Source organism: Loxodonta africana, chromosome 8 (assembly GCF_030014295.1).
Source record: "Loxodonta africana isolate mLoxAfr1 chromosome 8, mLoxAfr1.hap2, whole genome shotgun sequence".
NCBI lineage: Eukaryota > Metazoa > Chordata > Mammalia > Proboscidea > Elephantidae > Loxodonta > Loxodonta africana.
Genome location: NC_087349.1, coordinates 69287614 through 69359702, shown reverse-complemented (window position 1 = coordinate 69359702; position 72089 = coordinate 69287614).

The window sequence follows — 72089 nt, the reverse complement described above, 5'->3', positions numbered from 1 at the left end:
CTAGATTGCCAGGTTCAAACAGTGTGGCTACTGTCTCTTTCCTTCTGAATCACAGCTGTTATAGAAATGTAGTTGTTAGTCTTATGCAAATATAGAATACGGAGATCTTTCAAAAAATAATCTTTTGCTGGTATTTCTGTATTGACTTAAAATAAATTGTAAGGCATGTTTTTGAAATATAAAACTAATAGTCTAGTAGAATGACTCAATTCTTCATAATTTGGAGCCCTGAAAAATGAATTTTTCTAATTCTTTTTGCTGCAAAGGGAAGAGTAGACTTCAAACACTTTTCCAGTCTTTGCTGTCTTTGGAGAAAGAGGCATTTGGATGTTCGGGTGAGGGCAAGCTCTTTAAAATATTTTTGCTGTTTTAGCTGAGCAAAGCCAGGAGGGTAGTTTCATATGCACTCACAGTATTGCTCCAATCCTCTTCCTGATACACCAGGTACAGCCAGAGTACAACACATATGACTTTCTGCTACCATACACAGCACTTTGGGATGGGATGTGGCAGGACACCACCTGACCCTTTATGCTAACCTGGATTCCATGCTCTCAAAAGACAAGAAGAAAATTATTTTGTCTTTCCCAGGCCACCCTGCAAAAACATCTATTTCAAATCTGCTATAGTATACCACCTCACTTTTCAACTTCTATTTATTTCATTCTTTTTCTATTAAGAATGTATATTCCTAAAATGTTTTAATACAAGAAGAAATCTCATTTCAAAACAGATTCAGAAATAGTAAAAACCATGTTTAGGTATTGTACAGAAGGTATTATATAGAGTAACCACAAATATTTCAACACAGAGATAAGCTGAGTGTGACTTTGCAAGCATCCAGAACATTTTAACAGGGATCACAAAGTTTTTAAGGGTTGGGCAATGTCTTTTGATTCTCTTATTTAGCAGGTAATTCTTTGGTTGCAAGCATTAGAAGCCAACACCCTCCTACGGGAAAAAAAAAAAAAAATTATGAGATACTATGTAGTTCACGGGATTGAAAGAAGAGTTTTGCTTCAGTTCTGATAAAGAACAGGAATCAGGGCTGTTCTAGAGAATTTAGTGTCTTAGAAATTGAGTGTGCAGAGTGGAAATAAGTGAAAATGCCACCAAAATTGGAATTTGCTGGAAATTTCCAGGTTATATTAAGATATTGTAAAGATTTACGGTAGAAGGATGAGAAAAAATAATCCCTTAACTAAAATGCTATAAAATAATCAATTGTTCAGATCATTGGAAACACAAAATGGAAGATAAAAAGAGTTACCCCATAGCACTAATGTCAAAATAAGCACGGATCATAAAGACGGACAAATTTTCTAAGATTTTTTTTTTTCTAACCTTCAAATCTCACCGAGTAGAAATAAGAATTTGGGAAAATGAATGGTTAAAATGGACTAACCCATATCTTCTACTACCATAAATAAGAAATACAGTTGAAGAAACAATACAACAAAACAAGACAAACTATATAAGAAACAGCATTGTTCTCAGCTCAGTTGATGCTATTAACCAAAAAAACCAAACCCAGTGCTGTCGAGTCAATTCCAACTCATAGCGACCCTATAGGACAGAGTATAACTGCCCCATAGAGTTTCCAAGGAACACCTGGTGAATTTGAACTGCTGACCCTTTGGTTAGGAGCTGTAGCACTTAACCACTATGCCACCATGATTTCCTCTGATGCTATTAGGAAGCTGTAATTTCTTCTTCATAAAGCAAAAGATGTTGACTCAAACAACACTAATCTAATCAAGTGGACCACTGAAATTATGATTGAAATGATCCTTAGTAAACTATTTAAGTCCATCTGCAAAGTTTCTTCTACATGTGCAACTCAATAACATATGAGAAAAATATGAAAAATATTACAAAGAATATGTTTTATATGGAGAAAGAGGTAATTCAGTACACATAACCAGTGACCCTGAGGAGGTGTAAAAAAAAAGAAAAGAAAAAATGGGCCAAAATAATTAAAAAATATAATTGAAAAAAATTTCTGAAACTTAAGATCTACACATGAAGATTTAAAAGAAAAAAGATAAAGAAAAGTCACACACAAATGTGGTCTTAAAACATTTTCTTCAGCCTCTTACATAACAACAATCAATGGTAGAATATTTTAAAATAATATCTAAAAGTTCTGAGAGAAACTAATGTGTCTTAAGAAATTTATATGTAGATAATTTGTCTTTCAACAGTACTAAGAAAAAATTGATGTTCTTTAACAAGCTTAGACACTGAAAACATAGCATTAAAAAATGTATTTAATGAAAAACTTCATTTCATTAAGAGAATAATCAAGTTGAACAATCCAAAAATGGAGATGTGATGACGAATAGGTTTTGAATGCTTTTAATTGTAAAACTAATACTAAATAACGGTGGGAATTAAGGTTTCATAACTGAAAATAAGTAGTATGTACTTTAACAATATAAAATAAAAATATAAGTAATCAATATAAAATAGGGAGGAGAAAGAAATAGTGAAAGAATTTCCTTATCATTTTTGGGAGAAATACAATATGGCCTAAAATCAAAATATAATTTTGAAAGAAATGCCCATAATAATCACGTAAACTTAAGATACTTTATATTATTTCTTTTTAAAACTCAGATTTTTTTTAGATATTTATATCACTTATAGTAAAGAAATATTTATCAGAAATTTAACAATTCCTTCAGTTTCCCCTAGTTGATTCTCCTTTTGCTAAAGTATATTTTATTTAACGGTTTGTGTTAGAATCAGGTTCAGTAACCCAGATTTATAAAATTATTTCTATTGGCTTTTATGTTTTTATAAAGATAAGCCTGGAAAAATAATAACTAATTGTTATCAAGTTATTATTTCTCAGGAATTTTTTATCTAATTTGTTTTCCTTTCCAGTTTGCACATTTTTGGACAACGGTGACTTTTTTAAAAATAGCTATATATAATATTTGGAGCTCTGATAGCACAGTGGTTAAAAGCGCATCTGCTGGGTGGCAGGGCCAAAATGGGGTGATAGGCACTTCAGCCGAAAAAGATTTGAAAAAACAAGTGAAATGAGTATACTTCTGACGAGCTAGGACCCCTGAACATCAAAGGCAAGGTTAGAAAATGAACCGAGGGGCAAGTGGAGGAAGAGATGGTTCAGAAGCGGAGAGGAGTTACCAGACCTGAATAGCCGGGAGCCCTCAGGCAACATTCCTGGGAACAGCTGTGGCGGGCTGGTATTAGCGTTCAGCTGCAGTTTCTTCATGGAGAAGCAGCCAGCCACACAGCCTACTCACATCTCCAGAACCAGAGAAGAATGGCGCTCTCAGCAAAAGCTACATACTTGTGTATATTTTACTTTGCCACCCCCACCCCCAAGCAGGCCTCAGCGGCCGTTGATTTCTCTGGGCCTGAAATAGGCAGTGTTGAGTGCCTACAGCCATCCTCCAGGCCCTGGGGAAGGAATAAATTTGCATTTGGGGAAAAAATACTTTGCCAGTTCCACTGACCTGGGAGCTCAGGAAAGAAGCAGACCCTGCCCAGACATAAACGGTCCATAGACTTTGAGTACCTTTCCCCCTGCTTGGACCCGTGTGGGCCTATTGAGGAGAATAGGCCCTTGTTGGCAGACTACAACTGTTTCAGCTATGCAGTGGAGAGGTGGATGTTTGATGTTTGACACCGCTTTGCCAATTAAACAGAGTCATCACCTACCCACATCAGAGGCCTAAGGACTGGTAGATTCACTCAGGTAACCAAGCCACCTGCAACAGAGGTCCAAGGATAACTGGTACCTCCCAGTCCTTACAACCAAAAACACTGGGTGCCCATGGTCTATCTGCAGAGCCCACCCACCTCTTTGCTCTAGGGAACAGTGACAGAGCCTGTACAACACACTTGATGATCAGCTACCTGGACACATGAGCTGAATTCAGACAAGAAAAGTGAATGAACTCCTAGACTGATATAACTCATAACAGCTCTAGCCATCTGGGCACAGTACGTCAGAACTCCAAAAGCGAAAATAATCAAGTTGGCTCACTCAAGCAACCCATTTAGGCACATCAAAACAAAACAAAGCAAGAAGCTATGATACAGTAAGCAAACTTAAAATAAACTAGTAAACTACAGTAAGCAAACTTAAACTAATACAATAACTTATAGATGGCTCAGAGAAAACAGTCAATATAAGTCACATAAAGAAACAGACCATGATCACCTCAACAAGACGTCAAAACAAAGAATCAAAGGATCTTCTAGATGAAAGTGCCTTCCTGGAATTGCTAGAGGCAGAATACAAAAGATTAATATACAGAACCCTACACAACATCAGGAAGGAAATGAGGCAATACACAGAACAAGCCAAGGAACACACAGATAAAGCAGTTGAAGAAATAAAAAAGGTTATTCACAAACATAATGAAAAGTTTAATAAGCTGGAAAAATCCACAGACAGCAATGAGAAATTCAGAAGATTAACAACAAAATTACAGAACTAGGTGACTCAGTAGAAAGTGAGAGGAGTAGAACTGAGCAGTGAAAGGCAGAATTTGTGAACTTGGAGATAAAGCACTAGGCACCAAAATACTTGAAGAAAAATCAGTTTAAAAAAATTTTTTTTAATTAGTCTCTATCAAGAGCAATAACCTATGAGTGTTCGGAGTAACAGAATAGGGAGGGATAACAGAAAACACAGAGAGAATTGTTGAAGATTTGTTGGCAGAAAGCTTCCCTGGTACCACGAAAGATGAGAAGATATCTATCCAAGATGCTCATTGAACTCCACATAAAGTAGATGTTAAAAGAAAGTCACCAAAACATATTATAATCAAACTTGCCAAAACCAAAGATAAAGAGAGAATTTTAAGAGTAGCTAAAGGTTAAACAAAAAGTCACCTACAAAGGAGAGTCAATAAAAATAAGCTCAGATTATTCAGCAGAAACCATACAGGTAAGAAAGCAATGGGATGACTTATTTAAAAAATTGAAGGAAAAAAATTGCCAGCCAAGAAGCATATATCCAGCAAAACTGTCTCTCAAATATGAAGGTGAAATTAGGACATTTCCAGATAAACAGAAGTTTAGGGAATTCATAAAAACAAAACCAAAACAACAAGAAATACTGAAGGGAGTTCTTTGGTTAGAAAACCGATAATATCAGGCATAAACCCAAGACTAGAACACTAGGCAGAGCAATCAACTGTCAACCCAGACAGAGAAATCACAAAAATAAATCAAGATTAAAAAAACCCAAAACAGAGAAACAGCAATGTTATTATGTAAAAGAAGACAACATTAAAACAATAGAGGGACTAAGAAATGTAGCCACAGGTCTTTCACATGGAGAGGAAGACAAGGTGATACAAAGAAATAAAATTTAGTTTTAAATTTAGAAAAATAGGGGTAAATAATGAGGTAACAACAAAGGAGGCAAACTATCCTACACATCAAAAGAAAATACAAGAAAAAAATAGAGATTCAGCAAAACAAAATCAACAACAAGGAACATGAGGAAAAGATATGTAAAGATAACCTTCTCAGCACAAAAAATTAAATGGGAAAAAGAAACTGTCAACAACAGACAAAAAAAGACATCAAAACGATAGCACTAAATTCATACCTATGCATAATTACCCTGAATGTAAATAGACTAAATGCACCAATAAAGACACAGAGAGTGGCAGAATGGATTAAAAAACAAGATCCGTCTATATGCTGCCTACAAGAGACACACCTTAGACTTAGAGACACAAACAAACTAAAACTCAAAGGATGGAAAAAAATATATCAAGCAAACAATCAAAAAAGAGCAGGAGTGGCAATATCAATTTCCAACAAAATAGGCTTTAAAGTTAAATCCATCATATAAATATGAAAGTACACCATAGAATGATAAAGGGACAATCTACCAGGAGGACATAACCATATTAAATATTTATGCACCCAATGACAGGTCTGCAAGATACACAAAACAAACTCTATCAGCATTGAAAAGTGAGATAGATAGCTCCACAGTTACAGCAGGGGACTTCAAAACACCACTTTTGGTGAAGGACAGGACATCCAGAATGAAGCTCATTAAAGACATGGATCTAAATGTCACAATCAACCATTGACCTCACAGGCATATACAGAACACTCCACCCAACGGCAGCCAAATATACTTTCTTTTCTAGTGCACATGGAACATTCTCTAGAATAGACCACATACTAGGTCATAAAGCAAGCCTTAGCAGAATCCAAAACATTTAAACTTTACAAAGCATTTTCTCTGACCACAAGGCCATAAAAGCGGAAATTAATAACAGAAAAAGCAAGGAAAAGAAATCAAACACTTGGAAACTGAACAATACTCTGCTCAAAAAAGACTGGATTATAAAAGACATTAAGGGTGGAATAAAGAAAGTCATGGAATCCAATTAGAATGAAAACACTTCCTATCAGAACCTTGGAGACACAGTGAAAGCAGCGATCAGAGGTCAGTTTATATCAATAAATGCACACATACAAAAAGAAGGACCAAAATTAAAGAATTATCCCTACAACTTGAATAAATAGAAAGAGAGCAACAAAAGAAACCCACAGGCACCAGAAGAAAACAAATAATAAAAATTAGAGCAGAACTAAATGAAACAGAAAACAGAAAAACAATTGAAAGGATTAACACGACAAAAAGCTGGTTCTTTGAAAAAACCAAAAAAATTGATAAACCATTGGCCAAACTGACAAAAGAAAAACAGGAGAGGACACAAATAACCCAAATAAGAAAAGAGATGAACGATATTACAACGGAACCAACTGAAATTAAAAGAATCATATAAGATTACTATGAAAAATTATACTCTAATAAATTTGAAAACCTAGAAGAAATGGATGAATTCCTAGAAACACACACCTAACTAAACTAACACAAACACAGGTAGAACAACTAAATAGACCCATAATAAAAGAAGGGATTGAAAAAGTAATCAAAAAACTCCCAACAAGAAAAAGCCCTGGCCCGGATGGCTTCACTGTACAGTTTTACCAAACTTTCAGAGAAGAGTTAACACCACTACTACTAAAGGTATTTCAGAGCATAGAAAAGGATGGAATACTCCCAAACTCATTCTATTGAAGCCAGCATATCCCTGACACCAAAACCAGGTAAAGACGCCACAGAAAAAGAAAATTTCAGACCTATATCCCTCACAAACTTAGATGCAAAAGTCCTCAACAAAATTCTAGCCAATAGAATTCAACAATATATCAAAAAAATAATTCACCATGACCAAGTGGGATTCATACCAGGTATGCAGGTATGGTACGACATTAGAAAAACAATGTCATCCATCATATAAATAAAACAAAAGACAAGAATCACATGATTTTATCAACTGATGCAGAAAAGGCATTTGACAAAGATCAACATCCTTTCATGACAAAAACTCTCAGCAAAATAGGAATAGAAGGAAAATTTCTCAACATAATAAAGGCCATTTATACAAAGCCAATAGCCAACATCATCCTAAATGGAGAGAGCCTGAAAGCATTTCCCTTGAGATCCAGAACCAGACAAGGATGCCCTTTATCACCACTCTTATTCAACATTGTGCTGGAGGTCCTAACCAGAGCAATTAGGCTAGTTAAAGAAATAAAAGCTATCCAGATTGGCAAGGAAGAAGTAAAAGCATCTCTATTTGCAGATGACATGATCTTATACACAGAAAACCCTAAGGAATCCTCAAGAAAACTACTGAAACTAATAGAAGAGTTCAGCAGAGTTTCCGGATACAAGATAAACATACAAAAATCAGTTGAATTCCTCTACACCAACAAAAAGAACATCGAAGAGGAAATCACCAAATCAATACTATTTACAGTAGCCCCCAAGAAGATAAAATACTTAGGAATAAATCTTACCAGAGATATAAAAGACTTATACAAAGAAAACTACAAAATACTTCTGTGAGAAACCAAAAGAGACCTACATAAGTGGAAAAACATACCTTGCTCATGGATAGGAAGACTTAACATTGCAAAAATGTCTATTCTACCAAAAGCAGTCTACACATTTAATGCAATTCTGATCCAAATCCCAAAGACATTCTTTAATGAGATGGAGACACAAATCACCAATTTCATATGGAAGGGAAAGAGGCCCTGGATAAGTAAAGCAATACTGAAAAAGAACGAAGTGGGAAGCCTTACTCTACCTGATTTTAGAACCTATTATACTGCCACAGTAGTGAAAATAGCCTGGTACTGGTACAACAACAGGTACATAGACCAATGGAACAGAATTGAGAATCCAGACATAAATCCATCCACATATGAGCAGTTGATATTTGACAAAGGCCCCAAATCAGTTAAATGGGGAAAAGACAATATTTTTAACAAATGGTGCTGGCATAACTGGATATCCATCTGCAAAAATTTGAAACAAGACCCATGCCTCACACCATGCACAAAAACTAACTCAAAATGGATCAAAGACCTAAATATAAAATCTAAAATGATAAAGATCATGGAAGAAAACATAGGGACAGTGTTAGGAGCCCTAATACATGGCATAAACAGTATACAGAACATTACTGACAATGCAGAAAAAAAAACTAGATATCTGGGAGCTCCTAAAAATCAAACACCCATGCTCATCCAAAGAGCTTACGAAAAGAGTAAAAAGATTACCTACAGACAAGGAAAACGTTTTTAACTATGACATTTCCAGTCAGCACCTGATCTCTAAAATCTACAATGATACTGCAAAAACTCAACTGCAAAAAGACAAATAACCCAATTAAAAAATGGGCAAAAAATATGAACAGACACTTCACTAAAGAAGACATTCAGGTAGCTAACTGATGTCTATTTAATATCCATGTAATAAAGGTCTATCTGACATGCATTATCAGTTGTTACAAAGTAGCTTGCATAAGACTAGCTTTCACATCAAGTACAAACATAAACTTTGAAAAAAACAAAATGTTCACTTGGAGGCATGAAAGATCAACTAAAATGTTCAGGAAATGAGGGGCCAAGGTCCTAGAAAAAAGAAAAAGAGTCCTGTATTTACCACTGCTTTTTCCCCTCAGGGCACAACTTTCTGATTTACAGTGCAGGGCATAGAATACAAACAAAATGTCGTGACTTGGAGCTTGCCAAAGCCTCACTGCTTTAGTAAGTCAAAAATTGGAGTTTGAAGCTAGGAGTGAAGCAAGGAAGGTAGGAGGCAAGATCACCCTGGAGATAATGAGACGACAAAGAAAAGAGTCTGCGATTTTATACCATTTCCCCTGAAGGCATTTTGTTGCTAACCAAAAGGTCAGCAATTCTAATCCACCAGCTGCTCCTGGGAAACCTTATGTGACAGCTCTACTCTGTCCTGCAGGGTCACTATGAGTTGGAATTGACTCAAGGGGCAACGGATTTGGTTTGGTTTGGTTTGGTTTGGTTTGGTTTGGTTTGGTTTGGTTTGGTTTGGTTTGGTTTGGTTTGGTTTGGTTTGGTTTGGTTTGGTTTGGTGTAAGATGCACAAGGAGCCCTGGTGATGCATCGGTGAAGTGTTCAGCTGCTAACCAAAAGGTTGGCAGTTCGAATCCACAATTGGCTCCATATGAGAAAGATGTGGTAGCCTGCTTCTGTAAGGATTACAACCTTGGAACCTCTACGAGGCAGCTCTACTCTATTCTATAGGGTCGCTATGAGTCAGAATTCATTCAAATGGCAACAAGTTTTTTGGTTAAGTAAAAGAGATGTTGCAGTCTCTTCACTCTTAAAAAATAAAATTCAGTGGAAGTGACAGTGAGGTCTGAAGCCAGGTCATAACAGGTAGTACAACTTTTGCTGGTCTTTCCCTGAGGACACAAGAATTCATCTATCACACTATGAGGGAGCCACACAGTTACACAGAAGTTTTTCTTTTTAAAAATAAATTAGCTCAATGTACAATATAGAGAGCAGCACCTGGAACAGAGTGTCAAGCCTTGCTTAGTCGACTGGTTTTAAGTTTCATTTTAGTAAGGAAGAGCAATCCCCAGATTAATGGTCACAAATTAGCTTTTAAAATTACACTGTGAGGTCTTGTTCAGGTAGAAGTTCATTTCAAAAGAAATTTTAAATATGCTTATATAACAGTTCTACTCTGTCCCATAGGGTCCCCATGATTTGGAATCGACTAAGGGCACACAACAACATGTTTTGACATGTCAGTGAAAAAACATGCAATCTCTTATATCTTTTGTTTTCTTCAAATGTTTAGACATTTTGTCCCTCAAAAATAGATCTATAATATTAAATTTTATCCCTTGAAAATAATTTTCAATTTTTGTGTGTGTGTGTTAACAAATACCTATTCAAGTTTTCTTCAATTATGTGGACATTTGATTTGATTTTTTTTTTTTAATTGTGAATTTTAGCAATGGATATAGGCCCTATGTTGCATGGAGTAACATTTTTAGAGTTTATTTTAGATAAACTGAGCCTAAGCTCATGCATATTTGGGGGTCGGGATGGTTATTACACGTATTCAGTACAGATACTTCAGAAAGATTGCTGTGTAATTTGTTTGCCTATTGTTTTCTCATTTTCGGTATATAATCATGAATTCTCCATGGCTGACCTTTTTTTATTTCTCCACAATAAATTTTAATAATAGAATTCTCTTTATCAGATTATTCTTTATGTTATCCACCACCTGCTAGGACACAACTATAGAACAAAAGCTTATTATCCTCAAAATATAACGCCAGTGTCAGTATCACTAGAATTTTACAGTTTTTATAATATGAAGCTATTTATTTAAAGTTGCAAACAGGTTTTCTTCCCTTATGAATAAATACAAATATACTACAATGAAACATCAGTTAAGCACAGGCTGAATCTTGATGAAATGCCTTATAGAATTATATCTAAAAAATTAAAAAAATAGCTCTATTCATGATTTAAGGCATATGCTTTTATAAAAAAAGTATTTGAAATATTACACTAAGTGTAGTCTGAGAGATAGTGTCTTGAGAATAGGGTGGTTGACAATAAGCAACATAGTATGGTAGATAAATATGGTCTCTGGAAGGAAACTGGTTTGAATCCTGATTTGCCACTTGCAGTTACGTCATCTTGGGCAAGCGTTTGGCTGCAAACCAAAAGCTTGGCAGTTCAAATCCACCAACTGCTCCCCAAAACCATATGGGGCAGTTCTACTCTGTCTCTGTCCTGTAGGGTCACTATAAGTCAGAATTCACTTGAGAGCAATGGGTTTGGCTTTTTTTTTTTTTGGTTCCTTATCTGTAAAATGGATATAGAAAAAGTACTTTCTTGAGGTGGGGCCAAGGTGGGGGAGTATTCAGATGCTTCCTATGGTCCCTCTTACAATCAAGACTTAAAAAAAAAAAAAAAAGTGAATCAATTATATATGGCAATCTAGGGGCCCTGAACATCAAATGCAAATTTGAGGAACCAGACTGAGCAGCAGGTGGAGGGAAAGAAGGTTCAGAAGCAACAAGGAGTTCCCATATCTGACCCTGCAGGAACCTGGTACCCTGCAGGCTGGATCGGCTGGCATGCATGGCAAGGCAAGCAAGGGCAGAATTTACAGTCTACACAAACCTCCAGAGCCAGTGAAAAGCAGCTCTCAGTTGGCAAAAGGTAAGTACGTGCATCTAACCTACTGCACAGATCAAAAATCACCCCCTTTGGAAGAACCTCTTTCCCATTTACCTGTCCCTTTCCTACTCTGCAATGGGTCCTGGATCAGCTTTAGTGATTGCCATGTCCCCTGGGCTGGAAATAGGACCTGTCACACACCCTGAGGCATTTTCCCAGCTTTGGAGAGGGAACAAATTAACAAACAGGAAAAAATAATCTGCCAGCTCCCCTAAGCCAGGAGCTCAGAGGAGGCATAGCCCCTTTGCCTAGGCACAGGCATAAGGGGTCCACAGACTTTGAATGCCTTTCACCTCTACATGGACTTGTGTGGGTTCATTTCAATGGCGTAGGCCCACATTACCACAATACAACAGAGTATATACCTGAAGCCTATTTTCAACTGTATCAGCTTTAAGGTGGAATGGCAAATTCATGACATTGAGCGCTGCTCTGCCCATTAAGCAGGGTCCTCACCTACCCACTTCAGAGGTCTGAGGACTGGTGGCTCCACCCACAACACCTAGCCACCCACAACAGGGGTCCAAGAATAAGTGATGCCTCCCAGTCCTTACAGCCAACATCACTGGGTACCCATAGCCTGGCTGCAAAACCACCCACCTAGGTGCGCTAGGGAACAGGGACATGATTTCCTCCCAGACACCCAGGGGCAGTTGTCAGTTCCCTGCCTTGCTCAGCGTGTGACCCCTACTGCAGCCAGACACCTGTGCCTACACCAATCACAACTGCTCATCTAAGACTGTAGATGAGAGCCAGCACCACACACTTGGTGATCGACTACCTGGACACCAGAGCTGAATCTATACAAGAAAAGTAAACAGAATCATGGGCTCATGTACCTAATAACAGCTCCAAACACCTGGTGACAGGATGTTAGAACTTCAAAAGTACAATAATCAAACTAGCTCACTCTAGCGGCCTATTTGGGCATATCAAAATAAAAGAAGACAAGAAGCTAGGACACAGTAAGCAAACATAAAATAAATAAATGCAATAACTTATCGAAGGCTCAGAGACAATAGTCAATATCAAATCACATAAAGAGGCAGACCATGATAGCTTCAGGAAGCACCCAAAACAGAGTCAAGAAATCTTTCAGAGGAAGAAGACTTCTTGGATTTACCAAGGGTAAAATTCAAAAGATTAATATACAGAGCTCTTCAAGAGATTAGAAAGAAGATCAGATAAGATGCAGAACAAGCCAAGGAACACAAAGACAAAGAAATACAGGAACTGAAGAAGGTTATACAAGAGCATAATGACAAATGTCCATAGAGAGACAGCAAACAGAAATCAAAATGATTAACAATAAAATTTTAGCATTAGACAACTCAATAGAAAGTCATAGGCGTAGGATTGAGGTGTTGGAAGTCAGAATCACTGAATTTGAAGCTAAAAATACTTGACACCAATTTATTGGAGGAAAAATCAGGTAAAAGAATTTATAAAAATGAGGAAACCCTAAGAATTATGTGGGACTCTATCAAGAGGAATAACCTACAAATGATTGGAATACCAAAACAGGGGGGGATAAGAGAAAATACAGAGAGAATTGTTGAAGATTTGTTGGCAGAAAACTTCTATGATATTGTGAAAGATGAGAAGATATCTATTCAAAAGCTCATCAAACCATACACAAGGTGGATCCCAAAAGAGAGACACCAAGACATATTATAATCAAACTTGCCAAAACCAAAGGTAAAGAGAGAATTTTCAGAGAGGCTTGGGATAAACAAAAAGTCGCCTACAAAGGAGAGTCAATAAGACTACGCTTTTTTAGGGGGGGCTACTCGGCAGAAACCATGCAGCCGAGGTGGCAATGGGATGACATATATAAAGCCTTGAAGGAAAAAAAAAAAAAAAATTGCCAGCCAAGAATTATATATGCAGCAATTATCTCTCAAATATGTTGAAATTAGGGCATTTCCAGATAAATGGAAGTTCAGGGAATTTATAAAAAACAAACCAAACTTACAAGAAATACTAAAGGGAGTTTTCTGATTAGAAAATCAATAACATTAGATAACAAACCAAGACTAGAGCACAGGACAGAACAACCAGGTATCAACCCAGATAGGGAAGTCACAAAACCAAATGAAAACTAAAACACTGAAAATAGAGAAACACAGATGTCAGTATGTAAAAGATGACAACATTAAAACAAAAAAGAGGAACTAAATAATGTAGTCATAGATATTTCACCTGAAGAGGATGTCAAGATGATATAAAGAAATAAAAAACTGGTTTAAACTTAGAAAAAGAAAGGTAAATACTAAGGTAACCACAAGGGAAACTAACAATCCTGCACATCAAAATAAAACACAAGAAAACATACAGACTCAGCAAATACAAAAGCAACAATGAAAAGAAAATACATGAGGAAAAATGACCAAGCACAGAAAATTAAGTGGAACAAAGAAACTGTCAACAACACACACACAAAAATACATCAAAATGACAGCACTAAACTCATACCTATCAATAACTACACTGAATGTAAATGGACTAAATACACCAATAAAAAGACAGAGTGGCAGAATGAATAATAAAAAAAAAAAGACCACCTGTCTATATGTTGCCTATAAGAGACACACCTTAGACTTAAAGACACAAGCAAACTAAAACTCAAAGGATGGAAAAGTATACCAAGCAAACAACAATCAAAAAAGGGCAGTAGTGGCAATATTAATCTCTGACGAAGTAAGTTAAAGTAAAATCCACCACAAAGGATAAAAAAAAAAAAAGGACACTATATAATGATTAAAGGGTCAATATACCAGGAGGGCTGGGTGATACCAGGAGGACACAATTTATTCACTAACTAGATGATAGACAAGAATTCTCTTAGGACAGCACACAATACAGGGGAAGCCAACACAAATGGACTAAACCAAAGGCTAAAAAGCTTCCTGAATACAACCAAACACTTCTAGGTACAAAGCAGAAGGGGCAAGGGTCTGGGGACCCTGGCTTCAGGGGACATGTAGGTCAATTGGCATATCAAAATTTATTAAGAAAATGTTCTGCATCCAACTTTGGTGAGGGGCTTCTGGGGTCTTAAAAGTTAGTGAGTGGCCATCGAAGATGCATCAATTGGTCCCAACCAACCTGGAGCAACGGGGAATGAAGAATACCAAAGACACAAAGAAAATATTAGCCCAAGAGACAGAAAGGGCCACATAAACCAGAGGCTCCATCAGCCTGAGACCAGAAGAACTAGATGGGGCCCAGCTACCACCAATGACTGCCCTGATGGAACACAACAGATAGTCTCTGATGGAGCGGGAGAAAAATGGGGTGCAGAACTCAAATTCAAGTAAAAAGACCAGACTTAATGGTCTGATTGAGACTGGAGGAACCCTGAAAGGCACAGCCCCCAGACTCTCTGTTAACCCAGAACTAAAACCATTTCTGAAGCCAACTCTTCAGACAAAGATTAGACTGGACTGTAAGACATAAAATGATACTCGTGAAGAGTGTGCTTCTTAGTTCAAGTAGATACATGCGACCAAATGGACAGCTTCTGTTCGGAGGCGAGGTGAGAAGGCAGAAAGGGACAGGAGCTTCTTCAAGAATGATGACACCTTGAAGAAAAAAAAGTACATTCATCATAAAAACCCACTGCCATCAAGCTGATTCAGACTCATGGCAACCTCATGTGTTACAGCGTAGAACTGCTCCATAGAGTTTTCTTGGTTGCAATCTTTACAAAAGCAGATTGTCGGGCCTTTCTTCCATGGCTTTGCTGGGTGGGTTTGAAACACCAATCTTTATTAGCAGCCAAACACAAACAGTTTGTGCTACCCAGGGACCTACTTTCCCCATAAGTTTATTTTAAATGCAAAATGAGTTAATTATACAATTTTCAGGGCAGTAAGGAACATATATTCAGCTAGCTCTAGATAAAGATTAGCTATTGCTGGGTCTGTAACTTTAGATTGTCTTCTGAAGACACACAAACGCTTTTGAAAACACAGTTAACGATGCCACATTTTTGTTTTGGCTTGCTCAGCAAATATTTATTCAGCTTAAAACTGTATTTTATCATTCTGAGACTTTGAAATGTCTGAGCGTTTCACCCCAATGTTCCAATTGCAGAAACCCATTGTAAGGAAAAATCATAAATTTACACATTTAGTGAAAAAGATTTTTCATTCAGAATTCTTTAAAAAATTCTTTACAATAGCAAAAACTTGCACACTCAACTTCCAGCCATAGGGAGAAAAAGAAAATAACTATGGCACCTCCATGCAGTGAAATAAAATATAAATAACAAAAGCATAAAAAATATATCTAATATATTTACCAAAACAGAAATGCTCAAAATGTAGTAATTTATAAAGAGGATATAAAACAACATATAAAGTATAAATAGCCTTCCTAAGTTTTTAAGAATGTCACGGGACATGGATTTTTCTTTCTGATTTTCTTTGGCCTCACTGTCTCAGAGAATTCTGGACTATAGATTAACTAATGATCTGACTTCAAAATTCCCTGGCTCTGGGAAAATAATTGAGTTTAATGGTAAATCCTAAATTACCATAGACTTGTATTTTGGATGCAAGTCACAGTATATGAATTGGCTAAACTATTTTAGCTTGTGTCTGCCGAATTTCTACGTCAAGCTTTTAAGCACAGCATTTTCTCAAGTTTTCAAAATAAAGTTTTCCACTAAACTTGGCCAACCTCACTCACTCCTTCGAGAATATTCTAAATTCAAACTGTTAATAGTGCACTAGTAGAGAGTGTGACTTTGGTTTTTGCTGATTTTTAAGTGATTTAAAACACTTAATTGTTGGTGTTTTCAAATTTTACTATGCCCCGAGGCCTAATGGAATGTAACCACAATTATAATAAACAGAAACATAAAATTAAAATTATCCTATTATGCTACGTGTGTAGAAAAATGCAAAAATATGTTCTGCTGTCTCAGTTTCATCAATGCCAGTGAAGTTTGCGATGCTCAGTCAGTCCCACTGCTGCCTCAGGCCCCACAGAGCCACATGTTTCTGGGGTCATATCCTCTGCCTTGAAGATAGAAAGGAGAATGATACAAAGTCTGACCCCTTCTGCCCTGATGGGCATCCTCACTACATAAACAGGTCTATACCTCCTTAAGTGACCCTCTTCCATGTACATAAAACCTAGAGAATTTCTTGGCATAAATGAATTGGACGTATTCTTCCAACAAAGTTCTTAAAAACTTTTTTTAATCTATAAGCCCCAAGAAAATACTATTAAAATAATATTACTACTGTTGCTGCTACTATTAATACCATAAAAAGAAAACACCTGAAATGATAAAGAAAATTTAAAAAAATAATAATAATTCTTAGTTTGTATTTTTTTTTTTTTTTAGTGCCAGATATTGCCACTACCAAGCAACCAGATGATCTGCTAATTTTCGTGTCTGGGCCAAAACAAGACAGAGACTGAGCCATGAACAGCACCTTCTTTTAGGAAAAACTACCATTCACACACCTATTACTTCTACAAAATTCTATGTTCCTATGAGCTCTTGAAACAGAATTTCTGCCCTCCAGATGAAGATATGCTGCCTTAACACAAAGCAACGCCTCATAATATACTCAAGTCAAAGATCAGTGGAGAAATGGCTTTAAGTTTATTCACCTTTGCAGGAAAATGCAGGTCTGAAATAGCATGGCTGATGAGGCCTCTAGGGAGACCTGAAGGAGGCCAAACCAGGAGGAAGACCACAGAAATGAAAGTGAAAACAAATGCTATTAACATTTGTTATTGTTAGCTGCTGTTGAGCCAGCTGTAATTCATGGGAATCATGCAAAATAGATGATCCATGGGGTTTTCAGTGATTGATTTTTTGGAAGTAGATCTCCAGGCCTTTCTTCCTAGCCTGCCTTAGTCTGGAAGCTCCACTGAAACCTGTTGAGCATCTTAGCAACCTGCAAGCCTCTTCTAAAAGGTGAGTGGTGGCTGAACTTGAGGTACATTGGCCAGGAACCCAACTCTCTTACAAAAATGAAGTCAGAAACTCCGTTGTAAAGTATGGGTAGTATGAAGATCAAAACATTATCACTCCTGGTGTTTCTGACTGGTCAGCTCACCACATGGCCTTTCTAACTGATAGGCAGTAGCTGAGCAGTTGTTTCAGCCGACTGCTTGATTAGAATTCCTTAATAAATTCACGTCAGTGTGGACAATGAAACAAGCATAGGAAAAATCAATGAGATTGACTTAAATGAGCCCCAATGATTTACAAAGAAAGGAAGTACTTATTTTTGAGACTTATTATGTCTATCATTGTGCTGGAAAATTTCTTTTTTAATTTATTTCACACAGTCATTGAGAGAGAATTATTGTTAACCTCATTTTATATATAAGGGAATTCAGACAAGAGTTAAGAAACATGGCCGAGGTTACGTACTTTGTAAGTGCCAGAACACAGATTCAAACTGATAAATCTAACTCCAGACCTAGCTCTCCTTACCGCTCACTGCCCCATACTGTTTCTCGCTGGCACCGATGGTCACTGTCAATGCAAAACAGCATGATTGTAATGAAGATAATGGACCCAAACCCTAGATTTAGGAAGTACATATCCACATGTTTCCCACCACGAATAAACATAGCAAAAGAGCTGAGTATTTTAAATACTTACTATGTGCTACATGTTTTACATGGATTATCCCACTTCCTCCTAAAAATTCTATGTGCAGGCATTACTATTAAATCCATTGTACAGATGAGATGCTGATACGTAAAATGATAAGAAACTTGCTGAAGGTTTCTTAGCTAGTGTATGGTAACAACCCAAATCCAAAGCTGCTAACCACACGGGTGGGCGTGTGTGACTCAATTTTACAAACCTTTTCATCATAGTAAATTTTTCGTTAAACACTGTTTCTTTTCATTGCCTTTTGTCAGACTGTGTTACTGTTCTTTCTTGATGAATAAAGACAACAAGTGATGTCTTACTAAAATGTCTGACTGACCGCCTACAAACAAGGAATTGGGTAGCATTACTGACCTTTCTTTCTCTCAGTAAAGACTATGCTTGCATGAGAATTGGACAGTATGACTGCTCGTCCAACATGTTACTGTTTCTAGGTATATGGCATTCATGTCTATAAACTTTGGTATAGACAGAAATGTATTGATGCCTAGAAATTGTAAAGAAAAAAATATTTTAATAAGGACTGGGAACAACACATTTATTGGCTCTGGGGTTAGTTGAGGCAGCCAAAATGTGCTTTAAAGGATGTGCACAGATGGTAAATACGTACATTTAGTAAAAGGATAATAGGGATAATTACATTATTAATTAAAATTTGAAAATATATTATTTGCTGCAATCTATGTACTTATTTTTCACTTTGTGCAAGCTCTCAAGTCTATATTTTATAATGATCAAAGTTTTTTAAAAAATATTTTATGCTTAACTTATTTAAAAATATCTTAGATTTAATTCATTTGGAGGTTTTTTTGTTTGTTTGTTTTTACTACTACCCAGTGCCTTCGATTCGATTTTGACTCATAGCAACCCTATAGGACAGAGTAGAATACTACTAGAAATATGTAATGGAAGAAGTAAAGTAATAAAACCTACCTTACAACAAGAAAGAACCTTCAGAAGCCAGGATTGATGTTAGCAGGATAATCCTGAGATAAAGGGGAAAATTGCAAAAGACAAGGAAAAGCAAATGAAATAATAACATTAACACAAATCCACTCTCTCTTAATTTCTCCATGAGTCACAATTAATCCCATCAACAGTATTTCTTTGAAATCAGGTACCAACTGCAAGTATGCGTTTATATGTCTTTTCTCAAAAACAAATGTGCATGTACCTTTTACCAGCCAGATAAAATCTATTTTCTTATTTACAAGCACAACCTATGTGGAGTTTGAATATTGCCAAAACCCAGTGGAAAAGATAATTAGAAGTAGCAATTAGGAGACAATAGAACTTTGTATGAGATGGGGATGTAGAAGAAAGCCCTTCTAAGAGGATCAGGGGAAAAATCCTGCTTTAACTTACGAACAGGATGAACAGTCTTGGAAAGAAATCAGCTGAAAGCCCATTATGAGTTTCAATATTGTCTACTGGATAACATTTACCAACACAGTGTGACACTTTGTAGTTAAAAGAAGCAGGGCATTACAGACAAAGAAGAGCATTTTCAAAGATAAAGAACTGAATATTCTGGAAAGAGCAAACTCTGTGGATAGTGTGTCTGCTGCACAGGATTCAAAGCAGGTGCCATAGCTGACTTGGCTGCAAAGGTGGCTTTATGAACCTTCCTGTCATCTTCGCTTATGAACAACTTGAGGGAAAAGCTCTGTCTTAATCATAGCCGCAAACCCATTAGCTAGAACAGCTTGGTTCATCATAAGAGTCCACTAAACATGTCCAGAAAGGAAAGAATTTAAGAAACTAACTAGTGTAGGGTCCCCTATGTCTTGCTGCAAAGTATAGACTTTATTCTGCAAACAAGTTATAGCATGATTTTTTGACAAGGCAATATATTGATCCCACTCTGACAGCAGTCTGGAGAGCACCTTGTAGAAGGGAGAAAGGAAGACTAATTTGAAAACAATCACAATAGTAAAAATAAAATAAAAGAAAAATAAAAAAGCTTGCAGGCTAACCTGAGGCAAAGGGAGTTGGATGTAAATTAAGAAAAAAGTAGGAGAAATATTATAAATATTACAAAGGTATACTTTGTCATTATACGTGGTTTCTAAGAGAAAGAGAGGGAACACAAAAATGAGGATGACTCACAAACACCTCCTTATAGAAAATTTTTTCCAATTTTTATTTTATTTCATTTTTTTGGAGGAAGCTTCAAATTTGTTCCCAACTACACACTGATAATCCCTCTCTGAAGACTCCCAGACAACTCAATCTCAGCATTCCAAAAATACTTTCATTTTAACCCCTTTCAATTAACTTCCTTCAGTTTCCTTTCTTGCCTTGGTAATCAATACCACTGCTTTCACAGTCTTCTCAACTAGGCCTCTCATTTGTTGTTGTTAGGTACAATTGAATCGGTTCCAACTCTATGTACAACAGAACAAAATACTGCCCAGTCCTGGGCCATCCACACAATCTTTGCTGTGTTTGAGCCAGGGCTTCTAACTGGTTGGAACCAGTTCAGTCATGGCTGACGAGGCAAAATCAGAACAGACAAGAAATATTACAATTTGGGTGAACTGGCACGATAACATGAAAGGGAAAATTACAGGTCAAAGCCCTGGAATGGGAAACTTGCAAGAGGTTTCGTGAGACCTTGTAGGGGCCTGATGTGTGAGATTGGATTATTGGCAGGACTGTGGAGAGCGACACACATTCAAAGCAGAAAGGTCCACTGCCATCTTTGAGTAGTGCACCGCTGTTTCTACCTCTGCTCAAAACTGAATGGGTGGGACATTTGGCTGCTATGCATTCATACACTGCTTTTATTTTCTAAGAGGGAGATTAGGTTTCTAGCAGAGCTTCAGCCCATAATTTTCCCCATTCCAATTCACCCAGATTGTAAAAACTCAGGCCTGTTGGAGTTTCACTTCCTTGGCCATGACTGAACTGGGAAGAATTGGTAAGAAGCCCTGGTTTGAGCCTAATGTTGCAATAATTGTGTATTTTGAGTGACTTCCAACATAAGGGGCACATTTTCCAGCACTATATCAGACAATGTTCCACTGCTATCCATAAGTATTTCATTGGCCGATCTTTTTCCAGGCATCTCATTAGATCTCATTTAGAATAGTCAGAAAGACAGAATACAAAGGTCTTTTTTTTTGTTAAATAGGGCAGCGATAGCTTATAAAAGTTATATATTTTTGTTTTTAGTAACTAGTTTAAAAAATGTAAAAAAAGTTTGTGAATCCTTATGTTTGATAACGGTAGAGGAGTAAGTAAGGCTATAAAAGCAAAGTAAAGAGGGCAGAGTACAGTAGACTAGAATAGAGTAGTGGAATGGCCAAAGTTAATGTATCAGGCCCCCAGGAAACAATAAGGGTCACATCCAGTCAATAAGAAGGATCACTTGATTTAAAAGAAGACAAGACTGAATGCTAGGATCTAGCAGGAGAATACCTGAAGGCCATTTATGAATGTGTAAAGCAGAAGTATTTTTTGCTCTTAACACAGATAAGAATGCACAGATACCATGAAAGAAGAGGTCTTCAGAGAAAGACATTTTAAAACTTCAAGAATCAGTATTCTTTCATGAGCATAAAAGCTAAAACCATTTGAGTCAAGCCATCTTAAAGTCTTTTAATGACTCTGTGATATATTTGAATTCCCAAATAAATATCATAAGGAAGAAACAAGAAGAAGAAGAAAAATGATTCTAAGAGAAAGAAAATAAGTGGAGATAATGACAAAGCTAGGACTATAATAGATGTTTAATCATTATCACCACCATAATTATCAACAGATTTACTGATACTGTACAAAATCCAGTAGAAAATAAATAGAAAATTTTATTGACAATAACAACCAAAAATGTATAAAGCACCCATGAATAATACAACACGAACTATGCAAGAGCATTAGAAGATCACTAGAAAAAAATACTGAGGGACAGAAAAAAAGACAGGACAGACAGCAACATAAAATGAAGCCCGTTGCTGCTGAGAAGATTCTGACTCATAGAGACTTTATAGGACGGAGTGGAACTGCCCCAGAGGGTTTCCAAGGAGTGGCTGGTGGTTTCCAGGTGGTGGTAGATTCGAACTGTTGACCTTTCAGTTAGCAGCTGAGCTCTTAATCACTGTACCACCAGGGCTCCAGACAGCTATAAACATTATCTTAAATTTGAAAACTTATTATTGTAAAGATGATGATTCTCTTCAAATGAAACTATAATTCAATCCACTTCAAAATAGATATTGAATTTTCTTGGAATATAACAAAATAGTTCAACAGTTCAGTTGACATAAAAGGGATGCAAAAAGAATGAAAAATGAACAAGGAATGTGGAAAGATGTGTCCCTCTTAAAACTGAAGCCTATTTAAAAAATGAGAATAATTAAAGGAATATGGTTCTACCGTGTTAATAAAGATGGGATAAGAAGTTCCTGTGTATGTGTGTATATACACACCTTACACATATGAATATATGCTCGCCCAGTACCACTCATATCATATGAATTTAGAATATGATTCAAGTGACTTCTCTGATAAGTACAGGAAGGAAGTATTATTGAATAAGTGGTACTGAGATGATAAACAAAGCATTGGAAAAAAGAAAAAAAAAGCAAACAAAATCACCTTTGATTCCTACCTTGTATAAAATGCATTCCAATTTGGTAAAAATTGAAATTAAAAAAAAAAAAGCTAAAACACAACCTTTGTCCTCCACACACAGGTTTCAGAGATTCTATGAGCTCCTTGAAGTCATAGGCAAAATTTTCTTTGCATTGTATATATTTCTGGATGAAAGGCCTAATCTTTCATAAGCTTGCGAAAGGGCCTGCAATTTAAAAAAAAAAAAAAAAAATTAAGTTTAGAACACTAAACTAGAGGAAATTATAAGTGATATCTATATAATATGGAAGCACATAAAGGCTCCCTAACCATATCAGAAAAAGCACACACCCTAAAGAGAAATATGGATGAATCTGACTGTATAAACATTAAACAAATTTTATGGAAAAAGAAACTGTTAACAAAGTTAAAAGTAAAAGCCTAGGGGAAATAATTACAGCATAGATAGGGAGGTAGCATAAAACGGAGTTAAAATGGAGCCTATAGGTTTGAAATTAGATACACATAGCTTTAATATTAGGTTATCTATAGTAGCTGTGCTACTTTCAACAGATTGAGTAACTTTCAGTTTTACTATTTTTTTTAATTTTTATTGCGCTTTAAGTGACAGTTTACAAATCAAGTCAGTCTCTCACACAAAAATTTACACTGTTGTTAGGTGCCGTCGAGTCGGTTCCAACTCATAGCGACCCCATGCACAACAGAACGAAACACTGCCTGGTCCTGAGCTATCATTACAATCATTGTTATGCTTGAGCTCATTGTTGCAGCCACTGTGTCAATCCACTTAGTTGAGGGTCTTCCTTTTTTCCGCTGACCCTGTACTTTGCCAAGCATGATGTCCTTCTCCAGGGCATGATCCCTCCTGACAACATGTCCAAAGTATGTAAGACGCAGTCTCCCCCATCTCATTTCTTATTCAGGTTATTTGTTTCCTCTCCTGTTTTTCTTTTGTCAGTTTGGCCAATGGTTTATCAATTTTTTTAATTTTTTCGAAGAACCAGTTTTGGCATTGTTAATTCTTTCAATTGTTTTTCTGTTTTCTGTTTCATTTAATTCTGCTCTAATTTTTATTATTTGCTTTCTTCTGGTGCCTGAGGGTTTCTTTTGTTGCTCTCTTTCTATTTGTTCAAGTTGTAGGGATCATTCTTTGATTTTGGCCCTTTCTTCTTTTTGTATGTGTGCCTTTACTGGTATAAATTGACCTTTGAGCACTGTTTTTGCTGTGTCCCAAAGGTTCTGATAGGAAGTGTTTTCATTCTCATTGGAGTCTATGAATTTCATTATCCCATCCTTAATGTCTTCTATAATCCATTCTTTTTTGAGGAGGGTATTGTTCAGTTTCCAAGTGTTTGATTTCTTTTCCCTGCTTTTCCTGTTACTGATTTCTACTTTTATGGCCATATGGTCAGAGAAGATGCTTTGTAATATTTCAACGTTTTGGATTCTGCTAAGGCTTGCTTTATGACCTAATATGTGGTCTATTCCAGAGAATGTTCCACGTGCACTAGAAAGGAAAGTATTCTTGGTTGCTGTTGGGTGGAGTGTTCTGTATATGTCTATGAGGTCAAGTTGGTTGATGGTGGCATTTAGATCTTCTGTGTCTTTATTGAGCTTCTTTTTGGATGTCCTGTCCTTCACTGAAAGTGGTGTGTTGAAGTCTCCTACTGTTATCGTGGGGCTGTCTATCTCACTTTTCAGTGCTGACAGAGTTTGTTTTATGTATCTTGCAGCCCTGTCATTGTGTGCATAAATATTTAATATGGTTATATTTTCTTGGTGTATTGTCCCTTTCATCATTATATAGGGTCGTTCGTTATCCTTTATGATGGATTTAACTTTAAAGTCTATTTTGTCAGAAATTAATATTACCACTCCTGGTCTTTTTTGATTGTTGTTTGCTTGATATATTTTTTCCATCCTTTGAGTTTTAGCTTGCTTATGTCTCTAAGTCTAAAGTGCGTCTCTTGTAGGCAGCATATAGATGGATCATGTTTTTTAATCCATTCTGCCACTCTCTGTCTCTATATTGGCGAATTTAGTCTGTTTATATTCAGCATACTTATGGATAGGTATGAATTTAGTGCTATCATTTTGATGTCTTTTTTTGTGTGTTGTTGACAGTTTCTTTTTCCCACTTAATTTTATGTGCTGAGTAGATTATATATTTTCCTTTCCTCATATTTGTTGTTGATTTTGTTTCTGCTGAGTCTCTATTTTTTTCTTATATTTTACTTTGATGTGTAGGATAGTTTGTCCCCTTTGTGGTTACCTTAATATTTACCCCTATTTTCCTAAATTTAAACCTAACTTTTATTTCTTTGTATCGCCTTGTCTTCCTCTCCATATGAAAGATCTATGTCTACATTTCTTAATCTGTCTTTGTTTTAATATTGTCTTGTTTTGAGCGTTTTTTTATCTTGATTTATTTTTGTGAATTCCCTCTCTGGGTTGACAGCTGATTGCTCTGTCCAGTGTTCTAGTCTTGGGTTGATACATGATATTATTGATTTTCTAACCAAAGAACTCCCTTCAGTATTTCTTGTTGTTTTGGTTTTGTTTTTATGAATTCCCTAAACTTCTGTTTATCTGGAAATGTCCTAATTTCACCTTCATATAGGGTCACTATGAGATGGAATCAACTCGACAGCAGTGGGTTTCATTTGGTTTGGGTTTATTTGAGAGACAGTTTTGCTGGATATATGATTCTTGGCTGGCAATTTTTTTACCCCTCAATTCTGTGTATAAGTCATCCCATTGCCTTATTGCCTGCATAGTTTCTGCTGAGTAGTCTGAACTTATTCTTATCGACTCTGCTTTGTAGGTGACTTTTTGTTTATCACTGGCTGCTCTTAAAATTCTCTGTTTATCTTGGTTTTGGCAAGTTTGATTATAATATGTCTTGGTGACTTTCTTTCAAAATCTACCTTATGTGGAGTTCAGTGAGCATCTTGGATAGGTATCTTCTCATGTTTCATGATATCAAGGAAGCTCTCTGCCAACAAATCTTCAACAATTCTCTGTGTATTTTCTGTTATCCCTCCCTGTTCTGTTACTCCAATCACTCGTAGGTTATTTCTCTTGATAGAGTCCCACATGATTCTTAAGGTTTCTTCTTTTTTTTTAATTCTTTTATCTGATTTTTCTTCATATATATCGGTGCCAAGTGCTTTATTTTCAAGTTCACAAATTCTGGCTTCTACTTGCTCCATCCTGCTCCTCTGACTTTCTACCGAGTTGTCTACTTCTGCAATTTTATAGTTGATCTTCTAAATTTCTGGTTGCTGTCTGTCTATGGATTTTTCCACCTTATTAAATTTTTCATTATGTTCCTGAATAACCTTTTTAATTTCTTCAACTGCTTTATCTGCATGTTCCTTAACTTGTTCTGCATATTCCCTGATTTCTTTCCTGATATCTTAAAGGGTTCTGTATATTAATCTTTTGTATTCTGCCTCCGGTAATTCCAGGAAGGCACTTTGATCTAAAGATCCCTTGATTCTTTGTTTTGAGAGCTTGTTGAGACGATCATGGTCTTGATATTGACTGTTGTCTCCAAGCTGTCTATAAGTTATTGTATTAGTTTATTTTATGTTTTCTTAATGTATCATAGCTTCTCACTTTGTTTTGTTTTGATATGCCCAAATGGGTTACTTGAGTGAGCTAGCTTGATTATTTTTGCCTTTGGAGCTCTGCCGTCCTGTCCCCAGACAGCTAGAACTGTTATCAGGTATATCAGTCTAGGAGTCCATTCACTTTTCTTGTATGAATTCAGCTCAGGTGTCCAGGTAGTAGATCATCAAGTATGTGGTACAGGCTCTGTCCTACAGTCTTAGAGGGGCAGGAGTGTTTGGTGTAGGTACTGGTATCTGCTTGCAGCTGGGGGTCATGCTCTGAAAAAGGCAGGGGGCTGAGAATTGTCCCCCACTTGTCTCTGAGGAAAGTGTGTCCCTCTTCCCTAGAGCATACAGGTGGGTGAGTTCTGCAGACGAACCGTGGGCACCCAATGTTTTTGGTTGTAAGGACTGGGAGGTACCAGTTATCCTTGGACCCCTGTTGTGGTGGCTGGGTGTCCTGAGTGGAGCCACCAGTCCTTAGGCCCCTGATGTTGGTAGGTGAGGACCTTGTTTAGTAGGCAAAGTGGTGTCAAACATCAAACACCCACCTCCCTGCTGCACAGCTGAAACAGTTGGAGTCTGCCAACAAGGGCCTATTCTCCTGAAATAGACCCACACAGGTCCATACAGGGGGGAAAGGTACTCAAAGTCCATGGACTGTTCATGCCTGGACAGGAGCCACTTCTGTCCTGAGCTCCCTCAGTTAGTGGAGCTGGAAAATTATATCTTCCCCCAACTGAGAATTTATTCTTTGTCCAAGGCCGGGAGGATGGCTCTAGGCCCTCAACAGGGCCTATCTCAGGCCCAGGGAAATCAACAGCCACTGAAGCCTGCTTGGGGGTTGGGCGGCACGGTAAAATATATGCAGGTACTAAGCTTTTGCCAAGAGCTCCATTATTCTCTGGTTCTGGACGTGTGAGTAGGCTGTGCAGCTGGTTGCTTCTTCCTGAGGAAACTGTGACTGGATGTTACTACCAGACTGCTGCAGCCATTCCCGGGAATGGTGCCTGAGGGCTTCCGGTGAATTAGTTCCGATAACTCCTCTCTGCTCCTGAACCGTCTCTTCCTCCCCTTGCCACTCAGTTCATTTTCTAACTTTGCTTTTGATGTTCAGGGCTCCTAGCTTGTCATAAATATACTCATTTCACTTGTTTTTTCAGGTCTTTATTGTAAGAGGGGTCACAGAAGTCCATCTCTTCCACCATTTGGCCCCACCTCCTCAGTTTTACTTTCTTTATCTGTAAGTATTTAATGGGGTTACTAAGAGAATTACATACAATAGCTTTTGGAAAATATTTGTGCAATAATGGTCACATAATAATGGTTAAGATGGTCAAGGTTTAATACATATACTAACATACATAATATTTATATGGTGTATTTTCCAAATTTAAATTTAAAAAAGGTCTCAATATAAAAATAGGCATGGGCCATGAACAGAAAATCCAGTGAATAGTGTAAATCAGAAATAATATGAAACCTTACATTAAAATTACATGCCAGTACAAGTAGCTTAGAGAAGATTCTAAACTGAGACTAGTTTATGCATTATAATATATAATGCTGGTACGTAATAAGCGTCATGGATTGAATTGTGTCCCCCCCAAATATGCATCAACTTGGTTAGGCCATAATTCCCAGTATTGTGTGGTTGTCCTCCATTTTGTGATTGATGTAATTTCCCTAACCTGGTAATTTCCCTACGTGTTGTAAATCCTAATCTCTGCCTGTGACTAATGAGGCAAGATTGTTATGTTAAAGAGGATTAGGGAGGGAAGTAACACCCTTATTCAGGTCACATCCCTGAACGAATGTAACGGGAATTTCCCTGGGGTGTGGCCTACATCACCTTTCTTCTTACAAGAGATAAGTGAACAAAGAGACAGGGGCACCTCAAACCACCAAGAAACAGCCAGGAGGATAGATTGTTCTTTGGACTCAGGTTTCCTGTACTGAGAAGCTCCTTGACAGGTGAAGAGTGATGACAAGGACCTTCGTCCAGAGCCGACAGAGAGAAAGAGCCTTTCCCTCTAGCGGACTCCCTGAATTACAACTTCTAGCCTACTACTAGACTGTGAGAGAATAAATTTCTCTTTGTTAAAGCCATCTGCTTGTGGTATTTCTGTTATAGTGCACTAGATGACCAAGAAGACAGTAACCAAAAACAAAACCAAAAAAGAGCCTAAACCCATTGCTGTCAAGTCGATTCCGACTCATAGCGACCTATAGAACAGAGTAGTACTGCCCCATAGGGTTTCAAGGAGCCGTTGGTGATTGGAACTGCTGACCTTTTGGTTATCAGTGCTCCACCAAGGATCCAGATGACTAAGACAGTAAGTATGGGTAAATAAGTATGAAATAAATAGTTTTTGGTTTAATTATATTAGGTAATAAATTCCATGCAGATAATGCTTAGAAGTTAAGAAAAACAGCAAAAAGCCATAGGAATGAGTAAGATTAACAGAGAAATACTTTTAAAGGAAATAAATGTGTGAAGCAAATGACAAGACTGATTCTAAAAAAGATCATAAGTCAAGGCAGTAGAATGACTTCTAACAATTCCAAGTTAACATAAGCTAAATATTTATAATAGAAATCCAAAATGTTAATTTAGTAAAACATACCACAAAGAGAGAGAGTGGAAGGATAGTGATGGGGAGAAGAGGAAAAAAATTCAGCTGGAGCCAATTACCCATATTATTAGATTGAGTTAGTTTCATTTTTAAAAGACCCATGTTTTCAAAAGGCCCATTCTTGGTGAAAGTGGAGAATCTCACTTATTTCTCTACCGGCACTCACCCCTTCCCATGACTCATCTTCCTTTCAGTTCATACTCCCATCACAGGTGTTGTGACTCTATAATTAAAATAAGGTCAACTGTGTCATTTCCAGATAGTACAGACAGCCCAGTCTCTCCCCAGGCACACCTCCTGCTATGATAACCTTCTCCTTCTTACGTTCGATAGGTACTGTATCTTGGTTTATTTTAAGAAGGAAATTGGATGCCATATGTGAATGCACTTTTAAAAGTACGAGGTAATAGAATATTTTAAGATTAAAAATATACATTTTTAAGAGATGACTCAAAAGTATCCAACAATTGAAGTTTGAAAGTGTTCCATTTAATGACTCCAACTTCACGATTTATCACTAGTATTGAATCTCATCATTCGTACCAAAGCAACGTACCATCATCACACCATGTATGTGGAGAACTGAGATGCCAGCCTGGTATAAAGACATTAGCAGTTCAAGGACCTCTGAAATCCCAGCTGACAAAGAAGGATAATGAGACCATGAAACTCCTACTACATTACGCTAAAAGACTGAGTGAAAATTGATTAAGCATCACTGTGTCCTATGTTTTGTTTTGTTTTTACTGAATCAGAAGAAAAAATAAATTGCCTCAGAGTAGGATTAAAAATGAAAGAAAAGAAAAAGTAAGCAAAATACGTGGACCTTCATCACAACAGCAGGAAGTTTATAATCCAGGCCTCCGATCCAAGAATATAGGAATAAACAGTTGCCACTCACAGACAGCCAGAAAAGAAGGGGCCTTCTCTTTCCTGGGGCATCTCCTAACTCCCAGTCTAGCTCTCACTCTCCTAACCCATGTCACTTCCCTTTAGTCTCTGTGTTTGTTAGCATATTTTACGAAGTGGACCATCTCACCCAGGAACTTATGAAACATATTTTTGTCATAAATTGGATTACAGTAAGCAGACAGGCAAAATGTGAAACTTAAAGTAGCAAAGAGAAACCTCATTTTAAATTATTCATAGGGAATATGCCTTTGGACTGAGGAAATACCCAGTGTGGGATGAACCCACATCAGCACATACCTGCCTTATGTTTTATTTCTCACTGAGCTTGACACCTTACATACACTAAACTCTCTCTGAGATTACTGTGGTTTGGGTAATTGCCAACTGAGGGTATCACATCAGTGAAATGAGAACTACATTAGCCATGCCTTTGATGTGCCCTGCATAAAATGGAGATGGCAGACAGGGTCCCTGAATATATGTAGCCTGCAGCTGGCTGTGACAAGGTACAAATTTCTTCTACATTCTCAGTTGCATTACTTGAGGTGTTAATTTTTATGAGCTGAGAATTTTTTTTTAACCTCACCAAATTAATTTTCTCGAACATTAAAATACGATTGATAATCTTACTAACGCAAAACTCTCCTCATTATTTTTCCAAGTTTAATTTTGCCCTATTTACAGCCCATTTTGATAAAGCAAATTAAAGAGTCCATTTTTTTTTTTCTGTTAGACTTGTACACTTACATGTAAATGAGGAATACCTCAGATAGGCAGGCAATTACGCACATTGAATATGGATCTGTGGTTATACATATATAAATGCATATAGACCTGGTTGCCACTTTGCAAAAGTCTGTCTGAATTTATTTTCAGGTGGACCCAAGAAGACATTTTGCTTTTAATTTCTCTCTGAAGTAACACATTTTCTAGCTCCAGAGTGTTGCTTACCATTACTGGTTGTGGCCTTAGGGACAGTTACTTTATTACCTTTCTGAACCGTACTTCAGAAGAATTAATTAATTGATGCTCTTAACAGCCTCATCCTGACAAAAACATATGATACTCAAATGTTAAACATGGGACCTCAGATGAAATTGTCAGGAAAAAGCTGAAAGTGGTTATTAATATGGCTTTTGATAAATATCTGCTCAGCCTCATACTGTGCCTCGTCTGTTTTCATCTTGGAAAGTAGTTAATCTGATTGATGAAGATCCTGGTTCAGATTGTCTCCCATGCTGAGTTTAATAACTGTACTTTTTTCTTAAAAAAAAAAAATTCTTATTGCCAAGTGGAGATGTTTATGCCTTCTCATTTGACTGTGGGAGCAGGAACTTTAAGCAGAGACCGTAGTATTTCCTAAAATGGTAGGAATTTCTTACTGCCACACATCACAAAAGCACAGGAGATGGGACTGGCTTAGCTCTTTGAAAAGTGAGGCTTAATGGAGACACTGTCAAATGCTAATGCTAACCCTCCAGGCATAGAAGAGCAAGCGCATCAGGACAAATCAGGCTGCCAGCTCCCAAGGGCTACAAGACTTGACTCATTATCATTACCCACCATCTCCCATGAGCTGTGACTTTCTTCATCATAACTCAAATAGTTCCGCTTCTAGATTAAGCACAATCAAAGAAATGGCTGGCACAACAGAGAATCAGCTGTGCTTCATGACATTCATGCTCTAACTATGATAGAGCCACTTAAGATTCCTTTATCCACCTTAACTGGAAAGTGCCAGCACACTGTCCCCATTTTAGTGAAAGAGAATTTCAGGCGTACAATGATCATTCGGAATTCAATCTGTTTGGAAGTATTCAAAGATAAATTTGGAAATAATCTCTCAATGTTATACTAGTTGACCATTAGGGTGAATAAACAAAAAGGTAGAAAACTTTTCTTTCTTTCTTTCCTTTTTTTTTTTTTTTTTCTGGTGATCAACCGTGCTTGGATAACTGCTTATGATCAAATTATAAATCAGAGTGCAAATGAGAGAGAGAAAAAACTAAGTGATAAAATTCCCATTCTTTTGGTAAATGGCCTGCAACCACACAGACAACTTGACCCTTGTACTCATTTCATTATCAGGAAACAAGTACAGCAGTTGGCATTTTTTATTTTATTTGTAGGTACAGAATTAAACATCCTTGTGCAAGATCTAGATATGTGACTTGGAACTTCAGGCTCTGGAAACTATGTACTCCCTTTTTTTCAACAGTACTGTCTCTATATCAATTAACAATGGGCTACTCGATAAGAGGTTTAGTTCATTGTCTTCAGTTATTTTCTAAAAGCCTTTTTAGGCATTGTATTTAGAAACAGGGGAATCAATCAAACTCAAGCATGACACAAGGTAAACACAGTGTAAGTTTTGAAGGTGGCAGGCCTGATGTGGTATCTCAGTATTCCCAGTTGCTAGCTCTTAAATCAAGGACTTGAACTCTCTGGGCCTTAAAGGGGACATAATAATATCTATTCATTAGAATTTATTTGGAGGATTAATTATTATATGTAAATTCATTTTAATAATGCTTAGCATGTAACAGAATTTTATTCTATTTTTCCTTTCCTTATTCTGCTAATAAAACATTACTCTGGAAAAAAAAAAATCTGTTTTTAAAAATGGCTACATTAAAAATCTTCACCTGTGAGTCTACCCAGGACAAATAAATAAACACACTGCTCTGTCTTTTTTCTCCCAAAATAAAATTTGGTGACGAAACGCTCTAAACAATTTCCCTACCAGTGGGAAATAGCCTTACTAGGTATTTCTTTCTGAAGGAATTATGAATCCATCAAAAGATTAAACATTTTGCCTTAATTGCTATTGCACAGTGCACTGCCATAAGGTTTTGCCTGAATAATAGCATTATGTATATAAAACCAAAAAACCAGTAGATTCTGACTCATAGCCAGCCTATAAGACAGAGTAGAACTGCCCCATAGGTTTCCAAGGAGCACCTGGTGGATTTAAACTATCTACATTTTGGTTAGCATCTGAACTCTTAACCACTATGCCACAGGGTTTCCCATTATGTATATATGAGAACAAAATCAAACCTGTTAACTTTGAGTCAATTCTGACTCATAGAGACCCTATAGGATAGAGTAGAATTGCCCAATAAGTCTCCAAAGGAGCAACTGATAGATTTGAACTGCCAACAGTTTGGTTAGCAGCTGAGCCCTTAACTACCATGCCACTAGGGCTCCATGTACATATGAAGTTTCCAAAAATAATATGCATCTTAAAGAAATCAGCACTATTTTAAATTAACCAATATGGAGTAGATAAGGTCAACATATAGCAAACTGAAACTGTTCTCTTAAAATATATCACTTACTCATAAAAATTGTCAACTTGTTTCACATTCTGTAAAAAAAAATCTGTAAACTTACCATACATTTTACATTAAATAACTAGAAAAATAGTCAATTTCCCCATTTTTAAAATTGTTTCTACCCTAGGAACATTTTCTGAGTCATGTATGGAAAAAAGGCTCTCTTCATATACTTGATCCACGGAAAAGTAACTTGTAACTTCAAGATAAGATATCCTCTAGAACTTATCTGAATATAGCTACTATTAGGGGAGAAGGGCATTCCTATCAATTAATACAGTCACTTGATGAGTTCACTAATCACAAAGAGAATATCACCTAGCTTTAGAAAAGAAATAAAGTACAAAAGGCTCAGAACAAAAAGATTAAGTTTTTTTATCTAGATGATTCTGTAATTCAGTTTCTGTGAAAAGAAACTAGATGTTATCTTTGGTCCCTTCAAATTTTGGTATTCAATGATTATAAATATATATATTAAATATGTATGTATATGTGTATATGTATGTATATACATACACATACTATGAGTCAGAATCAACTTGAGCCTGGTGATGCAGTGTTTAAGAGCTATGACAGCTAACCAAAATGTTAACAGTTAGAATCCATCAGCTTCTTCTTGGAAACCCTATGGAGCAGGTCTACTTTGTCCTATAGGGTTGCTATGAGTCAGAATCAACTAGACAGCAATGAGTTTATGGGTTGTACATATACATATGAATGCAACACCATTTCTCTTCAAGTTGTCATTCCCAGCATAGTAGATTATATGATTGTCTGATTCAGAATGGCCAATACCAGTCCATTTCAGTTCACTAATGCCTAGGATATCAGTGTTTATGCATTCCATTTCATTTTTGATGATTTCCAATATTCCTAGATTCATACTTCATACATTCCAGGTTCTGATTATTAATGGATGTTTGCAGCTGTTTCTTCTTATTTTGAGTAGTGCCACATCAGAGAATGAAGGTCCCGAAAGCTTTACTCCATCCACGTCATTAAGGTTGACTCTACTTTGAGGAGGCAGCTCTTCCCTAGTCATCTTTTGAGTGCCTTCCAACCTGGGGGGGGCTCATCTTCCAGCACTATATCAGACAATGTTCTGCTGTTATTCATGAGATTTTCACCGGCTAATGCTTTTCAGAAGTAGACTCTTGGGTCCTTCTTCCTAGTCTGTCTTAGTCTGGAAGCTCAGCTGAAACCTGTCCTCTGCTGGTGACCCTGCTGTTATCTGAATGAATACCGGTGGCATAGCTTCCAGCATCACAGCAACACTCAAGCCCTCACAGTACGACAAACTGACAGACACACAGGTGTTGCATTCATCTTCAAAAAGAACATTTTAAGGTGTATCCTGAAGTACAATGCTGTCAGTGATAGAATAATATCCATACGCTTACAAGGAAGAACAGTTAATACAATTATTATTCAAATTTATGCACCAACCACTAGGGCCGAAGATGAAGAAATAGAAGATTTTTATCAGCTGCTGCAGTCTGAAATTGATCAAACAGGCAATCAAGATGCATTGATAATTACTGGCAACTGGAATGCGAAAGTTGGAAACAAAGAAGAAGGATCAGTAGTTGGAAAATATGACCTTGGTGATAGAATGATAGAATTTTGCAAGACCAATGACTTCTTCATTGCAAATACCTTCTTTCACCAACATAATCGGCAACTATACACATGGACCTTGCCAGATGGAATACACAGAAATCAAATTGACTACATCTGTGGAAAGAGGCAATGGAAAAGCTCAATATCATCAGTCAGAACAAGGCCAGGGGCCGACTGTGGAACAGACTATCAATTGCTCATATGCAAGTTCAAGCTGAAAATGAAGAAAATCAGAGCAAGTCCACGAGAGCCAAAATACAATCTTGAGTATATCCCACCTGAATTTAGAGACCATCTGAAGAATAGTTTTGACACATTGAACACTAGTGACTAAAGACCAGATGAGTTGTGGAATGACATCAAGGACATCATACATGAAGAAAGCGAGAGGTCTTTGAAAAGACAGGAAAGACAAGACCAAGATTGATGTCAGAGGAGACTCTGAAACTTGCTTTCGAACGTCGAGCTTCTGAAAAAAAGGAAGAATGGATGAAGTAAAAGAACTGAAGATTTCAAAGGGTGTCTTGAGAAGACAAATAAAGTATTATAATGACATGTGCAAAAAGCTGGAGATGGAAAACCAAAAGGGAAGAACACACTCGGTGTTTCCCAAACTGAAAGAACTGAAGAAAAAATTCAAGCCACGAGTTGCAATAGTGAAGGATTCCATAGGGAAAATATTAAATGATGTAGGAAGCATCAAAAGAAGATGGAAGGAATACACACAGTCATTTTACCAAAAAGAATTAGTCGATATTCAATCATTTCAAGAAGTGGCATGTGATCAGGAACGGATGGTACTGAAGGAAGAAGTCCAAGCTGCTCTGAAGGCATTGGTGAAAAACAAGACTCCAGGAATTGATGGAATATCAGTTGAGATGTTTCAACAAACAGATGCAGCGTTGGAGGTGCTTACTCGTCTATGTCAAGAAATATGGAAGACAGCTTCCTGGCCAACTGACTGGAAGAGATCCATATTTATGCCTATTCCCAAGAAAGGTGATCCAACGGAATGTGGAAATTATAGAACAATATCATTAATATCACACGCAAGCAAAATTGTGCTGAAGATCACTCAAAAATGGCTGCAGCAGTATATCAACAAGGAACTGCCAGAAATTCAGGCCTGTTTCAGAAGAGGACATGGAACCAGGGATATCATTGCTGATGCTAGAGGGATTCTGGCTGAAAGCAGAGAATACCAGAAGGATGTTTACCTGTGTTTTATTGACTATGCAAAGGTATTCGACTGTGCGGATTATAATAAATTATGGGTAACATTGCGAAGAATGGGAATTCCAGAACACTTAATTGTGCTCATGAGGAACCTTTACATAGATGAAGGGGCGGTTGTTTGGACAGAACAAGTGGCTACTGATTGGTTTAAAGTCAAGAAAGGTGTGCATCAGGGTTGTATTCTTTTACCATACCTATTCAATCTGTATGCTGAGCAAATAATCTGAGAAGCTAGACTATATGAAGAAGAACGGGGTATCAGGATTGGAGGAAGACTCATTAACAACCTGCGTTATGCAGATGACACAACCTTGCTTGCTGAAAGTGAAGAGGACTTAAAGCACTTACGAATGAAGATCAAAGACCGCAGCCTTCAGTATGGATTACACCTCAACATAAACAAAACAAAAATCCTCACAACTGGACCAATGAGCAACATCATGATAAATGGAGAAAAGACTGAAGTTGTCAAGGATTTCATTTACTTAGATCCACAATCAACAGCCATGGAAGCAGCAGTCAAGAAATCAAAAGACGCATCGCACTGGGTAAATCTGCTGCAAAGGACCTCTTAAAGGTGTTGAAAGCAAAGATATCACCTTGAGGACTAAGGTGCACCTGACCCAAGCCATGGTATTTTCAATCACATCATATGCATGTGAAAGCTTGGACAATGCTTCTAAGAAGCAAGGATGGTGAGACTGCATCTTACATACTTCAGACATGTTGTCAGGAGGGATCAGTCTCTGGAGAAGGACATCACGCTTGGCATAGTACAGGGTCAGCGGAAAAGAGGAAGACCCTCAATGAGGTGGATTGACAAAGTGGCTGCAACAATGAGCTCAAGCATAACAACAATTGTAAGGATGGCTCAGGACCATTCTGTTGTGCATAGGATTGCTATGAGTCGGAACCTAACAACAACAACAACATATATACATATATATATGTATATACATCCCCTGGTAGCTCAAATGCTTAAGTGTTGGACTGCTACTTGAAAGGGTGCTGGTTCAAACTAACCCAGGGAAACTTCAGAAGGCCTACCAATCTGTTTCTGAAAGGTCACAGCATTGAAAACCATATAGAGCTGTTCTACTCTGCATACATGGGATCACCTTCGGTAGGAATCGACTAGATGGCAATTAACTGCAACAGATAATATTTGTTCTTTTATGTCTGGATTATTTTACTTAGGGGCAATAGACTATATCTGTGGAAAGGGACGATGGAATAGCTTATTGTCATCAGTCAGAACAAGGCAAGGGGCCCACTCCTGAACAGACCATCAATTTCTTGTATGCAAGTTGAATTTGAAGGTGAAGAAAATTAAAACAATTCCACAAGAACGTGTATGTGACTTTGAGTATATCCAAACTGAATTTGGACATCATCTCAAGGACATATTTGACTCATTGAACATTAATACCAAAGATCAGATGAGTTGTGAGATGACATAGAGGACATACATGAAGAAAACAAAAGATTGTTAAAAAGACTGGAATGAAAAAAGATCAAAGTGCGTGTCAGAAGAGACTCTAAAACTTGCTCTTGAACATAGAGTAGCTAAAAAAAATAGAAGAAATGAAGAAGTAAAACTGCTGGAGAGAAATTTTCAGAGTGGCTTGAGAAGAGAAAGTAAAGTAGTATAAAGAATTGTGCAAAGACCTGGAATTAGAAAATCAAAAGGCAAGAATATGCTCAGCATTTCTCAAGGGGAAGAAACTGAAGAAAGAACTCAAGCCTCGAGTTGTATTCTATGCCAGAAAGATATTTACCTGTGTTTTATTGACTATGCAAAGGCATTCAACTGTGTGGATCATAACAAATTATGGAAAACATTGAAAAGAATGGGAACTCTGGAACTCTTAACTGTGCTCATGCAGCACTTGTACATAGATCAAAAGGCAGTCGTTCGAACAGAACAAAGGGATACTGCATGGTTTTAAATCATGAAAGGTGTGCCTCAGGATTATATCCTTTCACCAAACTTATTCAATCTATATGCTGAGCAAATAATCTGAGAAGCTAGACCATATGATGAAGAACGGGACATCAGGATTGGAAGAAGGCTCATTAATGGCCTGTGATAGGCAGATAATGCAATCTTTCTCGCTGAAAGTGAAGAGGACTTGAAGCACTTACTAATGAGTGAAGATCAAGGACCACAGCCTTCAGTATGGAGTACTCTTCATCATAAAGAAAACAAAAATCCTCACAACTGGACCCTTAAGTAACATCCTCACTAAAATCACAGAAAAGATTGAAGCTGTCAAGGATTTTATTTTACTTGGATCCACAATCAACACCCATGAAAGCAGCAGTCAAGTAATCCAATGACTTTTTTTTTTGCATTGGGAAAATCTTCTGCAAAAGATCTCTTTAAAGTGTTGAAAACCAAAGGTGTCAGTTTCAGGACTAAGGAGCTCCTGACCCAAGCCATGGTGTTTTCAGTTGCCTCATATGCTGGACAATGAATAAGGAACGCCAAAGAATTGAGGCCTTTGAATTATGGTGTTAGAAAAGAATATTGAATACACCATGGACTGCCAGAAGAACAAAGAAATCTGTCTTGGAAGAAGCACAGCCAGAATGTTCTTTAGAATTGAGGATGGTGAGACTTTGTCTCACATACTTTGAACACGTTATCCGGAGGGACCAGTCTCTGGAGAAGGACATCATGCTTGGTAAGGTAGAGGGTCTGCGAAAAAGTGGAAGACCTTCAATAAGATGGAATGACTCATTGGCTGCAGCAATGGGTTCAAATATAGAATGATTGTGAGGATGGTACAGGACAGGGCAATGCTTAGTTCTGTTGTACATACGGTCATTATAAGCTGGAATTGACTCAAGGGCACCTAGGCCAACAATACAACAAAGTTTTCAAGGTTTATCCATGTTGTTGCATGTATCTCATTTCGCTGTCAAAAAATTCTAAGTTATCAATTTTACATAATTTGTTTTAAATTAACAATGTTTTTGTATCTTCTAATTAACAGAAGTCGCGCCCTGTTTATGTTCCAGTATCTAATCTAGGATACTGCCTTATATTCAGTTGTTATGTCTTCTCTGACTTCCCTTGGCTCCTTCTGTTTCATAGACTTTCCTTTGTGTGTGTGTGTGTGTGTGACTTTGACAGTGTTTAGGCTTGCTGTCAAGAATTTTGTAGAATGTATCTCAATTGGAATTTTTTGATGTTTTTCACATGATTAGCCTCAGGTAATATGATTTTGGAGAGAAGATCACAGAAGTAAAGTATTCTTATCACAACATATCAATGGTTGATAAAATCACTATGATTTGTCACTCAACATGTCGATCTTGATCACCAATCACTTGATTTGAGGTAGTGTTTTTCAGGTTTCTTCAGTGTAAAACTATCCTTTTTATAATCCCCTTCCACACTCTTTGGAAGAAAGTCACTGTGGACAAGCTACATTTTAGGAGTGAGGAGTTATGCTCTACTTTCTTAAGGGTAGAGTCTCCATAGAAATTGGGATTCTTCTCTCACGTGTATTTACTTATTCAATCATTTATTTACACCAGTATGGGCTCATGGATACTTATTTTATGCATTGGGGTATAATCCAATATGGCTTTATTTATTTTGTTGTTCAGACAGCCTAATTTTGGCCATTGGTAACTCTTTCAATAGGATCCTTTTGCCTTTAACATATTCCATTGTTGTAGGTTTTTTTTGTTCATTTGTTTTTGTTTTGGAGTTTTTTTGATGCTCCAGGATAATCTTGTATACTTTGTACCCCAGTTCTAGGAAAAGCAGATTATCCAGATAGCCCTGGTACCTTTAATTCAAGAATGTTTATTAGAAAACAGCATTTGAATGCTAGGACCATTGGAAATTTTGGTTTCATTAAAAATTTCAATTTTAAGAAACAAAAGAGTTTTTTGTATATCACAAATGTTACCATGTTAAAAGAAATTTTGAGAGGGGAGCAGTGTGAACCCTTAGGGAAAATTCAAATCTTGTGCTTCAATGATGTGATAACCCACAAAAGCTGTTTAAATAATTGTTTCTCCCTAGAGTAGAGCACCTAAATGCTAAAACACTATATCTTTCCAAAAAGAATATTTTTTGAAGTATTATTTCATTTTAGCATTTGACCATTCCCTTAATTTAAATGTTTAAATGTTATTCCACACTTTAATTTTGAGTTGGTGGCAGAGTTAGAGGTAGTGTATTAAAAAAAGGACAAACATCAGTGAATATCAGAGAAATTAAAAATTGAATGAAAGAACCTTGGTAATGTGTTTTTAAAATTAAAATCAGTAAATTTAGCTGTGTTATGAGGATTTTAAGTTCTACCAAAAGATAACTATTTGGAAAGCTTTGATTTAAAATTAATTGTTTCATAGATAAACACGCACACAAGATTCCATTATCGCATCAGATTATTTTAAATCCTGAAAATCTAAAATGCATATAAATGCTGGTGGTATCAAATTGCTTAGTTTCAGTCAAAAAAGGACATGTGCTTCCAAGAGCCCAATATGCTAAACCAAATTTGGTAATTCAAGAAAGGGGAATTTTATAATAGATAAAATGAACACAATACCTCAGTCTCAACAGGAGGTTAGTATTCATTCTAGTTTTCATTCATTTTTTCACAACAAAAGGACAGCCAAAGATATATATATAGAAATGCAAATAGAAAGGATCTGTGTCAAAAGTTTATTAAGAATGATTTTCAGTGTATTTTACTAATTCCTATCCAAATAAATTGATAAAAAAATTGTAGGGCATAATAAAGACCTAAGAGAATAGTCTTTTGAAGATGATATAATAAAAGTGTTTATATTTCATTTGGACAAAAGGTGCTTTTTAACAACTGTAGTTTAAATTTAAATTCAAGATTTTCTTGTTCTGTTTGTCATGGATTGAATTATATCCCCCCCAAAAAAGTGGTTATCAACTTGGTTAGGCCATGATTCCCAGTGATATGTGGTTGTCCTCCATTTTGTGAAGCAGAGAGCTGGGAACCTCATACCACCAAGAAAGAAGCACTGGGAGCAGAGCATGTCCTTTAGACCTGAGATTCCTGCAGGGAGAAGCTCCTAATCTAGGGGAAGACTGGCGAGAAAGACCTTTCTCTAGAGCTGACAGAGAGAGAAGGCCTTCCCCTGGGGCTGACACCCTGAATTTGGACTTTTAGCCAACTTTACTGTGAGAAAATAAACTTCTCTTTATTAAAGCCATCCACTTGTATTTCTATTAAAGCAGCACTAGATGACTGAGACATCTGTGAAGCTTACCTACCCATTTCAGGTATATAGAGTATACTAATATACAGTGTAGTTTGTATGTACCAATTTTATATAACTTAGCTTTACATGTCCATTCACCTCAACTCCATTTATTTAATATACTTTCAGTAAATATGTATGAAGAATCTATGATAGGCAATTTAACATAGTGGTTAAGAGTTCAGGCTACACTTACATCCTGGATCTAGTACTTAATAAATATGTATTGGCCATTGGCAAGTTGGTTCAGCTTACTCTGCCTTAATAGGGGCATTTCTGTAACTACCCACTGCCATTGAGTCCATTCTGACTCATAATGACCTTATAGGACAGAGCAGAACTGCCCCATGTTGTTTTGAAGGCTGTAATCTTTATGGGCTTCCTCATTCATTGCCCAGCTTTCACATGCGCATGATGCAATTGAAAATGCCATGGCTTGGGTCAGGCACACCTTAGTCTTCAAGGTGACATCTTTGCTTTTCAGCACTTTAAGAGGTCCTTTGCAGCAGATTTACCCAATGCAATTGCATCATTTGATTTCTTGACTGCGTCTTACATACTTTGGATATGTTGTCAGGAGGGATCAGTCTCCGGAGAAGGACATCATGCTTGGCAAAGCACAGGGTCAGTGGAAAATGGGAAGACCCACAATGAGGTGGATTGACACAGTGGCTGCAACAATGAACTCAAGCATAACGATGATTGTAAGGATGGCGCAGGACCAGGCAGCATTTCGTTCTGTTGTGCATAAGGTCACTATGAGTTGGAACCTACTCGATGACACTTAACAACAACAATCTTTATGGAAGCACACTGCTGCGCCTTTACCTTACAGTGTGGCCAGTGGGGTTCAAAGCTCTAATGTTTTGGTTAGCAGCCCACGGAGTGGCTGGTGGGTTCTAATCACTGACCTTTTGGTTAGTAGCTGTGCACTTAATCACTGCTACAGGTTTGTTATCTCTACAAAACCCACCAGCCAAAACTACTGCCTTTGATTCAATTCTAACTCATAGGGAACCCATAGGGCTTCCAAGGCTGTAAATCTCTCTGTGGAAGAGGACTGCCATATCTTTCTCCAGCAGAGCCGCTGGTGGTTTCAAACTGCCAACTTTTCGCTTAGCAGTTGATCACTTTAACAGCTGTGCCACCAGGGCTCCTTTATCTCTACAAAGGGAGAGCAAAATAACTTTGAAAGCTTTCCAATACCCGCTCTATAACTGTTGGACCAAAACCAAAACCAAACCCACTGCCGTTGAGTCGATTCTGAATCATAGCAACCCTATAGGACAGAGTAGAACTGCCCCGTAGAGTTTCCAAGGAACGCCTGACGGATTCGAACACCATACCTTTCGGTTAGCAGCCATAGCACTTAACCACTACGCCACCAGGGTTTCCATTATTGTTGGAAGACTGTATCAAAAGGAGATGTGCATGTATGATACGAGTGTGGTTTGTGTACATGTGTAAGTGTGTACGTGTATAAGAGAGAAAGAAAAATCAGAGCGTTTTAATATCTTATGCTTGAAATTAAGGCCATTTATGTAGACAGTAGGAAAAGAGTAGTCTCCCTTACTGTTGATTCATCAATTTAGTCAACCTTGAGGATAATGCATATTATTACATGAGTTATTTGGCTATGGCGATTATTATTAATTGTGAAGCTGCCATAAATGGATGATTTGGCTATGCTACCGTCAGTCATTCACTGGAAAGAGACAGATATTAGGGTTCTTTGATCATTGAATTTAGGTAGTTAATTAGAATCACTTTCCAAAATTTTCTTATATAAACCATATGCATTTTCCTCCTATTTCTTAATTAACAGCTTTGTGAATTATTAGTTATACCAGAAACTGAGATAGAAGGAAGAGTGACCCTGTTTTCTTTATATTTTCAAGCAAGATATCCAGAGACAAAGATGCAATAATTTTTGTAATTTCAAGGAAATTTGCTGGGGAAAGTACGAATTTCATGGTGACATCTAGGGAAACGTGATGATTTCATGCAGATTTAATCCTCTGCCCCTAAACCATCCACAAACACTGCTCACATGAGGGTAAAAGCAGGCAGTTTTTTGTAAAATTTTCAGTATTTTAATTGTGAAAAAATGAACAGGTGAAGTAGAAAATGTTGAAAAAGAGGAGATGATCCTAGAAAAATAAAAGGAAGGGCTATATATCTTCCTGAAGCAAATAAACTCTTCAAAAATAGGAATCGAGATAAAAAAACATAAAACAATCCTCCCATTTACAAATTTATAATTTAATTTCTGACATAAAAATTGACTTTTTCCATAAATAACATAAATTGCCATCTGATGAATCATCTTACAAAATCTAATAAATGTTAATCACTGATATAATCCTAAAAGAGATGCTCAGTTAATATTTAATTTTTTAAAAAGTAATATTATATTATGATGTGGCCGATAATGGATCTGTGGACAAGTGGGTACTGCTCCGCATGGCCTTCGTTAATATAAAGGGCATAAGTAGCCAGGCTTCTAATTTCGGTCTTTGTTCTATACATATATGGTAAACCCTCAACTAAATGTGTTTAAGACACGTAGAGTTCTTATAACAATTGACACTCAATAAAAGTAACAAATATAAAATACAACTAAAACTTCTAATGGGCCAATCTACTTCCTACGTATATATTTTCTTCAGGTTCCCAGTTTAACTCAGCTTCAGAATCTAGTGAGTCTGGTTTTTATTTCAGCTCGTTAGATCTTGCAAGAATCTTCCCATTTTTTAGGAGAAGGCAAGGTAAAATTGACTTAAAAAAGCAATAGAAACATACATAAAAACATTTGTCATCAAGTTGGTTTGGACTCATAGTAACCCCATATGTGTCAGAGTAGAACTGCTTGTAGGGTTTTCAATAGCTGATTTTTGGGAAATAGATCACCAGGCCTTTCTTCAGAGGTGTCTCTGGGTGAACTCCAACCTCCCAATTTTTGGTTACCAGGTGGGAGCATTAAGTGTCTGCATTACTCAGGAACTCAAAGAATATACAAAAGGAGACAATTAGTGTTCTTGGTGTCTCCCAAACAGGCTTAAGCAACTCTTCAACCTTCCCTGCTCATCTCTTTTTCTTACACAGAGCTTGGCACATGACTAGTCTTCAATAAATTACAAAGCAAGGAAGTGTACCTATGAATATACTATAATGAGAATGATGTCCCAATGATCGTAAAGCAGATCAAAAGTGATATCAAGAACTAAGTATCCAAAAGGTGGAGCCAACATGGTGCTATAGACAGAAGCACCACACCCTCCCTCCACAGCAAAGACCCAAAAAGCTAAGTGAAACAGAGACAAACATCAATCCTGGAACCCTAAGCATCAAATGAAGAGAGAAAGAATTCAGCCAAGCACTGAAAGGAATAAGGAACTGACAGAGACCAGGGAACGAGGAGAGATATGTGCGGAGGTCCCCTATCGGCTAACACAGCACAAATTCGCCATCTTGGACTTCTGTCAGAGATCAGCAGAACAGGGAGTACAGGAAAGCAGCTTCACAGAGCTCCAAGCAGGAGACAGAGCATCTGGTAACGAGTGACATATGCTTTCCCACTTCCCATCCTTCTCACTTTTGCTCAGCCTCTGCTACTTCCTAGCTGACTGCAGTCGTTCAGCTGGCTAGAAAGTGCGGGGTCCATGCCGCTTGGATTTGCCCTGCCCATATTGGAGAGAGGTAGACAAGGAGTACAGGAAAGGAGCTTCACAGAACTCCCAGGAGATAGAGCACCCAGTAACCAGCAATATACACTTTTCAAACTGCCACACTTCTTTGACCCACTTGGCCTCCTCCATTTCCCACCAGTTGCAGTGTATTGGCCAGGAAGCACTGGCTCTGGCCCCATGCTGCTTAGATTCACCCCTCCCACATTGGCCAACTCCCTCAGTGCCATTTATTTATCGCTGATGTTGTTTTTTTCTGCTTCTTTTGGTTTCTCCCCTGCCTCTCACCACCTTCCCCTACTTTCTCTAGAACAACTGGCTCTGTGTGCCATCTTTGCTTCTTCTTGAAAGGCAGTGAAGCACCGCTGGCTGGGGAACTGCCACCCCGGTCCGCCACTCTGGTGGAATACCTAGGGCTGTTTTGTTTTGTTTGTTTTCTTTTTCATTTTGAGGCTTGGGAGCCTCTTCCAAGGGCCTGTACTGTGTGGCTTGGGAGCCACGTTCCCAGTCTGCACAACCGTGATGGTGAAATCCCTGGGGGCATTTTTTTTTCTCTTTTTTCCTTTTAGCCTTTCTTCATTTCTCAGGTTCTCTTCTCTCTATATTTACCTTCTTTTCCTGTCTCCTGAGTCACTGGTACTGTATGACATCTCTGCACCTTCTAGCCAGGCTGTACTCTGCAGTCTGCCAGCCACTTCCCTGATATTTGCAGCTGCTCTGGTGGGATCTCTGGAAACATTGCTTTTCATTTTTTTCTGGTTTTTATTTATTTTATTTTTTCTTATTCTTTTTTCCTTTTTTCCCTCCATTTCTCAGTTTCTTGTCTCTCCACTCCAATGGCAAGCTGCCTTAGCACTTTTTTTTTGTTTGCTTTTAGCTCCTGTTTCCCTCTCCTCTCTCTTCTTTCCCATACCCAGCCAGTGCTGCTGAGTCTATTTTGACTCATAGTGACCCTATAGGCCAGAGTGGAACTGCCCCACAGATTTTCCAAGGAGCACCTGGCGGATTCAAACTGCCAACCATTTGGTTAGCAGCTGTAGCACTTAACCACTACGCCACCAGAGTTTTACCCATCTTAATCTCCACACATCACAACCTCCCCCCACCTTAGTGCCTACCTGCAATATGTGCTGAACAACACACCCCTGAGCAGCACAGGCACAGCCTACTGGAACCTGCCTTGCACTGATTCCCAGCCTACCCTGCTGGTCTTAGTACATGTCACAAATGACTCATCCCAGCCTCTCCCCTTCAGCTAGACCTGCCCTGTTGCACCATAGCTGAACTGCCTGCCCTGCCCATTGGAAAGGAAGTGAAAAGTATCATGCTCACAGACAAGCAAACAACAAAGAATGCACAGCCGGCCTGCCGGCCTGCTCGCCTGCTCAGACATAACCAAATAAAACAAAAAAGCAGGACAAAATCTGCAATCAAGAGAAAAAGAAAATGACTCCTGAAAGTCCCAAAGAAAGCAGACAATACCAAAACATATTAAAACAAAACCAAACAAAAAACAGGATAGGATGGCTTCAGTAGGCACCCAAAATAAAACACCAGATGACTTTTCGGTAGAAGAAAAGTCACTAGAACTGCCTAATAGGGAATTCAAATCTCTAATATTCAGAGCTATCCAAGAGTTGAAGCAAAAAGCAGACAAAAAGGAGGAAAAAATAGACAAATTCAAGGTAAAGGCAGACAAATTCATGGAAAATAAAGACAAAAAAAAGTAAGAATTCAGGAAAATAATACAGGAACAAAATGCCAAAATAAATTCACAACTAGAAATCATACAAAAACAACAATTAGAAGAAATGCAAAAGATAAACAAGATTTCAGAAATAGTTCTGAAGGGCTGAGGAGCATATTTGAAACAATGGAAGACAAGATCAGTGAAATTGAAGACAAACACTTGGATACAACTTTGAGGAAAAATCAGAAAAAAAAGAATGAAAAAAATGTTGAAATGTGGAGAATTATGTGGGATACAATCAAAAGCAAATATTTGAGAGTGATTAGAGTTAAAGAATTGGGGGAATCTGAAAACACTGGGAGAATCATTGAAGAATTGTTGACAGAAAAACTTCCCTAATATCATGAATGATGAAAAGCTGACCATCCAAGAATCTCAATGAACCCTGTATAGGATAGACCTCGAAAGAAAATCAGCAAGGCATATCATAATCACACTTGCTAAAACCAAAGACAAAGAAAAATCCTGAGAGCAGCTTGAGAAAAACAAGAAGTCACATACAGAGGAGAAAAAATAAGACTAAACTCTGATTATTTGGCAGAAACCATGCAGGCAAGAAGGCAATGGGAGGACATATATAAAACCTTGAAAGAAAAAAAGTGCCAACCAAGAATAATATATCCTGTAAAACTCTCGTTCATATATGATGGTGAAATTAGGACTTTTCCAGATAAACAGAAAGTAAGGCAATATGTAAAAACCAAATCAAGCTTACAAGAATTATTAAAGGGAGTCCTTTTTTTTTCAGTTTGAGAACAAATAACATCAGTCCACAGCCTGAATCTAGGGCTCAAGATCGTACCAGCCAGATACCAGTGTAGGAAATGAACTCTCAAGAGCTACTGAAAACCAGAAGAATTGCAACAGGGAACCAGAGAGGTTAATCTTTAAGTGACAACAATGTCAGAACTGTAAAAGAGGAAATAAACAGTGTAATATAGAACTACCTAATGGAGAGGAAAGCAAGGCAATATCAAGTAATAATAGACTGGTTCAAATTTAGGAAGATAAGGGTAAATCTCAAGATAACCACCAAGAAAGTTAACAAAACTACTCATTAAAATAAAAAAGAAAAACATAAAGTCAGTAAAAACAAAATCTACCAAAAAAAAAAAAAAGAAATGAAAAAAATCCACAAACAAAATAAATTCAGCACAGGAGAGTAAGAATGACAAAATGTTAGCACCACACACACAAACAAAAGCGCTACAAAATGACAGCAATAAATTCACGCTATCAATAATTACACTGAAAGTAAATGGCCTAAATGCATCCATAAAGAGACAGAGAGTGACAGAATGGATTAAAAAAAAAAAAAAAAAACAGGATCCATCAACAGGCTGTCTACAAGAGACACACCTTAGAATTAATTAAAAATCAAAAGATGGAAAAAACATATCAAGCAAACTGCTACCAAGAAAGAGCAGGAGTGTCAATACTAATCTCAGATAAAATAGACTTGAAAACAAAATCCACCATGAAAGACAAAGAAAGGCACTATATAACAATTAAAGGGATGATTCTTCATGAAGACATAACCATAAGAAACATCTACGCACCCAAAGACAGGGGTCCAAAATACATAAAACAAACTCTAACGGCACTGAAAAGAGAAATTGACAGCTCAACAATAGTAGTAGGGAACTTCAACACATCACTTTCAGTGAAGTACAGAACATCTAGAAGGAAACTCAAGAAAGATACAGAAGAGCTAAAGGGCACAATCAGCCAACTTGACCTCATAGACGTATATAGAACACTCCACCCAACAGCTGTAAAGTGCATACTCTTTTCTAACACACATGGAACATTCTCCAGAATAGACCACATCTTAGGCCACAAAGCAATCCTCAACAAAATCCAAAACACTGAGATAATACAAAGTATCTTCTCTGACCACAACACCACAAAGGTAGAAATTAACAACAGGAAAAGCATGGAAGAAAAATCAATTAAGAAGCTGAATAACACCCTGCTTTTTAAAAATCCTGAGTAATAGAAGAAATCAGAGATGGAATCAAAAAATTCTTAGAATCAAATGAGAATGAAAACACATCACACCAAAACCTTTGGGACACAGCAAATGCAGTCCTCAGAGGACAATTTATAGCAATAGACGTACACATTGAAAAAAAAGAAAGGGACAAAATCAAAGCATTTGCTACACAACTTGATCAAATAGAAAGAAAACAGTAAGAAAAAGCCCACAGCCATGAGAAGAAAGGCAACAATAAAGATCAGAGCAGAAATAAATGAAATAGAGAATAGAAAAACAAGAGAATCAACAAAACCAAAAGTCAATTCTTTGAAAGGATCAACAAAATTGATAAACCATTGGCCAAACCGACAAAAGAAAAACAGCAGAGAAAGCAAATAACCCAAATAAGAAATGAAGTGGGAGACATTACAACTGGCCAACAGAAATAAACAGAATCATAACACAGAGTTATGAAAAATTATACTCCAACGAATTTGAAAACCTAGAGGAAATGGACAAATTTCTAGAAACACACTACCTACCCAAACTAACACAAAATGATGTTGAAAATCTGAACAGACCCATAATAAGAAAAGAGATTGAAATAATAATAATAAAACTCACAACAACAACAGCAAAAAAGCCCTGGCCCAAATGGCTTCACTGGAGAATTCTACCAAACATTCAGAGAAGAGTATACACCAGTACTACTCAAACTATTTCAGAGCATAGAAAAAGAAGTGATACATCTGAATTCATTCTATGAAGCCAGCATAACCCTGATACTAAAACCAAGCAAAGATACCACAAAAAAAAAAAAGAATCTCTCATGAATATAGATTAGATGCAAAAATTCTCAACAAAATTCTAGCCAATAGAATTGAGCATCATATAAAAAAAAAGATAATAATACACCACCACCAAGTAGGATTCATTCCAGGCATGCAAGGATAGTTCAGCATTAGAAAATCAATCAAAGCAATCCACCACATAAATAAAGGGAGAGAAAAGAACTACATGATCATCTCAAGCAACACAGGAAAGGCATTCAACAAAATCCAACACCCATTCCTGATAAAAACTCTCAACAAAATAAGTATAGAAATTTCTCAACATAGTAAAGGGCATCTACACAAAACCAACACTCAACATCATTCTTAATGGAGAGAGGCTGAAAACGTTCCGCTTGAGAACAGGAACAAGACTTCTATTTAACATTGCCCTGGAAGTCCTAGCTAGAGCAACAAGGTAATAAAAAGAAATAAAGGGCATCCAAATTGGTAAAGAAGGAGTTAAACTGTTCATATTTGTGGATGATATGATACTATACATAGAAAACCCAAAAGAGTCCACGAGAAAATTACTGGAACTAATAAAAAGATTCTGCAAAATAGCAGGATACAAGATAAACACAAAAATCACTTGGATTCCTATCCATCAATAAAAAGAACAATGAGAAGGAAATCACAAAAACTATGCCATTTATAATAGACCCTAAAAGGAAAAAATACTTAAGAATAAATTTAACCAGGATGTAAAAGACCTATACAAAGAAAACTACAAAACAGTATGGCAAGAAACCAAAAAAGATCTATATAAATGGAAAAACATACCATGCTCATAGATAGGTAGACTCAACATTGTGCATATAACAATTCTATCCAAAGCAATTTACAAATACAATGCAATCCTGATTCAAATACCAACAACATTCTTTAAAGAGATGGAAAAACTAATCATTAACTTTATATGGAAAGGGAAGAAGGCCTGGATAAGCAAAGCACTACTGAAGAAGAAGAATAAAGTAGGAGGACTCACACTACCTGACCTCAGAACCTACTATACAACTACGGTAGTCAAAACAGCCTGTTACTGGTACAACGACAGATACGTTGACCAGTGGAACAGAATTGAGAACCCAGATGTAAATCCATCCATCTACGGTCACCTGATCTTCAACAAGGGCCCACAGTCCATCGAATGGGGAAAAGACAATCTTTTAAAAAAATAGTGCTGGCAAAACTGGATGTCCATCTGCAAAAAAACAAAACAGGATTCATACCTCACACCATACACAAAAACTAATCCAATTGAAAATGGATCAAAAACCTAAGTATAAAGCCGAAAACTATAAAGCTCATAAAAGAAAAAAATATGATCAATGCTAGAGGCCCTAATACACAGCATTAACAGGAAACAAACCATAACCAACAACACACGAACTCCAGAAGATAAGCTAGACAACTGGGATCTTCTAAAAATTAAACATTTATGCTCATCAAAAGATTTCACTAAAAGAGTAAAAGATAAAATCTACACACTGGGAAAAAATTTTTGGCTATTACAAATCCGGCAAAGTTCTAATGTCTAAAATCTACAGGAAAATTCAATACCTCTGCAACAAAAAGACAAATAGCCCAGTTAAAAAAATGGGCAGAGGAAATGAACATACATTTCACCAAAGAAGACATTCAAGTGGCCAACAGATACATGAGGAAATCGTTATGATCACTAGCCATTAGAGAAATGCAAATCGAAACCACAATGAGATACCATCTCACCCCAGCATTACTGGCACGAATCAAAAAAACAGGAAATAACAAATGTTGGAGAGGTTGCTGGGAGATCAGAACTCTTAGGCACTGCTGGTGGAAATACAAAATGATACAACCATTTTGGAAAATGATATGGCATTTCCTTAGAAAGCTAGAAATAGAAGTACCATATGTTCCAGTAATCCCACTCCTAGGAATACATCCTAGAGAAATAAGTGCCGTCACACGAAGAGACATATGCACACCCAAGTTCATTTCAGCATTGTTCAGAATAGCAAAAAGATGGAAACAACCTAGATGCCCATCAACAGAAGAATGGATAAACAAACTATGGTACATACACACAATGGAGTATTATGCAATGTTGAACAACGATGAATCTGTGAAGCATCTCATAACTTGGATAAATCTGGAGGCCACTACGCTGAGTGAAATACATCAATCACAAAAGGACAAATACTGTATGAGACTGCTACTGTAAGATCTCATGAAAAGATTTACGTACAAAAACAAACTTTGATGGTTACGAGGGCGGAGAAGGGTGGGGATGGAAAAATGCTAAACAGGAAATAGATAAGTGGTAACTCTGGTGAAGGGTAAGACAGTACACAATACTGGGGAAGCCAGCACAACTTGTACAAGGCAAGATCATGGAAGCTTCATAGACACATCCAAACTCCCTGAGGGACCAAATTGCTGGGCTGAGGGCTGTGGGAATGGTGGTCTCAGGGAACATCTAGCTACTGGCATAACACAGTTTATAAGGAGAATGTCCTACATTCTACTTTGGTGAGTAGTATCTGGGGTCTTAAAAGCCTGTGAGTGGCCATCTAAGATATTCCACTGGTCTCACACCTTGGGGAGCAAGGGAGGAAGAAGAAAACTGAAGACTCAAGGGAAAGATTTATCCAAATTACTAATGGACCACAACTACCACTGTACAAGACTGGGTCCAGTACAACTAGTTCGTGCTTGGCTACCTCCACTGACTACTCTGACAAAGATCACAATAGAGGGTCCTGGACAGAGCTGGAGACAAATGTAGAACAAAATTCTAACTCACAAAAAAGACCAGACTTGCTAGCCTGGCAGAGACTGGAGAAACCCCAAGAGTATGGCTCCAGACACTCTTTTAGCTCAGTTAATGAAGTCACTCCTTGAGCCAAAGATTAGACAAGCCTATAAAACAAAACAAGACTAAAAGGGCATACCAGCCCAGGGGCAAAGACTAGAAGGCAGGAGGGGATGGGAAAGCTGGTAATAGGGAACCCAAAGTCGAGGAGAGTGTTGATGTGTTTTGGGGTTGTTAACCAATGTCACAAAACAATATGTGTACTGTTCGGTGAGAAACTAGTTTGTTCTGTAAACTGTCATCTAAAGTATAATGAAAAAAAAATTAACTAAAAAAAAAAAGAATTAGATACCCAAAATGACTTGAGGAAGGTAGCTATTTTAAAATTAACTAAGACTGTGAAGAAGTCAAGATCACAATTTTAAAGTCAGCTAGAATTGTGAAAATGTCTGTGTCATTATCATGGCACAGGAACATAACCCCCTTTGGGCATAAACCAAAACCAAACCTATTGCTGTCGAGTCGATTCCAACTGATAGCGACCCTGTAGGACACAGTAGAACTGACCCCCTACAGTTTCCAAGGAGCGCCTGGTGGATTTGAACTGCCAACATTTTGGTTAGCAGCTATAGCACTTAACCGCTACATCACCAGGGTTTCCCCCTTTGGGCATATAAAAATGGACAACATTAATATAATTGTAACGTTTTCAGCTTACTTGTATTCATATGTGTGTAGTTCTGTATTTACATCTACAAATACATAGACTCATGAAACATGTCAAAATTCACAAGTCAACAATTTTTAGACTTCAAAGATAAAAATGAAGCAATGTACTAATGAAAATCCCTAATGATAAAGATTGCTTTGATTTTCTTCATTAGCAATAAGGTGACGTACACAGTAGTAATCATTCTCCATCTTATTCTCTCTCTACCTTTTTTTCACATGGACAAGATATATTATTTTCTCTGCCACCCAAATTAGTTCTCAAAAAAGCATCTTGTTAACCATGTACTCTTGTTTATTAATGACAGTGTGATGAGAATACAGAAAGCAAGAGATAAGGTGACTCAAATTGAGCATGGAAAGATACACAGGTTGTCAAAACAAGATCATGAAGGACCCTATAGGCTAAGGAAAGGAGGTTGGATTGTATTCAAGGGTTAATGGGAAGCTTATGACACTGTTTTTATGGGCAGTGTTGGGACGTGATCTGATTTACATTTCTAACATGTCCCTCTAATGTGTATGTGGAGAATGGTTTGAAATAGGCAAGAGTGGAAGCAGGAAAACAAACGAGTAGGAGATTGCACTGGGCAGAGAAATATGGATGTCAGGCTTAAGGGTCTAGAGTGAGGAGATATTAAAGATATACAAGCAGTAGAGAAATGATAACAATTCTGTATTTTTAACAGAGAACTCTGTGGAATTATAGAATAATTGATGGCATTAGAATATTTGGAAGACTATTGTAGTAGACAAATATGTGTGTGTATGCCCCTACATAAAGAAATGGCAGTCGGAATAAAAATAAAACACAAATATAAGATGAAAAAATTTACCTATTTTGGTAACTTAAAGTGAACATTTGGGAAAGAGGATAAGGAAATTCAAGACCAATACTTTAAATTAGCAAACTGGGATGGGCAACCCAAAAAGGAAGAATGTAAATATACAGACGAAACTTTTGAAAATTATGAGTAGGAGAGAATTCTAGGTTTGAGAGCCACTATCAATAGGTAGATAAGAAACAATTTAAGAAATATGACAAATGAAATTATGGTAAAAATTATTACACTACTTCCAAGGTAAAATAAAAATAAAAAATAAGAGAGGTGGTGACAAATATCTGGAGATCACTTAATTTAAGTAATGGTTGAAGCTGAAAGCATCTTACAGTTATTTCTGGACAGCCTGTGATAAGGTCTTATGTTACCAAGTGAATAATGCATTATTCAATTCAGTGATGATAACTACATTAGGGTCCCAAGTTTCTAAACAGCAAATTTAGCACATTGGTCTCTTGAATATCTTAATAAACATCTGATAATCAATATAATTTTAACCATTCCTAAATGTCTTATTCTCCAATGGCCCCATCAGAAATGGATATTGGACATTCATATTTTGGCTAATGCTTTCAAGTATGTCAGATGGCACCAGTCACTGGTGGCAATTTAAAAAAAAAAAAAATTGCAGTGCAGCAATGTGAACACAAACGGGGCAAATGCATTGAGATTGTCAAAGTGGAAATAGCTATTATGAAGCAACTGATCATCACTACAGGACCCAAAGGACAATAGTCAGTTTGATGAAAGTGCCTCCTTGTGATGAGAGTAATTATTTGGTGCTCTTTTATGTCAATTATTTTCTTGGCACTGCCAGTGACAATAACAAATCAGAAAATAGGGATATTTTAATTTCCTAAGGTTAGGATGGAGCCCTGGTGGCACAGTGGTTATGAGTTCAGCTGCTAACCAAAAGGTCAGCAGTTCAAATCCATAGCCACTCCTTGGAGATCCTATGGGGCAGTTCTACTCTGTCCTACAGGGCTGCTGTGAGTCGGAATTGACTCAACAGCAACAATTTTTTTTTTCCCCAAAGTTAGGACTGTGGTTTTGCAAATATGAATAGGGGTTCAAGGAAAATTTCTGAAGCAACAGGTAAATAAGAAACAATTAAAAAAAATATGACAAATGAAATTACGGTAAAAATTATTACACTACTTCCAAGGTAAAACTGGATCCTCTTATTCTAAATAAAAGATTAGTATATCTCAAATGGTAAAGCTGATTGCAGGTGCAAGAAAACATGGATCAGTTGATGGTATAAATTAGACATTATTTTAAAACACTATTTTGATATAATACAATCCCAATGTAGGGAGTGGCCAGTTATCGTTTTGCTAATGATTGTGCCTGGCACTGAATAAGATTTGCAATATTTATTAAATTAAAATATAAATGAATAAATATATGAATGCATATAGTGCAGTACTTTAGCCATAATCTTGTTGTAACTCATGCTAAGAAAGATGTTTATGTCAAAAAAAAAAAAAAATAGGAAACACAGACTCCAAGAAACTCTACTTCCTATTGAAGCAATTAATTTATATTCTTTTGAACACATTCATGTTAATGTCTCCAAACCTGAAATTATGTTACATACTTTATGACTCTTAAGGGACAATGATATTTACTTGTTTGTTTGTCAAATTAATTTTACACTTAAAATATGGTTCAGAACTCCAACATCCTCTTCTTAAATGGACTGGGTATAATATATTGTTGATAACAGACATACTTGATTGAACTGCCTAGTTAACTGATAGTGCTGGCTAATGTGATCAGTGCATATAGCTGCGATAGTCAATTATGAAACTGAGGACGACAAAATGAAGGCTAGCATTTCAGAGTTCTATTGCAAAGTGAAATAAATGAATAGTCATCCTGATGTTTGGATTCTATTTGACATGTTACATGTGACATTTTCCAACAAAAGATACAATTAATGTCATGGCTGGCACTGTCACATTGCTTCAGAAACACTTCACTGTATGTCTGTCAAAATTGAAGCAGCTGTCACAATTTAACATTAAAAAAAATTTTTTTTTTAATTTCCTATATACCAGTATTAAGTCAATCCAGTAATTATACAGATAACAGCCAGAAATTCAGACTAGAAAATTAATATATCCTCACTCCCCCACAAAAAAAAGTACTTTTGCTTAACCCTTTCTTGAGACTTTTTTGAAGATATGACTTAGAAAAATCAGCAATTCACAGAGAAGATAATACTACTATGACATTAGCTTGCCAATCTAAAGGAGCAAAAGGGATTTTCCCCCTAAATGCCACCTTAGGTGCCATAAAATTGTAGCTTTTTATTCCTTGTAAAGTTACCCCTTTCAGTCTCGAGACTATTGGGTTTCTACAAAGGCATTTATTTCAGTGATTGAGAAGAGCAAGCATAGAGATAACTCATAACGCAAGCAAGTGACCTTGCAAATGAAGACAAATCTCAGGGACCAGAGATCATATATTTGTGATATACAAGTACATATTTCCCTTTTTCTTTCAGCCATTATGCAAACAAAAAGGTTTTGAACACGAAATCTAGCAGAATTTAAATTTATGAATATCCTTAAGGCTTTCAATTGGAATAACGAGTTGAGGAATGGAGTTGCCATTTAGCAATTCCCTGTAGGTGAGAGAGTTTAAAGGTAAGTTGCAAACTGGACCTGGACCAAAACTTTTGATATGACCTTTGGAGAGTCATTTTACCTTCCTAAGTCTATGTACATTTGCTTTTAAAAGTAGCTTTTCTTCCTCTTCTTTAAGGTTTAGGAAAATAAGACATTATGCAGATATTAATAAAACACTAGTCCCAAGAGGTAATGTGAAAACTGATTTCAAAGTCAAATATATATGGGAACCCATTTTATTATACACCCTTCTCATAAATTGAAACCATTCTCATTTGTAGTACATTCTAAAGATTAAATTTCTCTTTATTTGGTGGGAGCAGGGCCATGCATTGTACTGTATTGATTAGGAATAAAATACCTTCGTATCAGTGAAAGTAGCCTTCCTTGGAAGAATGGATTGGGGGTGAGTAGAGTAGTCCAATTATCTGGGAAAGGGTTCACAAGACCTTTGCGTTTCCAGTATTTAAGAGAAAATTTTAACTCCTTGGGTGAACTCTAGGGAGCACAGAGTCCAGTGAGTTTGGGAAGAGGAATTTCTGAGAATGTTAGGAGGTAGATGCCCAAATCAGGCCTGATTTAGCACTCTCAGGTTCAGCTTGTACCAAGGTGAGTGATTTTGTGTATTAACCGTGATAGTAAAGGGCTGGGCCTTCAGCTTCAGGACCCCTAGCACGGAGATGCTTTAACTAGGTTGCCATTCAGGAAGGGAGGTCATCCCCCCTTAAACACCACTACAGATTCTGCAAGCATCTTAACCAGCAAAAAGTCATTGTGGTAGTGGGCAGGCTTCACCTGTAAATGTAGTCTCCAAATGTAATTTTGTTTGACAGTAAAATGAAATGATAGTAATAAACTAATTATACTGTCAATTGGCTAGAGGCAGCTACAATTACCTCATTTGAACTGTGTCGTTTTTTTTTTTTCTGGTTCTTTGGCAATTTAAAAGATATAGAAAAGTTTTTTTTTTTTTTTTTTTTTTAGAAAAGTTTAAAGGGGAGTAACTGATGTCCCTGTTAATAAGACAAATTATAAATTAGGTGTTTTATTGGAAAAATAGGAGAAGTGTCAGCATTTTTGTGTTCTGTGTTTGTGTCTGGGTATAAGGACATTTAATGTCCCGTGGGATATGGCAGGAATTTTCCAAAAGAAAATAATTTTAGTTTGGAATGGATACTTAAAATCCTTGATTCATTTGGAATTCCTTGTCATTAAAAAAAAAAAAAAAATGTGTATGCAATTCAATGGAGGAAAACTAGTCTTTCAACAAGTGGTAGTGGAGCAATTGGACAACCATAGGAAAAAATAAAATAAGTTGAACCACCATGTAAGTCTCACACTTCATAGAAACATACACACACAAAATGGATCACAGACAAAAATGTAAAACTATAAAAATTTTAGAAAAACCATAGGAAAAAATCTTCAAGGTCTAGGGCCAGGCAAAATTTCTTAAACTTGACATCAAGAGCACAATCCATAAAATAAAAAAATAAAAACATAGGTGGGACTTCATCAAAATTAACATTTGCTTTGCTAAAGACCCAATTAAGAGAATGAGAAAACAGCTATAGGCTGGGGGAAAATGTTTTTAAATCACATATCCAACAAAGAACTATTATCTAGAATACATAATCGACTATCAAAATACAATAACAAAATAAACAAACCAATTAGAAAATGAGAAAAAAATTTAGTGGGAATGTTTAAAAGATATAGCAACTCTGTAAAAAATAGATTGACAATTTCATAAAAAAAAAAAAATATGCATGCATCTACCATATGACCAAGGAATTGTACTCCTGGGCAATTATCCCAGAGGAATGAAGTCTTATTTTTACACAAAAACCAGTACACAAATGTTTATAGCAGCTTTATTTGTAGTAGTCAAAAACTGGAATCACCCCAGATGTACTTTAAAGGTGAATGGTTAAACAAATTGTGGGACATCCATATTATTGAATACTACTCAGTAATATAAAGGAATAAACTATCGATATATGCAACAACCTAGATGAATCTCCAGGGAATTACGATGAGTGAAAAAAGCCCACCCCAAAAGGTTTGTTAATACGTGATTCCATTGCTATAACATTCTTGGACTGATAAAATTATAGAAATGGAGAACACATCAGTAGTTGCCTGTGGTTAAGGAAGAGGGAGGGACAGGAGGAAAGGGGACTTGGTTATAAAATGACAACATGAGGGATCCTTGTGTTCTGTATCTTGACTGTATCAGTGTCACTATTCTACCGTATACGGTTTTGCCAAATGCTACCATTGGGGGAGCAGGGTAAAGCGTATATACCAACTCTCTATACTATTTCTTACAAGTTCATGAAAATCAATGGTTATCTCAAAATAAAAATTTAATTAATAAGTGGCCATGAATGTCAGAGAGAGGGAGAGAGTTAATATGATCTAATATTCTCAGCATGAATCAGAAGATTTCGATTAATCAGGATAAAATTTCCTTTTGCATAGAAAAATTAGAGCAGAGTCCTCCTTATTGTACTTGTTGGAAAGAGTAGAGCTGTGGAAGAATTTGGTCTGGAGACAATTACTTCAATGCAAAGAATATATATACATATTATTTTGAAGATGATTTTCTTTTTAGACTAATCCTTCAAGCATCTAAAATAGAGAACTTTCTCACAAATTACCAGGGACTTTTTTTTTATTGTTACTGTGATTTTCTCTTTGGTACAGTTTAACATGTAAGAACATTTTCTTTATGGATTTGTTATCTGAGGAAGCAATGAGAAACAAGTGGTTGTGTCACAGACAATTTAAATCTGCAGAATGTTATTGGATAAATGAAAAGGACCTAACTCTACACTGCAGAAAGTCAATTTTCTTCCAACAACAATAAATGAATGAATAAATAATAAACAAACAAGCAGGCTGAAAATGACATGGCTTCATCGCAGGTATTATCACTTGACAAAAGAAAGAAAAGGAGGGAAGTAGCTGAACTCATTGCTCTTCTGTTTACTGTTTTTACCAAGTAAATTTCTATTAAATCTGGCTGTTGTGGTCTGATTTCACAGCAAGAATGCCCAGAAACAGACTTTAGAGAGAGAAGAATCGTCTTTTTAAAGTGTAAAAGAATCCATGCATTTATTGATTTTCTTGTCTTTCCCTTCAAATCCTTTGAAATATGATCAAAAAAAGTGTCTCTATTTCATATACCACAGTTTCTTTTTAATAGCTCTTTCTCCACCACAGAGTCAGAGCTCTGTCTTCCTAACCAAAGACGAAAAATCTGTCTTAGAGGAAAAATATAACAGCCATGCTAAGTCAACCCCAAACCACCATTATTAAACGTGTGCACATTTGAAAGTTTGGCAAAAGGCTGTTTAGTGGTTCAATTCTCTCTGCCTTAGCTACTCTGCCCAGCGGGTCCTAGCTGGGTGCAGATCTAGACGACAAGGTTTATTTTTATTGCTCACCTCCTAGGTGCCACCCACTCACCGCCTCCACCCCTCAATTTCCATTCTATTTTCTTACTTCACTTTTTTCTTTGATGTCCATCCCCAGTATATCCATAGCATTACATTGTCTCCCAGTCCCAGCAGTTAGAAGAAACGCTCTTCTGAGACTCTTGGAATGTTTAGGCTTTTAAAACTTGTGTGTTTTAACTACTTTCTGATATTTGAATCCCACAGACAAAGCTCTTGCCAAAAGATGTCAGCCAATCTAACATGGGGAAACCTCCAGATATGGAAAATTTGCTCTCTCACAAAAGCTTTTTTGAAATTATTTTTAGACAGCTCTGACAAGTAGAAACAGCTTTTTTACATTTAGGTGAAAATATGTGCCTAACGCTTCTAATTCTAGTCTTCGGGACTATTCAAGATAAGTTAAATCCCTCTCTACTTTGACAGCCTATATAATACTTGCAGACAGTAAACATGTCTACGCTAAATTTCCTCTTTATCATGTCTACCATAAGTCTTCCTGGCCCACTTCTTTCTGAAATGACTTTAAAGTTCTTTTAAGTTCTTTTTTCATCCTGACTTTTACGCTGGGCTATCACCAATTACACTATAGCTGTTTCTAAAAAGCCATAACCTTTGACTCCTAAGTATAGTATTGCATTTAAGCTTGGATTCAAATCTTGGCTTTGCCACTTACTAGTTCTGTGGCCTTTGAAAGTAAATTTCTCATTATCTCAATTTATTCATTTGCAAAATACTGACAATATAAGTACATATATCCTAAGGTTGCCATGTGGATTAAATGTGTTCATACATGCAAGATATTTAAAATGAAAATTTTACCTAACAAACCAATCAGCAGATAACACTCAATAATGTTAGCCATCGTCATCATCTGCATTCCTGATACAGTTTTAGAAGTGTTCAGTGAGATATGAGTGTCATCACTCTCGTTCTACACTACTTTTTTTTTTAATGTGATCTAAGCTCTGATTTGACTTGATATCTGAATAAAAATCAATAGGAATTCATCAAAATGGGTTAGAGGTAAGAATTGAAGGCACTAAAAAAAAGGTGGTCTTAAAGCAGGTGTTCAAGAACTCCTAGAACTACAGTTTGAGTGGAGCAAAGCCAGGATCTTTTCAGGTAGGGAAATATGGACACACGAATGCCAAAGTATATGTCCCTGGACCAGCACTTGAATGCTAACTGGAAGGTTGGCTGTTCTAACCCACCCAGTGGCTCCATAGGAGAAAGACCAGGCAATCTGCTTCCTTAAAGATTAAAGCCTAGAAAACCCTACAGGGCAGTTCTACTCTGTCACATGAGGTCACTGTGAGTTGGAACAGACTTGACGGCAGCTAACGACAACAAGAAAAAAGACAAGGAAGAGAGTCATAATTTGATCCCAGAACACTGCCTCAGTACTGGGGTTCTAAATGAAGAACAGCAAAGAATCGTTGCTAGTGTGTGGACTCTGGAACGAGATATGTATATTAGGAGCTGCTTGCACTGCTTCATGGGTATGAGAGCTTGGTCAATTAAATCATTTCTGCCTTTAGCTTCTTATCTATAAAATGGTGATAATGACAATACTTAACTTACTGAGTTGTTCTATGATCCAACTGAAAAGTTCAATGGCTATGGAAACTCTCCCAAGAACTGGACAACAGCAGCCATAAACTAAATAACTATATTTTCCCCTGGTTATGGACCCTGACTTCCCCAACCCCCAACATTACCTAATTCTGCCCCCTCGATGGAGGTTTTAGTTTGAATTACAGAGTAAGCAGAACTCTGGCACAGAGAGGAACTGCATCTAACAGCATGGGTAGATAGGAAGAGTTTCATATGTGTGTATAGAACAACCTGCTCTCTACTCCTACAACGGAGAAAGCTAGGATACATTCATGAATGACCTTAAAAGGCAAAACAGAACCAGGAGTTCTCCATGTCACTCTCAGTTTTTATGGGGACCTTGGCAGCATCACCAGGGCACTGCCAAATATCCTAATGAGGAGGAGGAGAAGGGGAGATGAACTCTGTTGGTGAGATCATCATTCCTCAAATTACTGTTATTTACAGATGTGGCAATCGGTCCTTCACCACCCTGCTAGCTATTTCTCCCAGCTTCACTTCCTCAGACACAGTATTATTAGAAATGACATCTTGGCACAGAAAATGCCAGTCCTCTAGTGCTGTAATGACATTTCTGCAAGTACTGTCTATGAAAGGCTCTACGAAATCGTGTTTTTGGAGGCCAGGTCAGTGACTACAAAAAAAGGGGGGGGGGTGTTAAGCTCACATAATTGATATTTTATTACATGAAGACAAATCATCATATATAAGAACCTGAAACTGAAGTTGATAACAATTTCTATTTACTTGTCAGGAAGATGGATGGAGTAGGATCGAAAGAAACTGTACTATTCCCATTCATTCTCCATCCAGTAAAAGAGAAGAACAGTGGCTCTAACCAAGTCACAATTATGCAAGTATTTAAGTTACAAAAAACAATGAAGTGATCATGCGTAACGCAGATGTGTAAGTATGCGGATCATATTATATCTATATGCAAGTGTACATATGTATATATATGTGTGTGTATGTGTATGTATATATGTACACATACATATACATTTATATAGAGAGAGAGCCCTTGTGGTGTAACAGTTAAGGGTCCAGCTGCTAGCCAAAATGTTGGCAGTTTCAACCCACCCAGTGGCTCTTTAGGAGAAAGACTGGATGGTATGCTTCTATAGTGATTACAGCCGAGAAAACACTATGGGGCAGTTCCAAGCTGTCACATAGGGTTGTTATAAGTCAGAATAGACTCAAAGGCGTCCAACAGCCACATATGCAACAAATGCAATTACATATACATAATTTTTATTTTATCTAAATTGAACCATCATCACTAAAATCATTTTTTAAGCACCTGGCTATAAAATATTAGAATAGTTGTACATAAACTGAAGCAAGCAAACACAGTTTTTCTGTATTCTAGAAGTTAATACTTTCAAGGGCACTTAGATAAAGCAAGTAATGACTACAGTCATTGCTCTTTGTGTAAAAACAAAATTATATATTTATGTGTGTATTCTGGAATATAATCCTTCCTAATCTCTCTGCCACTTCATAGTCATTCTCCAGTAATGCTAGATTTAATGATTTAGATTTAATTTGACTAATGCTAAATTTTAAGATCTAAGGAAATATTATCAATTTAAATAAATCATAATGCTTAACTATTAATGATTAAAAAGTTCAGTAAATTATAGTATTTAAATATTAATGATGAATGAAAATGTATAAACTAATAAACTCCTTAATACAATGACTATACTTTCTCATAAAACAAGACCAAAATCCATGGCCTACGTGACAGTCTGCACCTTGATTGTGTTCTCATTTCCTTCACCATCAACAGTGAAGAACACCTAGCAATAGTCATAATGATTTGAAATATATCATTTTGAGCAGAGGAAAACCACAAAGACAAAGTAGAATTTCTGTTTAGCTATATTATCAGGATCTAATAAATACCAAATATAACTTTCCTCCTTTTTTCATGGTATTTTTCTGTGGTAGTAACAATGAGATGCTCTAGGGTCATTCACATGAGGAGGAATGAGAGAGTTATGTACTGACTTAAAAGAATTATATTAAAAAATATATAGTTATTTATATTATATAAAGAAGGAATTTAAAAGATTACAAATATTTTAATGAACGGTATTTTCTCTGAATTTAAAAGCAATAAAAATATTCTTGGTGAATAAAAAAATTCTAAAAGTCTCCCATTAATCTTAGACCATCCCTGCCCTTCAGAGAACTGATGTACCAAAAAAAAAAAAAAACAAAACCCAATGCCGTCCAGTCGATTCCGACTCATAGAGACCCTGTAGGACAGAGTAGACTGCCCCATAGAGTTTCCAAGGATCACCTGGCTGATTCAAGCTGCAGATCCTTTGGTTAGCAGCCGTAACACTTAACCACTATGCCACTAGGGTTTCCAATACCCTATAGTATACACCAATAGTTTTTATTCTTGCTTTTTTAAGTGCTCAGCTGATAACTGAAAGGTTGGTAGTTGGAACCCACCTAGCAACTCCATAGGAGAAAAGACCTGGTAACCTGCTTCCATAAAGATTAAAAACAGCCAAGGAAACCTATGGGGCAGTTTCACTCTGTCATAGAGTGTCACCATGAGTCAGAATCAGCTTGAAGGCACCTAACAACAACAACAACTTTTATTATTACTAGCAAGGTTGTAAACAACATTACTCAATACACATCTCTGCACACCAGTGTTAGCTTCTAAAGGCTGAATCCCTAAAATTGGAAGTGTTGAGTCAACAGGGTTTGCACATTAAAATATCCTGATGGATGCAGCACTACTCACAAGAGCCAAAATGTGGAAGAAATGGAAATATCCATCGACTGACAAATGGATAAACAAAATGTGGTATATTCATACAATGGAATATTACTCAGCCATAAAGAGAAATGAAGTCCTGATGCGTGCCACTACGTGGATGAATCTAGAGGACGTTATACTGAACGAAGTAAATCAGTAATAAAAAGGACAAATAATGTATTATATCACTTATACAAAATAAATGTATAGGAAACAAAAAGTAATTAGTGGTTACCAGGGTTGGGAAGGTGGGGTAAATAAGGAGTTTTTCCTTAAAGTGCATCGAATGTATGTTAATGGTGGTAAGATAACTTGGAAAAAAAGGTATCAAGAATGGCTGTACAACTTAAAGAATAGAATCAATGTCACTGAGTTGTATATGTAGAAATTGATGAATTGATGTGTCTTGTTGCGTATATATCACTCTAATATTATTATATGTATATATAGATAGATATCAACCAAACTTAGAAAATTTCAAACTTATATTGCCGCAAATGTTATATAAGAGCCTATTAGAATTTCCAAGTAACTGTTTATTAAAAATTATTTTTCTTTGTCATCTAACTAAATAAAAAAAATTTATTACATTTTTTCAATTTGTCTCTTTAAGAAGAAATGAACATCTTATGCATATTTTTCGAAAGGTTCGCAAGACATTCCCTACGGCAGTGTTTCTTAAATTTTAACACACAGACTAATGTCTTCAGGATGTTGTTAAACTCCAGGTTCTGATTCAGGAGGTCAGTGGCGGGGCCTGAGACGCTGCATTTCTGACTAAGCCCCAGGTGCTATGGCTGCTGCTGCTGTTGCTACTGTTGGTCCTGGTCCAAACACCTCACTTTGAGTTCCAAGGGTAGGACGTAAATAGAGTCGCTAGATATAGCATGTAGGCATTTTCAGTTTTAACAAGCATTCCTCCAAAAGGTGCCCTCTTAAGAGTTTGAACTAATTTCCAATATTAGCAGATGTCTAAAAGAATTCTTGTCTCCTTCTCACCAAAACTTAGCATTCTGATACAGCTTTCCTTGAAAGAGTATTCCATGTCATATGTGGATTTTTCTCCCAATTCATTGAAACTCATTCTGAAAATTTAAGGGCATCTTACTTTTTTACCTGGTTTTCTTTTGTCTTATTTTCGACTGAATAAAACATTGCTAAAAATTTAGTAGCTTCTCTTCAAAGAAAACAAAAGATTGCTGATAATATCTGATGTCTTAACAATAGTTCTATTCAAATCAATCACATTACACCCATTACTTTGGCTTTGTTTCCATCGACTCCAAAAGATGTGCCAATTTCTCCTACTTTGAGTTGCCTTGGTGAGTGGCATCCACACCAACAGTAAGAAAAATTACATTATTCTATTGAAATGCTGACAGTCTGTGAATGCACGACTATATCACTTCTCCCACCTGGCTAATGGTGGTGATTATAAGGTGTCATTGTTTTTAAAACATGCCCTGATTTCAAAGATGTTCAGATGTGTCAAAGTAAACATTAGAGTTGAAAAAAATATAGCAGAAGACCAATTATCTCACCATTATTTATTGACCAGTTAATTGTGTCTCTACTGAGTGGTATCTTCTATTCTATTCCAAGACACATGTATGCTCCAGTCTTCTTTGGGAATTTCTACTCTATTACATTGGTCTATTTCTCCATTTCTGCACCAGGGCACACTGTATTATACATCACAGCATAAATCTTGATAACTAAACGCACACGTCACTGCAATACTCCTCTCTCTTTTTTATTTTCATTATCATCTTGGTTCTTCTTAAATACTTACTATTCTGGTGATGCAGTGGTTAAGAGTTCAGGTTACTACTCAAAGTGTTGGCAGTTTGAATGCACCTCCTGCTCCTTGGAAACCCTAGGGTGCAGTTCTACTCTGTCTTATTGGGTCGCTATGAGTCGAAACAGACTTGACGGCAATGGGTTTTTTGGGTTTATTCAATATGAAATTTAAACTCAGAAAATCAAGTTTCATGTAAAAACCATATTGGAGTTTTGGTGGGAATTATAGTGAAATTTGAGCTTAAATTGGGGAAAACTGGCCTCTTTATAAAATTGAGCATTCCCGTCAGTGAGAATTTTTCAAATTTTCTAATTAAATCCTTCAATAGGATTTTAAACTTTTTTTCTACTGATATTTTGAAAATTATTCCTGGAAACCTTATTAGTTTTATGATTGCTTGGAATAGAATTTGTCCTCTATTTTCTCATTGGAAATACTGGTGAAAAGAAAGGTTATTCTTTTTTATTCCTCTTTACTATTAAAATTTCCTAATTCTATTAGCAGTTTGAATTGCATATCCAAAGATTCTTTGGGGTTTTCTGTGTAGCCATGATTTCTACAACAATTAAAAAATCTTATTACTCCTTTCCTTTTGTTTTTCCTCAGTAGCATTGACAAGGACACCTTTGGTACAATGCAGAGTGGTAGCAGACGTCTTTAACTTGTCTCTCATACTGTAGAAATACTACTAAAATTTATGACTAACCTAATACATGAATTTTATTGAATTCCTTTTGTTTGATTGTTGAAATTATGCTGATTTTTATCTTTTTTAATGTGGTGACTTGAACTGATATATTTTATTCTAAGGGCCAAGGAATCCTGGTGGTACAGTGGTTAAGCACTGGGCTGGTAACTGAATGGTTGATGGAAGGAGACAACCCAGAGGCTCTTCAAGAGAAAGGCCTGGTGAGCTCCTTATGTAAAGATTACAGCCTAAAAAAACCTATAAGGGAGTTCTACTGTCACATGGGGTCACTATGAGTCAAAATTGACTCAACCACATCTAACAACAACAACAAATGGCTAACAATGACCCTGAGAATTGTTGTTGTTGTGTACTGTCAAGTGAAATTTTGACTCATAGTGAGCCTTTGTGACAGAGTAGAACAGCCCCATGAAGTTTTCTAGGCTGTATTCTTTAGGGGAGCAGAGCCCCAGGACATTCTCCCATGGAGCCAGTGAGTGGGTTCAAACTGACAACCTTCCAGCTGACAGTTAAGTGCTTAAGTGTTGTACCACAAGGGCTTGGTTAGCCTTTAAAGGTTCTTAATTAGCTGCGATTTAAGATCAACTTTCAATGATAACTATGTGGATAATCAGTTATAAACAATCATACAAGAAGCAAGGGAATTAAAGTCTGTGACAAATTTCTAGACTAGTGAAAAATGGTGGTCTAGAAGAGGGTGGAACTGGTAAAAATGTACAGAAGAGGAGAAATGTGTGGTATGTCCTTTAGGCCACACTGTCAGTAAATACTAAGGTGAAGGAAAAGCAAAAATCAAGACAATTGAGGAACTCAAGTTTTGAGGACTGAAGATAATGGATACAAAATGACAGGCACAAAATAGGTGCTTAAAATAGTAGTTGCTATTACTTTTAATTCATTATGTTCTTTTTTATAATTATGATTTCAATGCTGTGGCATTTTTAACACAAAGAACTACTGCAACAATGTAATTTATGTCATTTATTAAAATTATAATTTTCAGTGACCAACACACTGTATAGATCTATGACTATTAAAAGCATAGAATCTCAGATTATAAAGCATGTCATCCATGGAGCATTTTACTCCTATGAAACAATTTCCTATTTTCATAGCAGAATTTTTTTTTTTTTTTCCCCTGACATAATACAACTTTTTTTGCCCTGTATTGAAGATTTTGGAGAATTTTAAAAATCCACGTTGCGTAGTTTCAAATGGACTTACCCAATTAGTCTAATCATACAGGCATATTTTTCTTTCTGTATTTGGAATTATTCTCTACCTCTATTCCACCAATCACTAGTAATTTGAACTTCTTCCAATGTATATATTTTCTATTTTTTTCCAACCCCCATTAGGCAACATCTCACGATAGAAGCCTTTCATACTGACACTCTTCCTAATTAAAAATTTGATAAATAGAATACTCTAGCATGCACATATATTCTTTCTGTATGAAATTGTTCACTCTATGCTAAAACATGCATACGAATTATTCTACAAAGCGAACATAGAAAAAATTAAATAACAAAGAAAAGGTTTAGTTTTTATTGGTTGGCATTATGTTGTAGATTTTACTTTTGTTGCTTTTTTTTTGGCAGACTGTTAAAGATCTTTACAAAGTATTTTATCATTTGTCATCCACTTTGATTATCAGTCTGTCCTACAAAATATCACTGAGTATTTACTGGAAACTGCTTGGGCCCCCATTAGTAAGCCTTACTGCTGACTTACTTTCTGATAAGATTTTGTATGTTTTTAGGATCAAAAGACTTCAGAAGCTAATCCCACCATTTCCACTGCAAAGCTATTCTACAGGATTCCCTCTCCAGGACCCACTGACAGCTCCTTTTCCTTAAAAGTAACATGTACCAGGATGAACACATAACCTGCCAATGTATCGTATTGCTTGGTATCTTAATGCAGTACTGAGTGTAATTTTTATTTGTTATTTTATTTCTTGAACAGGTAATATATGCACATGACACTAAATTCAAAAGATTGCAGAAGGTACACATTAAAATAAACAATACAATTAGTCTCCCTCCTTCCGCTGTTCCTTAGAAACCCTATTCCCTTTCCTGGATGCAGTCAGATATACCTTTCCTGTATATTCACCCAGGAATATTTGATGTATTTACAAACATATACATGTGTGTTTGTATTGTGCATACATATGTAAATGCCTACCCATTTAGATGTTTGTGTGCACCAGTTAACTACTGCTATGCCACAAGCCAGCCAAAAACTTAGTGGCTTAAAACGACAAGTATGTTCTTTAGTGATTTGAGCTGAGATTACATGAGTGGTTTTTTCCCGATGATGTCTTTTGGTGTCGCGCCTATGTCTGCAGTCATCACGAGTTCATCAGGGCTGAAATGTCAAAGGTGACCTCACATTTCCGACAGTTGTTGCTCTCAGCTCAGCTAGATCTCTGAGTCTATGTGGTGTCTCGTCTTAGAAGAGGCCTGGCTTCTTAACATGGTTCTCTCAGGACAGCAAGATCACAAGAGAGGAGGCTGCAGGGCCTCTTGAACCCTGAACTTGGAACTCTTATAAGGTTACTTTAGTCACAGGCTGTTGGTCAAAATTGGTGGAAGTGACAGGTAATCATAGTTACACAATGATTGTCCTGTTGTTATTTTTAGGTGCTGTCAAGTTGGTTCCAACTCATAGTGATCCTATGCACAACAGAATGAAACACTGCACAGTCCTGCACCATCCTCACAATTGTTGCTATGCTTGAGACCATTGTTGCAGCCACTATGTCAATCCATCTATTTGAGGGTCTTCCTCTTTTTCATTGACCCTCTATTTTACCAAGCATCATGTCCTTCTCCAGGGACTGATCCCTCCTAATAACATGATTGTCCTAAAAAAAAAAAAAAAAAGAAAATAGGAGATTTTTCTCAAAGGGATGAACCTGTCTTCTGAAGCTCAATCACTGTTAATTAGTAAAGACAGGGAAAGAGATAAAGAAAGCAGCAACCCCATTCCTGAGTAAACTGCTATGCTCTGAAAGGGGATAGCAGAAAGGTACCTATTAAGGGCTGGGCCCTTTGTGTCCTGAAATAAGAATATAAAATCATTTCAGTGGCCGATTAGTCTGTAGTGGCTTGCTTTGCTGGGTGTCAAGCCCAATCACTCTTTGTAGATATTGTTAAGTAAGAATTCCTCGTCTTCTCATTAGATAGACTTGTGTTTAGAACTTTTATGTGATATGGAGAATTGTTGATACCTAGCCTTACAGAACCTACAATCTAACTAAATAAAAGTGACCGATTATAGTCCAAGTATGGATACAATATTTTTTCACTATTATTATCCTACACATTTGGGCAGAAATTCTAAGGTTATTTGTAGTGGAATTCATTTAGTGATTTTGAACTGTTATAGCAACCTTTTTATTGCCTGAAATAACAGTGACTCCATGGAAAATCACAATGACATCATGCCTATAGCTCATTTCAACATAGTTTTAAAAATTTTTCTCTCCATCCTCTCTTCCCAGCTATCCCCTTAAAAAAAAAATTCTAATGACAACCAATGTGCTTGGTGTTACTTTTCTTTTTTACATTCCCAGAATAGCATTAATGCGAATGCAACATCCAAGATGAGTGGAAGAAAAAATATGAACAAGAATTAAAGTGCAAGAAAAAAAGTATAAACCGATACTATTTCTTAAATAACCAAGAACTGAATATGCTGATGTCATGTGATTTAAAATGTAAAACTAACACTTTGTTTTGGCTTTCAAATGCTGTGTAACAAATCACTCCAAAATTTAGTGAATTAAAATAGTAACAATAGTCTGCTCACAAACGCGCAGTTTGAGAAGTCTGGGGGTAGCGGGAGAGTTTGTGTCTACTCAGTGTCAGCTGGGACAGCTTGAAAGCTGGCAGCTGAAATCATCTTAAGGCTTCCTACCTCACATATCTGTCTGGGAAGACTCAACAGCTGGGGTCGTAACAGCTGGGGGTCCTCAGGCATCTCTCTATGTGGCCTCTCCATGTGATCTCTCTAGCATGGCAGCTTCAGGAAACTCTGCTTCTTATGCACCATCATAGAGTTCCCCAGATGTGTTTCCAGAGATAGAGAACTAGGTGGAAGCTCCATCACCCTTTTGTGACATAGCCTTCAAAGCATGCAATGTCATTTTCACCATATTCTATTCATCAAGACATTCACAAAGTTCCACCCATGTTCAAGAGGAGGAAAAACAGAATCAGCTTACTGATGGAGTTTGGTAAGGGTCTGGAAGAGTATTAGGACCAGAAATATTACTGTGAAACAATTTTGAAACATACATTCATATTTCAAATTATTAACTAATTTTGTCCCATGCCTCTTTGTACCCTCTTTGAAACCATAACTCTTATTATTGCCCTTCATGGAAGTAAACAAAACAAATACCAAATTTTACAATAAATTGGGCTCTAACTCAAGTACGGATTTTCTTGAAATCATACATACATAGACTAGGTAGAAAGAAATTAATGTATCTATTGTATTGGTCCACTGCATATTTTCTTATATTCTTCATTCAGTTGGGGCTGTAGTTTCATAAGCAAACCCATTTTAAAAAGTAGAAACTTCTCAAAATCCCCAAGTGACAGATTCAATCTAGTTCATTATAAAGAAGATAAAATTCAGAAAGTTTTCCAAGCTTAGTTAAAAAAGAGCTGGACAGAACGGTAGGTTTCACTGTAGTTCTAGCTTTTGTTTGTCTGATTCAGCTAAAACTCACATTCATATTTCCTTCTACTTCTAATGCATGAATAGTAAGGTACTGGAGAAGATTGATTAAGAAGTTCAAATGGGAAATAAGAAACCTGTTTCAGGACTGCTCAGGAAGGGCTTTGAAGCTCATGGCTAGGGGGAAGTTATGAGACTACAGCTTTAAGCTATTTGCAATGAAAGGAATGGTTTTCATTTCACCAGTTAAGCTAAATTTTTGCCCTCAGAAATAACGTTTCTCCA